The sequence below is a fragment of the Macrobrachium rosenbergii genome, chromosome 49 (assembly GCF_040412425.1).
Source record: "Macrobrachium rosenbergii isolate ZJJX-2024 chromosome 49, ASM4041242v1, whole genome shotgun sequence".
Classification (NCBI taxonomy): domain Eukaryota; kingdom Metazoa; phylum Arthropoda; class Malacostraca; order Decapoda; family Palaemonidae; genus Macrobrachium; species Macrobrachium rosenbergii.
In genome coordinates this window covers 5,387,080-5,459,168 of record NC_089789.1, presented here as the reverse complement: position 1 = coordinate 5,459,168, position 72,089 = coordinate 5,387,080, and the positions used below count along the sequence as shown (strand labels likewise).

Genomic DNA, 72,089 nt, shown 5'->3' with positions numbered 1-72,089 from the left:
TTACTTCCTTTTCATCAATCACATGGTGCTGCACATAGTTGCAGATGATCCAAAAAGATTCTGCATGGATATGTTTGACTAATTTTTGCTCTATTTTAGGTAATATTTCTGAAGCCTTAATATATTTACAACAACAAGACTTATGATATTTGACTCTCCTTGCAGTAAGGTCACCTCCACTCATGAATATCGATATTACACGATGGTCATTTTTTTTTTAGCAGCTTCTAATATTGATCTGCAGCCTTCCTTAGTATTACACTCTGACAGTACCTCCATTGATTTATTCCACTTCCTCTTATGCAATGTGTTTCAATACACGCTATCGATGCTGGCTTTGATGACCATTATTCGTTTAACTTTCTCCTTAATGATATTTTTTTTTCACTCTTCATTATATCCTGTAGGCAGTCACTAACATCATATATTCTCACATCTGTTCAGTGTATTTACCATTGCTAATATGATTTATAATCCGTCTCCAACGCAGTCATAAAAATCGGACAACCAAAAGTGCAAATCTGTCAACTGTGTGCAAGACCTCCACTAAACAGAGTAGGCTAACTTCCATGAGTTTGTTTATGTTCTCATTTTTTATTTCTCTTGTTTTCTTTGCATTTATGTTGGGTGATTAATTTTTTGGTCTAGTTTGCTCTTATATTCATTCATAATCTTCTTGACAGAATGGTAATGTTCGGAATAACTTTGTGTGTGGAGAAATTGATTTTTTAAGAAATAGAGATCATCTGTGTCCTTCCTCAGCCAGGTGCATCATGTTTGACGAGTTCTACGCCATCCGAAAAAAAAATCGATTATGGTAACAACGATATTCATTCCTAAAACTGATAATAGGCAACTTGAATGTATCCACGAGTTCATTAGCATGCAAGTCAGTTAAAACCAAAAGAAGGTATTCCCACTTCGATAAAACAAACTGAGTAGGCGATAGTGCAATTATTATGATTTGTACTCTGACTATAGCATATATCTTACATATGTATTACTGTCCATTCAATAGTTGCGTATTACTCTATTTAACAAGCGTTATGTACACTCAGCAAGAAAAGTGAGGATACAGTTTTTTTAAATCTTCGGACATATATTGCTCAATAATGAGACATCTGGCAACTTTAGAAAGGGGAGGAGCTTCAGTCTTATTGTGTTTGTTTTTTGCTTGACCTCCTATAACTTTCAATCATATTCTATGGTTCTGAAATCATTGATACTTAAATGCAGTAGTAAGCTTTACAGTATTTGTTCAAGTTGTGATTTGCAGCGACAGTTCTGAGCAAAATAAACATTTTTCGACATAACCTACCAAGTAACCTTACACAATGAATTTATGACACCACAATGAACGGAATGCTTGCATAATCAGAAATGCGAACTTCCATAATGAAATCAAGAGTTAAATTTGAGCAATGTCCAATGATAAATGTGGGGAACAATAAAGGAATGAATGCAATGTTATGATGAGAGAGAGACAGAGAGAGAGAGTTGCTGTTGTGTAAGCCTAGGCCTATATGTAGAGCTACTCATTTCATTATTTTTTTCTTTTATAGATTGAGCAATACTATATTTGTATTATGTTTTAGCAATGGATGGTATGTTTTAGCAATGGAGAGAGAGAGAGAGAGAGAGAGAGAGAGAGAGAGAGAGAGAGAGAGAGAGAGAGAGAGCTGTTGTGTAAAGCCTAGGTCTACATGCAGAGCTACTCATTTCATTATTTTTTTTCATTTAGAGATTGAGCGATACTATATTTGTATAGTATGTTTTAGCAATGGAGAGAGAGAGAGAGAAACTGTGGCAACGTCAAGAAACATCTAGTTACTTGTGTTTTCCCGCCGAAGTTCATGCGCTACTCCGCATATCATAGAGAACGCTCTTGCGGATTTAAATAGATTTGGTCAACCTACCCTAGCTGTCACAACATTTACCGCCATTAATTCCAGCTGACCTTTAACACCGTGAAATACAAATATGAATGTGTAAAAATATAACAATTTTTAAAGTAAATTGTATTTTTCCAAACTATACAAACCTGAGGTCCTTTACATTAGGAATTACTTTCAAGCGTAGGCTGGAAACGGCCGTTAAACTCTTGAGCAAGGTGGTTAGGCAGTAACTACCGCCAGGTAGGCGGGGATACCCGCCTGCCCGGATGTAAACATTCCAGTTTGCCTTTCGGTCCAGATTCAGATTGAGAGGTGGCATGAGGTGGGCATAAAGTGTAAAGGACCTCGGGTTTGTATAGTTAGGAAAAATACAATTTACTTTAAAAGTTGTTATTTGTTCCGACACAATATACAAACCCTCGGTCCTTTACATTGGGAAGACTCACTGGTTGGAGGAGGAATCTGAGTAAAGTCTCCTGAACTGACTGGAGTTCTGCACACTGGGTTACTCCTCCTGGTCAAAAGAGCGAGGAGGAGTAGCCGCCTCTGACATATTGATCGGAGTGTAGGAACTGCAAGATCAAATGTCAGATACTGGACCTTTTCGCATGAGTGAGGAAACGTAACTCCTACAAAATAGGCTGGAAGGATCTAGAGTCGGAGGCAGTAAGGAAAAGCCGAGATACGGTTCCCTTATTGCCAGTCTCTCCTTCCTCCCCTTGCTAGAGGAAGGAGCGGAATTGCTCCTATGATTCTATAAGAAAAATAGAATGGGTGCTCGATGTGTAGTCTTACCGCATCAGTGCCAGTTCCAGCAGCTATTGGTTCAAGTCCTATTCTCATCCCTAAGGAGGAGAAGTTGGAGGACGGGGAAGGAGGAGGAAGAGAGGCCAGTCACTCTCGGAATCCTTCTCACTTCCAGAACCAACACCTTAGGTGAGATGCTACTTGTCCTCTTGAAGGAGCCGGGTAAGACAACACAACTTGTTGAGCAGCCACCACAGAGCCAAGGAAAAAGGGTTCCAAGGGCCTGTGGGCAAGACCAAGGAAGAAGACAAGAGTGTGGTCTAAGAGACCACGTCTTGCTTCCAGACCGCCAGAAACTTCGAATGCGAGGGATGGACCAAGCCATCGACTTCGTGAGCTCTCGGGTGAAAGGTACCGGTATCATCGTCGTCAGCTGCCAAGTACCTCCTTTGATCGCTTCACGAAGTCAGGAGGAAGAAGTGTCCTTAGACACTTCTTCCTTGGGAGAGACAGTACTAGCGAAAACGTTGATGACATCCAGGTTAGGAATGTCGAGCCTTTCAGAAAGTACCACAGCTCCCAATAGGACAAAGTAATGAATGATCTGGATCATCAACACAAAGTCCAAGGAGGAGGGGAACAAGAAGGACTCGAACCCGACAGTCGATGCCAATGGATTCAGAGTCCACCTACGACATCCGAGAAGGAGTCGAGGTATGATCCCCATCCCTGTTCTTCCATCTTCTACGCCAAGGCCAGGGTAAGATGAGAGATGGTCCTAAGAGGGCATATCTCTATCCGACGACTCTCGTAGGGCGCGAGAAGAGCACGGACAGGAACCCTAAACAAGAGTCGCATGCCACCCAGGAAACAGTTCCCTGGGAGAGCACGACTGAAGAAGCTTCTCGTCCATAGCTAACTCTCGACTGAGGAGATGAAGGCTACTTCAGATAGAAGACTAGGTCGCAAGGGCCTACGTTCTTCACAAATGAAAGGGAGAGAAGCAACCCTCAGCGGAGAAGACGAGGAAGTCCAGACTTGACGAGCGACTCTGACCCGAGAAGAAGTTCCGACAATGACACCACCAGCGAAGACGGATCCAGTCCCTGGGACAGTGTTGCAGAGGACTTCAAGGGATATCCAGCTATATCCGTTGCCACTCAGCGAGAAAGCCTGTGCTTGCAAGGAAAGCTGGAAAGTCTCCCAGTCCTGAACACACAGGGATGTACTGCCTCAAGAACCGCTTCTTGTGTAGCTGCTACAGGAGGTTGGGTCAAACGGAATTCTTCTCGATGCCTCAGCAATCAGGTCGGATGAAGGCGAAGTTTTCAAGTATTTGTCTGTAACTCGGGGTGAGCAATGTTTGTGAACCCCTAGAGAAACGGACAAATACGGAGGAAAAAAACGTCGATATCGAGTTTTCACCAAAAAGACAGCATGCCTCAACGTAGCGGCCCCTGGTCTGGTATGAAGGAACGAGAAAAAAACTACCGACTTGTGTACAGGGAGGCAACAGAAGGATGGTAGGGATTTCTCAGTCGAGCAGTCTCTGCATGAATCTTTGTGAAGACAGAGTGAGCAGCATGTTCCGTCCCGATCACTCAAACCCGAGGCCAGGCTTGCCTACCAATACATCCCCACCAGGAATGCATCTGGTTAATTGAGCTGTCGAGTGTGCGATAGAACAACACTCGAGTACCAGCAAATGTCAAGATGAAAACAGGAGGAAAAAACGATTGCCTCTTGTTTGTCGACAAATGCCACTACTGTGGTTTTGTTGTTCAACGAAACCAGTGAGTGCCGCAAAACCCATCCTGAACTCTCGGATGGCCAAAAGGCTGCCCTGAGCCCAGGACGGTGATGAGAAGGTACTTATCATCTCAGTCACACAAATTCAAGACAAGGTTTTACCAGTGTACGCCTATTCCTCAATCTGTGAATCCGTAAGTAGACACAAGATGTGAGGGGAATATGCAAGCATATTCGAAGGTTCCTTCAATCAAGCATTAGCCTAACTCTTTCCTCATACATCGAAGAAAGAAGAACTGAGGAAAGGAAGCAGACTTCCATTCTCCACCATGGGGAAGCTTCTGCAAGATGACAGGGTACCGAGGCAATTAGCTCTAGCCGGCTGGCATTTCCCGAAACGGGAGCACGGGAGTGGCGGCAGGATGGAAGTTCAATGGAAAGAATTGCTGAGACCTAAGGGAAATAGATACTTCTCCTGAAGGAATCCATTCCCAGGTCTCAGCAATGTCGATAAGAGCTCAGTTCCAGAGACTCGATAAGTATCATTTCGTCCAGGCATCAGCAGTTGCAATCTTCTTCTGAAGCCTAGGACTTCTTAGCTAAGGAGTTGAGGGGGGCTGGCTTGAACTCAAGGTCGAGTTGAGATGACTAAGACCCAAAGTTCTTGGCCATTGTCCAAAGGACAAGTCAGTGCCCTGGTGCGAACGTTGATTACCGGGGTATCTGGCAAATCTCTGAAAGAGAAAGGCAGAACCAAGTAAAGGTTTGTTCCCAAGGGTCGAGCCAACTCAGGACTTACAAAACCGGAGATCCGAATTGGGACAAAGTCCTTCTTCTTAGCACCAGAATTGCCCAAAAAACTGCAGTCGGCAAGACCCTCCGAGGCAAGAAGAATTCATATTCTGTCGAGGCAGGGGTGGAAGCTTGGTGTCTCAACCTGAATTAACTCCTTCAAAGAAAAGAATTCATCAGGTTGAGAACACTCTCGGAAGCCAGGACCGCGGCGGTCCCAGACACTCTCGGCCCCTCGGGAACTGCAAGGGTTGCGAGTGATGAAGATTATTCATTGGGGGAGCCGCAGTCCTGTCCCGGGGATCCTTGCACCAACGAATCGGCGCGAAGTTCTCCGAAAACACGGGGGCGATCGTAACTTGAAGAGGAAGACCCTCGCTGTTTCCGATGCGTGAAACTCCAGTACCTCTCCCCTTGGAGGGAGACCTTGACAGATCCCATGAAACCCTCCTCGGCTACCTGGTTTTAATACGAGAGAATCGGGGGACCGATACCTAAAGCACGCCAGGCAGACGAATTCCGAAGAAAATTTCGTCGGAGCTCTCTCTGTCCGTCTCGCGCCTCTCGGAACAACCGAGAGGAGAAGAGAACAGGTGAGGAGAAAAGAGTATCCCTACCTGTCCTGCCAGTAAGATAAGCAGGAGAGGCTGACCATGAGCGATAATCAACTGAAGGAGATTACTGCCACACGGGGGAAGAAAAGCACTTGTGCCGTGGCAAAGCGTTTTCCTGGGAAAGCAAAAAGTTCACTCGAACATAGCTGAGAACCCGAATCGGAAAAAACTGAGTAGGGCCGAGCTGAGCCGAACCGATCACGCAAACACGATCCAGCTGGTTGGTATGTGGCGGACTGGGAGGCAGGCGGGGCGAGCTGAGCCGAGCCGAGCCGAGCCTAGCCAGTCTGGCAAGCCAAGTCGAGCCGAGCCAGTCTCGTAAGTGCGACTGGGGGCTGAGCCGAGCCGATTGCGCGAACGCAATCATAACTGGGCAGGCCGGACTCGTCTGCTGTGAACAATTGCTAGTTTCCCGAACTCTAAACTCCTTTGAGGCCGAGGCCCCTCGAGAAGAAGGTTCAAAGGGGAATTCTGTCTGCTATCCTGCATGCTCGAACCCTAAAGTTCGAGACACAAGAATGAAGCCCGCCCGAGCAACTGAAGCAGCTGGCGGGCGGTATCGAGACACCTGGCGTCTCGGCACCCAGACACCTGGGCGTCTCAGCACCCAGACACCCGGGCGTCTCGGCACCCAGACGCCTGGGTGTCCGGCAACCAGACACCTGGGTATCTCGGCACTTTCTCTCGTCCTGTGCCTCTCGTAAGGAGAGCGCTCGTGATTCATGGAATTCGAGCTACCCACGAGACTCCCAAAATTCGGGGGCGGCTGCTTTGTTTCCTAATAGATCGAAAAGCCAAGCACAGAACCAGTCTTAGATGCAGACTTCCAAGACTGGCAACGAGGCATGGCCTCAGAGGCTGCGCTCGCGACCCCAAACGCAAGATCCCACAGGAGAATGCGAATCGGTTCCCTCCCGAGAGCGGGAAGAGCCAACAAGAGAAACTTGTCTCCCGAAGAGAGTCAGTCCCTTAGAAGTCCCGCAGGACTCCTGAAGTGAATCTCTTCCCTGCTTCTTCTGATGTTCGAACCGACAGGATCGAGACACCAGGTTGGGAACCTGACCAAGCACTGGCAAACACTCGGGGAGTGCTTGCGGTGCTGGCAGGAAGAGGAGCCGAGACACCTGGGTGCCTCGGCCCTTTCTCTCGCACTACTCCTGAACTGGGCCGAGGAAAATCTCTCCAGACCAGATCGGGATACTTGATATTCCATAGAATCTTGAGCACTCGGAGCGGCTCGTGAACGAGTGCCTGAAGCAGCCCTCATCTTAGAGGCGGAACCTCTAAGACTTCGGGAACGGGATCGCAAACTGAGGTCTGCGCCCCGCAGCCTCCAAACACAAAACCCAGGGCTATGCGAAATCGGTTTCCTAACCCGAAGGTCAGGAAGAGCCAACGAGAGACCCACTGCCTCCTCGAAAGGAGGCAGTCCCTAAACGTCCAAGGGCATCAAGCGGAAGAAACAGCATTCCTCTCCTTCGGCCGACGGAGGTCTGTCCGATTCTCGGGACCCCCTTGGACCTCGGGAGATGAAGGGAAGACGCAGCAGAAGACGAAATCAGAGATAAGAAGAATAAGACGGCGGCTACTTCCACAGGGCGGCTTCCTTCACCTCCACTCCGACATCTTCTACAGGATGGTGGACACGAAACATCGTAACCTCCAGGGTAGTCCGGCAGGAATACAACGGACGCCGCCAGGACACTACCACCAAGAGAAGCAGTAGGCATGATCAGGACAGCCGATGCAGGAGCTACGGCAGCGGTTCGGAGGGCAGGAGCTACTGCAATGGCCTGGAACATCACCTCAACAGGACGACTTCCTTCATCTTCACGCCGACATCTTCTACAGGATGGCGGACATCGTAACCCCTGGGGCAGCTGGCAGGAACGCAACGGAAGCAGCCCTAGGCATGACCGCCAGAAGCGGCAGGAATGATCAGGACAGCTGATGTAGGAGCTATGGCACAGGTTCAGAGGGCAGGAGCTATTGCAACGGCCAGGAACGTCACTTCCACAAGGCGACTTCCTTCCCTTTCACGCCGACATCTTCTACAGGATGGCTGACATCGTAACCTCCAGGGCAGCTGGCAGGAACACAACGGAAGCGGCCCCGGGCACGACCACTAAGAGAAGTAGCGGGCACGATCAGGACATTCGATGCAGGAGCTACGTTAGCGGTTCAGAAGGCAGGAGCTACTGCAACGGACAGAAATGTCATTTGAAAGTCACCAGCAGCGACAGGAACGATCCGGGCGGCTGCGGCAGGAGACCAGGAAGAGCAGCCCAGAGACTGTCGTTGAGTTGACAAGAGCATAACACGGAACAGCAGGAGCAGATGGATCATAGATACGCAGGAGCCATTGCAACAGCATACATGAAAACCAGCAATGACAGCGATCGATCCACATCGGCGGGAACAGAGTCAGAGCGATCCTGACGTGGAAATATGTCATCTAACCAGGAATTGTGGTCGATCCCGAAGTAACACTGAATGAATGTTGGGACTGCTTCATGCGAGATATTCTTTGATATATCCAGCCAACTACTGCTGTGTCTGCAATGCTCACTGTCAACATGAAAGAAAAGCAAGATGATTAGTAGAGGGAGGCTCCTCCCGCTACAAGGGGAACTGCCCTACGCAACGGGAGGAGGTACTCTAGACGAGGTCGCCCAATCGCTCCCCACCCCTGGTCTTCGCCCGACAAGCGAGCAAAGAGGGCGAAGGAGAGAGATCTACTAAAGGGGAGAAGGAAGAACCTACGGAAGAGAAAAAAAGACGGAGGGGAGGCCACGAAGGGCGCCGTGGAAGCGAACTTATCGACGACGCCCTCCCAACCTCCCACCCGGCCCGTAATTCTCCCAAACGCAGGCGGCGAAGAAGCAACACTCAGCATAAGTAGGAAGAAATTAGTGATGCCCTTATACACGGAGGGCAACTCTTTACGTCCTGATGAATGTAGGGGAGTGAAGATATTATGTCCCAAACTATATCTCCGAAAGTACAGGGGCGCCTTCAGTATTTACGTAAGGGCTGCTGGAAGAGAAGCATTACCACTTGGTTATGCTACTCCAGTTACGCCCTTGGCCGTCAAACCCAAGACACAGGCAGGGAAATCACGGCTTATACAAGGTTATCACAAATCGTGGGTTTGTATTAATAAATATCAAACACACGTATATATAAAAAAAAAATACAGAAAGATCCCACCGGGATAATAAGAGCTTAACGACAGTCAGGCGGAGAGAACGAAAACACATCAGCAATGCATGACGGCCGAAAGCAAACTGGAATGTTTACATCCAGGCAGGTGGGTATCCCCGCCTACCTGGCGGTAGTTACTGCCTAACCACCTTGCTCAAGAGTTTAACGGCTGTTTCCAGCCTACGCCTGAAAGTAATTCCTAATGTAAAGGACCGAGGGTTTGTATATTGTGTCGGAACAATAATAAAGAAATTATCATTACCTTGTATGATGAAGCAATAATAAGCCTGTTCATAACGGAAAACGAGTATATATTGCCGTTCTGATACAGTACTACACAGAGAGCCACATACTATCTTTTAGATGTCTATGAACGAAGTCATCTGAGAAATTCTGATTACTTCGAACATGCATGGTATTTTTAATTATCTGAACGTTTTTGTTTTGCAGATTTAACATATATGATATAATTTGCATTGTATTTTCATATTCTAGAGTAAATTTACCGAGATTATGTGTTTTCTGTAAGAAAAAAATCAAAATTCGATGAACGAAATCTAATGAAAACTGTATCCTCACTTTCCTTGCCGAGTGTACATAGTCATTTTATGGCAATAAATCGAATAATGATAAGAACTTACATGCTGCTTTACAATGCCAGTCTTCCAGCCTTCGCTCATATCAACGTTCATCTCATAAACAAAGATAAAATGATATAAATGTAATTAAAGTCAGTTGCTTGCTTGACAAAATAATATGACTGAATTATTATAGGCCTACAGATGAATGTTATTTATATGAAACAAACAAATAATATTCGTATAAAATAAATACAAAGTATATAGAGAGGAGAAAAAAGATTTATTAATATATCACTATAATGTATATTACTGGTGAATAGCAGCCTACTATACGTAGTCTATAATATAGTAATTATCAGGGCTTGCCCTTCCCTCTCCCCACCCGTTAGGGTGTGTCTGTCAGGGGTAACCATCCACTAAAATGTCTGTCATTACCAGCATAGAACTCTAGGATATGCAGTGCTATTGTAGTGCAAATTTTACTTCGTATCTCCAATGATGGATGTAGATCCTGTCTCCTCCTCCCCACTCATTGTGGGGTGTCTGTCAGGGGGTAACCACCCACTAAAATGTCTGTCATGACCACCATAGTACTCTAGGATGTGCAATGTTATTGTAGTGTAAATTTTACTTTGTATCTCCTAAGTTGGATCTAGATCCAATGAACCCCCCCTTTTCAGTGTGTCTGTCAGGGGGAACCCACCCTCTAGTATGTCTGTCACTGGTCATTCTATAATCAGGAGAGTCCAAGGATATATTATATATTAGTTTCATCTGGTATCTCATATACTGGATCTAGACCCAAAATCTAACAAGCAATTAGTGGTGCTTGTTAAGTAAGTCACCCATATATTTTCGGCAGACGGTCAGTTTCACTGTTTACAAGTCTACTCCTAAATTTCGGTAGTGATTACAGTCGGTATCTTGTTCGTTGCATCTGAATGGTCCGGGCTGCGGGACTATTCTGCCCTCCTTCATTATGGAAAAGAGGGTGGAAAGAGACACAGTTATGCACACTTTCCCTGAAGGGAAGAAGAGGGCTATGTGTTCTGCAATCTTCTTCCGAAGCCTGGGACTTCTTAGGAGTTGAGGGGGGCTAGCTTGAACTCAAGGTCGAGCTGAGAGAGACCCAAAGGTTTTGGCCATTGTCCAAAGGACAAGGAAGTGCCCTGGTATGAACCTTGATTACCATGGTATCTGGCAAATAGGGAAAGGCAGAACCAAGTAAAGGTTCGTTCCTAAGGGTCGAGCCAACTCGGGACTTATGAAACCAGAGATCCGAATTAGGACAAAGTCCTTCTTAGCACCAGAATTACCCACAGATTGCTGTCTGGTATAGGAAGACCCACCCCTGGAGAGGACCAGTCTCTAGAAGGGAGGGTTCTTTCCAGGAATGGTTGTGGATCCATCAAGAGACTGCCTGGAGGAAACCAGCAGGTGCCCTCCAAGATCTCCGCCTCTCGTTGCGGAAGAGAATACCCTTCACTGCAAGGAGAAGCAGAGAGAGATCCCAGTCCGGGTGAAGCAGAGTCAGAACAACCTGGAGTCGGCAAGACCCTCTGAAACAAGAAGAATTTGTACTCTTTCAAGGCAGGGGAGAAGCTTGATGTCTCAACTTGAATGAACTCCTTGACCAAAGAAAAGTATTCATCTGGTCGAGAACGCTCTCGCAAGCAAGGACCGCGGCGGCCCCCAAAAACTCTCGGCCCCTCGGAACTCTAAGGGTTACGAGTGAAGATTACTCATCTGGGTTGTACTAAGAGACAATCAGGGGACCGACACCCAAAGCATGCCAGGCAGCTGAACTCTGAAGACAAATTTGTTGGAGCTCTCTCTGTCTGTCTCTTGCCTCTCGGAACAACCAAGATGAAAAGAGAACAGGTGAAGAGAGAGAGTACCCCCACTTGTCCTGCCAGTAAGACCAGCAGGAGAGGCAGATTGTGAGCGATAATCAACCGAAGGTGACTACTGCTACAAGTGGGAAGAAGACCGCTTGTGCCATGGCAAAGCGCTTTCCTGGGAAGAGCAGAAAGTTCACTCGAACAGAGCCGAGAACCTGATTCGGAAAAACCGAGTAGGGGTGAGCCGAGCCAGGCGGCACCGAACCATGCCAATCACGCAAAAGTGATCCAGACCGGGTGATATGCAGTGGACTGGGAGGCAGGCAGGGAGAGCCAAGCCGAGCTGAGCCGAGCCAGTGTCACAAACACGACCAGGGGGAGGGCAAGCCGAGTGGAGCCGATCGTGCGAACACAATCGGAACTGGACAGGGCGGAACTCGTCTGCCATGAACTAGCGCTAGTTTCCTGAACTCTAAACTCCTTCAAGGCTGAGGCCTCTCAAGAAGAAGTTTCAAAGGGGAATTCTGTATTTGCTATCCTGCACGCTTAAACCCTAAGGTTCAAGACACAAGGATGAAACCTGGCCAAGCAACCAAAGCAGCTGGCGGGCAGTATCGAGACACCTGGCGTCTTGGCACCGAGACACCTGGGTGTCTCGGCACTTTCTCTTGTCCTGTGCCTCTCATCAGGAGAGCACTCGTGATTCATAAAATTCTAGCAGCCTGCGAGACTCCCAAAAATCGGGAGCGGCTGCTTTCAGTTTCCTAAGAAATCAAAAAGAGCCAGGCAGAGAATCAATCTTAGATGCAGACTTCTAAGACTGGCAACGAGGGCGAGACCTCTCGAAGCTGAGCTCTCGCGACCCCTGAAACATGAGGCCCCAGAGGAGAATGCAAATCGGTTCTCGCCCGACGGTGGGAAGAGCCACCAAGAGAAACTTGTCTCCCAGAAGAGTCAGTCCCTTAGAAGTCCTGCCTCTGTTGGACGCGAGTTCAAATCTCCGACCGGCCAGTGAAGAACAAGAGGAATTTGTTTCTGGTGATAGCAATTCATTTCTCACTATAATGTGGTTCGGATTCCACAATAAGCCGTAGGTCCCGTTGCTAGGTAACCAATTGGTTCTTAGCCACGTATAAATAAATCTAATCCTTCGGGCCAGCCCTAGGAGAGCTGTTAATCAGCTCTGTGGTCTGGTTAAACTAAGATATACTTAACTTAACTTAGAAGTCCTGCAGCACTCCCGAAGGGAATCTCTTCCTTGTTTATTCTGGTGTTCGAACCGATAGGATCGAGACACCAGGCTGGGAATCCAGGACACGACCACCAGGAGAAGCAGCAGGCACAATTAGGACTGCCAATGCAGGAGTTACATAGGTGGTTCAGAAGAAAGGAGCTACAGCAACAGCCAGGAACATCACTTCCACAGAGCGACTTCCTTCACCTTCACTCCGACATCTTCTACAGGATGGTGGACACAAAACATCATAACCTCCAGGGCAGCTAGGCAGGAACACAATGGAAGCGGCCCCGGACACGACCACCAGGAGAAGCAGCAGGCACGATCAGGACAGATGATGCAGGAGCTACGGAAGAGGTTTAGAAGGCAGGAGCTACAACAATGGCCAGGAACGTCACATGAAAGTCACCAGCAGCGACAGGAATGATCAGGACGGCTACGGCAGGAGACCAGGAAGAGCCGCCCAGAGATTGTCGTCGAGTTAACAGGAGCATAACACAGGAAACAGCAGGAGAAGATGGACCACAGATACGCCAGAGGCAGTGCCACAGCATACATAAGGCCAGCAATGACAGTGATTGAGCCGCATCAGCGGGAACAGAGTTGGAACGATCCCAACATGGAACTATGCCATTCAAACCAGGTACTGTGATCGATCCCAAAGCAACACTGAATGAACGTCAGGACTCCTTCATGCAAGATATCCCCTGAGATATACAGTGAATCCCCGTATTCGCAGGGGATGTGTACCACACCCCCCCGCGAATAGCTGAAATCCGCGAATACTTAAAACCCCTCTAAAAGCACTTAGAACTGCCCATTTTGATAGTTTAAACACAAGAGAAACCCTGTAAAAATGCTTACACCTGAGTATTTTAATAGTTTTATCAAAAAAGTGCATTTATTCATGAAAATTATATGAAAATACAGTATATAATTAGTGAATATTTCTCAGTGAAAAATACCGCGAATGGGTGAATTTTCCGTGAATAATGGGTAGATATGTTCTACAGAGAAACCCGCGAATGCGTGAGTCTGCAAATCGTGAGAACGTGAATATGGGGGGTTTACTGTACAGCCAACTACTGCTGTGCCTGTGATACTCACTGTCAACCTGAAAGAAAAAGCAAAGATGATTAGTAGAGGGAGACCCCTCTTGCTACGAGGGGAACTGCCCTACACAGCGAGAGGAGGCCCCTTAGAAGAGGTTGCCAACTCCCCCCTCCCCGGTCTTCGCCAGATGAGCGAGCGAAGAGGGCAAAGGAGAGAGATCTCTACCAAAGGAGAGATAAGGAAGAACCTACAGGGAAAGAGAAGGAAGGAGGGGAGGCCACCAAGGGCGCCATGGAAGCGGAACTTATTGCCGACGCCCGCAACTCTCTATAGTGCAGGCGGCGAAAACAACACTCAACACAAGTAGAAAGGAAGTAGTCATGCCCTTGTATATGGAGGGTGGGAGCCCAAGAAGGGAAGCGAACTCTTACATCCCGATCAATGTAGGGGAGCGAAGATATTACGTCCCAATCTAATACTGTATCTCCGAACGTACAGGGGAACACCTTCAGTATCTAAATAAAGGGCTACTGGAAGAGAAGAGTTACCACTCGGTTACACCCCTCTAAATACACACAGATGGAGGGGAATGATGGCTTATGCAAGGCTATCATAAATCATGGGTTTGTATTAAAATATATCAAAACACACAATATGTACACACAAATACAGAAAGATCCCACTGGGATTATAAAGAGCTTAATGACAGTCTGACAAAGAGATCCTAAAACACGTCTGTAACACGTGATAGCCAAAAGCAAACTGGAATATTTACATCCGGGCAGGCGGGCATTCCCGTGTCCTGACGGTAGTTACTGCCTAACCACCTTGCTCAAGAGTTTAATGGCAATGTCCAGCTTCACCGTAAGTAATTCCTAATGTAAAGGACCAATGGTTTGCATATCGTGTCAGAAAAACTTGTCTCCCAGAAGAGTCCGTCCCTTAGAAGTCCCACAGGACTCCCAAAGGGAATCTCTTCCCTGCTTCTTCTGGTGTTCGAACCGACAGGATTGAGACACCAGGCTGGGAACCCAACTAAGCACTGGTAAGCACCTGGGTCCACAGAATCTTGAGCAATCGGAGCGGCTCGTGAACAAGCACCTGAAGTAGTCCCGTCTTAGGGGTGGAACCTCTATGACTGGGAACGGGATCGCAAACCGAAGTCCGCGCCCGGGGCTCCTGAAACACAAAACCCAGGGGTATGTAAATTGGTTCCCTAACCCGAAGGTCGGGAAGAGCCAACGAGAGACCCATTGCCTCCTCAGAAGGAGGCAGTCCCTAGATGTCCAAGGGCATCAAGGGGAAAGAAGCAGCCTTCCTCTCCTTCGGCTGATGGAGGTCTGTCCCGTTCCCGGGACACCCTCGAACCTCGGGAGAGGAAGGGAAGAGGCAGCAGAAGATAAAATCGAAAATAAGTTGAAGAAGACAGCAGCTACTTCCACAGGGTGACTTCCTTCACCTTCACTCCGACATCTTCTACAGGATGGTGGACACGAAACATTGTAACCTCCAGGCCAGCTAGGCAGGAACGCAACAGAAGCGGCCCAGGACACGACCACCAGGAGAAGCAGCAGGCATGCTCAGGACAGCCAATGCAGGAGCTACAGAAGCGGTTCGGAAGGCAGGAGCCATCACAACGGCCAGGAATGTCGCTTCCACAGGCCGACTTCCTTCACCTTCACTCCGACATCTACAGGATGGTGGACATCGTAACCTCCAGCCCAGCTAGGCAGGAACACAACGGAAGCGACCCAGAACATGACCACCAGGAAAAGCAGCAAGCATGATCAGGACAGCCGATGCAGGAGCTACGGAAGCGGTTCGGAAGGCAGGAGCTATAGGAACAGCTAGGAACATCACATGAAAGTCACCAGAAGCCACAGGAACTATCAGGATGGCTGTGGCAGGAGACCAGGAAGAGCTGCCCAGAGACGGTCGTTGAGTTAACAGGAGCATAACATAGGAAACAGCAGGAGCACATGGACCACAGATACGCCAAAGGCAGTGCCACAGCATACATGAAGGCCAGCAATGACAGCGATTGATCTACATCAGCGGGAACAGAGTCGGAACGATCCCAACGTGGAACTATGCCATTCCAACCAGGTACTGTGGTCGATCCTGAAGCAACACTGAATGAATGTCGGGATTCCTTCATGCAAGATATCCCCTGAGATATCCAGCCAACTACTGCTGCGCCTGTGATGCTCACTGAAAGAAAAAGCAAAGATGATTAGTAGCGGGAGACTCGTCTCGCTACGGGGGGAACTGCCCTACGCATCAAGAGGAGGCCCCTTAGAAGAGGTCGCCCGACCGCCTGCGGCCCCTTCCACCTCACGGTCTTTGCCAGACGAGTGAGCGAAGAGGGAGAAGGAGAGAGATCTCTACCAAAGTAGAGATAAGGAAGAACCTACAGGGAGAGAGAAGGAAGGAGGGGAGGCCACCAAGGGCGCCGTGGAAGCGAAACTTACCGATGACACCCTCAACCTCCCCCCCCCGGCAACTCTCTATAACACAGGCGGCGAAAACAACACTTAGCACAAGTAGAAAGGAAGAAGTCATGTCCTTGTACATGGAGGGCGGGAGCCCAAGAAAGGATGCAAACTCTTACGTCCCGATCAATGTAGGGGAGCAAATATATTACATCCCAATCTAATATCTCAGAACGTACAGGGGAATGCCTTCAGTAACTAAATAAAGGGCTACTGGAAGAGAAGCATTACCACTCAGTTACGCCCCTCTAAATATGCCCTTGGCCATCAAACCCAAGACAATGACGCAGGAACGACGACGATCTATGCAAGGCTATCACAAATTGTGGGTTTGTATTAATAAATATCAAACAAATGCAATATATACACAAAAAGGAAGATTCCACTGGGATAATAAAGAGCTCAACGATAGTTAGGCAAAGAGATCCAAAAACACATCTGCAACTCATGACGACCAAAAGCAAAGTGGAATGTTGGAATGTTTACATCCGGGCAGGCGGGTACTCCCACCTACCTGGCAGTAGTTACTGACTAACCAGCTTGTTCAAGAGTTTAACAGCCATGTCCAACTTCGCCGTAAGTAATTCCTAATGTAAAGGACCAATGGTTTGTATATCGTGTCAGAACAATCCACTTTTTACCAAAGCTCCCCTATAGGTCTAATACTGCACATGCATGATAGCATTCCAGGATACCCAACATACAACTTCTGAGGTTAATTACAGGTTAATTACAGTTGACTGACAAAAAATAACAGTAAATACTTAATAAGCAACCACAATACTATAGGAAAAATCAATTTCCAAAGTAATACCGGATGTGGAGCTCTTGCTTAGTTCTACCGTTTGTATTTGTATAGGCTGTAGAATAATGAAAGTGAAACTGTGCTGTGGGGGCCACATTCTAAATGTAGTCAGTGCTTATACACCACAAGTGGGCCGTGATGGGCGGTGATAAGGAAGTTAAAAATAGATTCTGGATGGAGATGGATGAGATGATTACATCAATAGAAGTAGAAGAAAGACTGGTGACTGGAGGTGACCTGAATGGACACATCGGACGCAGTTGGGAAAATATTAGTAGGATTTATGGAGGACGTGGAATTGGAGAAATGAATGAAGAAGGAGAACTTATTGTGATTTTGCATTATCTTTTGATTTGGCAATAAACAACACCTTTTTTACAAGCCAAAACTACGCAACATACTGCAGTGGAGGGAGACAGACGCAAACAGATTTTCTGTTGTGTAGAAGAAACCATCTGGTGGAAGTAAAGAACTGTAAGATCATAAAGGGAGAAACTGTTAGCCCACAACATAGGTTAATTGTGTCTGATTTTTTTATACGGTGGGTTGTACGGGAAAACTATGGTGCAGCCCAAGATAAAGTGGTGGAGGCTAAAAGACCAAGAGATGAGACAGAGTTTTAAAGAAAAGGTCCTGTACAGCATTAGATTAGCAGAGGATGTGAACACCTGGTGGGTAGAAAATAGCACAATGATACTGAGAGCAGCAGAGGAGGTATTAGGGAAGACATCAGGTAGAGGATCACCTAATGATAAGAAGAGCTGGTGGTGGAACCAAGATACTCAAGATAAGGTAAAAAGGAAACGATAAGTAAGGATAATATATGAAAGGGATGAATCTGTGGAAAATGAAATGGCTTGGAAAATCGCAACTAAAGAAGCAAAAAGGGCAAAGGCAGAAGGAATAAATGAGATGTATGAAAAAGCAGAAACATCATAGGGTCAGAAGATGATCTACAATATAGCAAAAAGAAGAGTTAGAGCAACTAAAGATCTGACACACATCAAGCATATCAAGGACTGAAATGGAAGAGTTTTGTCAAGGGAAGAATGTATAAGAGCAAGATGGAACACCCAAGGCACATTTTGAGAAGCTATTAAATAAAGAGAACCCCAGAAGAATAAGAGAAGAGGGAAACCCACGAGTAAGAGCAGTTCCAGATATCACCAGAGAAGAAGTGAAGAGAGCATGTGACAAAATGAAAAATGGAAAGCTGGGACCTCTTTTCAAAGGTCTACTGCCAAGAAAAAATGCTGGAAAGCTGGAGAAATAGTATTATGGTCCTAATATATAAGGGAAAGGGGGATATATACAAGACTGCAGAAATTACAGAGGGATAAAATTGATATCTCATACTATGAAGATATATGAACGAATTATAGAGAAAAGAATGAGGAATGAAACAACAATAAGTGAAGAACAATTCGGGTTTATGCCAGGAAAGGGTACAGTAGATGCAATTTTTGCACTAAGGCAAGCAATGGAAGAACATGCAGAAAGACAGAGAGAGCTACATCTAGTATTTATTGATCTGGAGAAGGCACATGATCAGGTACCTAGGCAAGAAGTGTGGAGATGTATGAGAGAGAAGGGTGTTTCAGAAAAGTATGTTAAAGTAGTCCACGAAATGTACTGGGAGGTTACCACTCAGGTGAGGAGCATTGTGGGAACAACAGAAGAGTTTAGTGTAAGAGTTGGTTTACATTAAGGTTCAACTCTCAGTCCCTACATCTTTGATGGATGTTATTACATCAGATGTCACAGAAGAAATCCTGTGGAGTGTGATGTTTGCTGATGATGTTTTGGTGGACCTGACTAGAGAAGGGGTGGAGATAAAACTAGAGTTGTGGAGACAAGCACTTGAAGATCAAGGTTTAAGGATAAGCAGAGCTAAGACAGAATATCTGTGGGTGGAAGGGGATGGAAAACAGGATGCAGTTAAATTAGGTTTAGACATCAAGAGGGTTACCACTTTCAAGTACCTTGGGTCCTGTGTGATGGATGATGGTGGCATGGACTCAGAAATAAACCACAGGACACAGTGTGCCTTGATGAATTGGAGGAGATTATTGGGAATATTGTGCGACAAGAGGATTAGTGCAAGTGAAGTTGCAAGAGTAAAAGGAAGGTTTTATAAAAGTGTAGTTAGACCAGCGATGGTGAATGGGGCCGAGACGTGGTCAATACAGTAAAGAAGGCTCAAGAAAGGAAGTTGGAAGTGGCAGAGATGAGGATGTTGAGATGGATGTGTGGAGTCACGAGAAAGGATAGGATCAGAAACGATTATATTTGAGGGACAGTCAAAGTGGTAGAAGTGTCACGATAAAGGATAGGATCAGAAGCGATTATACTATAGGAACAGTCAAAGTGGTAGAAGTGTCAAAGAAGATTCAGCAAAGAGTACTGCAGTGGTTTGGTCATGTCATGCGGAGAGAGGAGGATCATGTGTGTAGAAGGGTCATGGACATGGAGGTGGTTGGGAGGAGGAGGAGGGGAAGGCCAAGATTCAGATGGAAAGATAATGTAGCAAATGACATGCGGGAAAAAGGGTTAAGAGAACAGGATACGTAAGATAGAAGAAGAAGGAAAAGGCTTACACGGAACAGCAACCCCATATAGAGATGGGTAAAGGCTGAGGACAAAGAAGAAGATTTGTATAGAGAAAAATCTAACAGCAGGAAACCATGCTCGATAAATTGTGTCTTACACTTGAGACATAACATTTCCTATAATGATGGGTCCTGACCTAATTAGATCTTACCTACCTAACCTAACTTTGGGCGACGTACCCTGACCTGGTCGGTGGGGGAGCCCAAAAAGGCCGTAACCTGTCCCGGTGGGCGGCTGGCGGGAATCAGGCCGCGCAACTAAAGTAAAGCTTTACCTGGAAGGCTTCGCAATGGAACGTTCTCTTAGGTTCGGTCACATTAGGTTGTATGGGAATTGGCATGAGCGAATACAAGCACACTAATCTAGGGACAATCAAGAGTAGTCCGTCGTGGGTATTCCTTTACACCAAGTGCGCCCGGCCTTCCGACAGCAATAACAAACCAAAGATTACAACTCCACCAACGAACCTTAGCCTATTTGAACTAAGAGAACCTTATTTTGCATTTGAAGTAACCTTAAAATACTCCAACGTATTTTACGCTTTTGTCAAATTATTACATTAATTTTCATGTTTACCAAAGAGTAGCGAGTAGTAGTAGTAGTAGTTGTGAAATATTTCTTATGAAACAGCTCACTCGAATACTCTGATTTGCTTTTGATTGTGCTTGTTCTAGGTTATTTTCCCTACAGTACCAGATACTTTCGATTAATTCCTTCCATTTCTCAGTTCCTACTCTAGATAAATCTGTGACAAGTGATATATTAGCTATTAATTCAGTATTATCTCCCTAATATCTGTGGCGCATGAAATGAATATGTCTGTTTTTGTATGCTGGGTAATAAAGCAAAACCAGTGTTCCAGATTTACACTTACCTCTTCACATTATACACATTTGATTTCTTAATCTTTTAATTTTTTTCTGTCATTTACCTCTAGTGTGTTAAGTCAACCTCTGCTAATCAATAGCCTATTGTCTTTTTAGCAGTGATAACTCCACATTTCTTCTCTCTTTTCCCTTAAATTTTCCAAAGATATTCTGTTTACTGAATGAGATTTTTCTTTTCTTTTTTCTAGGGTCTCACTCCACCGAAGGCGCTCTTCGAGACCCACCCACTTGTCATATACACAATAATGCAGATATATTCTGAGATTTATACGGTATACTTCATATCAGTTCTCAAATCTGCACAGTCATAGCACTCAGGGAGCAGGAGAGCTTATAATTTTTTCTTGAAAGACTTGATAGTGTCAGTCTAGGAGCAGCAAATTAAAAGGCTTTAAAACTAACACTTGAGGGGCATCTTGGATCACATAATTTGAGACCATCTGCAGGTATACCTAATCTTCTGTTGACTCCATCCGTTGACTGTATTATACGCTGCAGGTCTTTCAAATATTTTGGTCACCAAAGCTTGACAGCTTGAGGAGTCATTGCACAAGTTTTAGGAATATATCGAGTTTTTCTACATGATTTTATTAATGAAGCTATCGGGAAAATAAATGAAAATAAACATAAATGTATGTATGTATGTATATGTATATATATATATATATATATATATATATATACATATACTGTATATATATATATATATATATATATATATATACATATATATATATATATATATATATATATATATATATATATATATATATATATATATATATATATATATATATATATATATATATATATATATATATATATATATATATATATATATATATATATATATATATATATATATATATATATATACATACTATATATATACTGTATATATATATATATATATATATATATATATATATATATATATATATATTCACTAAATAGAATGGCTTTCTTATTGTTAACCAGCTTTTTAGTTATTGCTTCATATTTTCTTACTATTTTCTTCACTTCATTGTTTAGGTTACTGATAGAGACGTTCAGGTAATGGGGTTCTTCCATTTACTTCTGTAATTATAGACGCGACAGCTGTTTCGTCAACCTATACGTATTGACATTTTCAAGCGTACTAATACAAAAGTTGTTGTTGTTTCAGATTTAGCTGGCCTTGTGCCAGCACGGGCTCTTGCTCTGAGAGCAGTCCATAATACAAAAGTGGAAACGCATGCGTATTGTGCCTTCATGAGGACGGAAAGGTAGTGCAGGTATCTAAAGACTTAGATTTAAGTATTTACATGAGATTATGGTGAAATATTAACAAGAATTAAGTGTTTGTGGTGAAATACTGACAAAAATTAAGTGTTTCTGGTGAAATATTGGCAAAAATTAAGTGTTTCTGGTGAAATATTGACAAAAATTAAGTGTTGTACAATGAAAATAATGTACAGATTATACATGAATGTATACTAATTACACATATGTTCAGTTTCTATATATATATATATATATATATATATATATATATATATATATATATATATATATATATATATATACAGTATATATATACACATACACACACACACACATATATATATATATATATATATATATATATATATATATATATATATATATATATATATATATATATATATATATATATATATATTATTGTGTTTCCTATCCACGTGTTGGTCTTGTCCCACGTGGTTGAAGGGCTGTCTCCTACAATGAAGAATTAGAGGAATTTATTTCTGGTGAAAGAAATTCATTTCTCGTCATAATGTGGTTCGGATTCCACAATAAGCTGTAGGTCCCGCTGCTAGGTAACCAATTGGTTCTTAGCCACGTAAAATAAATCTAATCCTTCGGGCCAGCCCTAGGAGAGCTGTTAACCAGCTCAGTGGTCTGGTTAAACTAAGATATACTTAACTCCTACATGAGAGCAAGGATCTTTCTGCCTTGCATTGGATGTTAAAGGCTGGGGCATTGTATGGCGATGCTGACTGCTTCTGGTTGTAGTTGTATTCCCTGTGTACGATTTTGGTGTTCAGGAGTAGTTCTTGCAAGGATGGTTTCTTATCATGGGTGTCTACAAAGTGCTGATGAATAGCGCCTTGATTTTTGTGGGCCTGCATGTGTCGTTTCAGTGGTTGTGTGTCCGATATAGCATTTTGGGGGGGACTGACATTGCTCGTCAGTACAGACAAACTTGTATACTATACCAGATTGAACCTCTTTTTCCTTTGACAGGGCTGTACTGTTTTATCATTAGTAATGAGGTCGTGAGGTTCGGTTTACATAAATCATTTTAAATGATTGGGTATGGCTGAATCTGCGTGACCCGTTATCCTAGGAGCGGCAATCCTAGGAGAGGCAAAGAAAACGGGTCACCAGAGTATTTGTAATGTCCCCGCTAAGCAGGTTTTCTGTGGTGGCAACCCGTTTTCTTTGCCTCTCCTAGGATTGCCGCTCCTAGGATAACAGGTCACGCAGATTCAGCCATACCAATCTTTTAAACTGATTTATGTAAATATTTACCTGTCACCAACTTGTATGTTATATGTTTCTTTTTGCTCAGGTATCAGAATGTATTCAACTTCATTATTGTCCATTTGTGTAATGCGGAGTGTATTTGTTTATTGTATTTATTATCAAATGTTATTGACCTCAGGTCACCCTGGTTCTCATTGCACTCGTCGGTGTGATGTCAGTCTGCCGCTATATAAACCGCCTGTGTCCTTGTAAAGTCTCTGCTGAGCAAGTTTTCTATTGTGATGTCCCATTTTCTTTGCTTCTACAATTCGTCACACCTGGCGTGACGGGTCACGCAAATCCAATCATTTAAACTATGTATATAATTGTTTACCTGTCTCCGATTTGTATACCATGTATTCTTCTTTTGCAGGCATCAAGATTGTATTCATCTTCAATTCTGCCCATTTGTATAATTTAAAGTATACTTGTTCACTGTATTTATTGTTAATTATTATCGACCTCAGGTCACCCTTGTTCCCATTGTATTCCATGGTGCAACGTCAGTCTGCCACTATATAAACCGCCTGGGTCACCAATAAATCAGCAGTACCTTTTTCCTGCTCGTCTTATTTTGCACCTCTTAAAGTGGTGACTCCGGATTGGTTCCTGGAGCCATTAGCGAACTCATACGTCGACTCAGTCTTGGCTCCAGGAACCACCCACACCCACGCCCCTAGCTGTCTCACTACGGCGCTGTAACCAGCATTCGGGAGTGCTGACTCTCGTCGGCAAATCACCAGTGTCATTAACAGACTCACACGGCGCGCTTCCAAGTGAGTTTTGACGTGAGTATCCCACTCCAATTAAGAGGGCAAGAGCGAGCATGGACGCGGACATCCCCTCCCTCGTTCAGTTAACTGCTAACCTCATGGATTTGGACGTCTACCTCCCGCCCATATCACCCGCGCCAGCCCCCGCGCCGAGGCTCTCGCGCTCCTCCACACCCCTTCCCGCGCCCCGCACTCTCCCCTGCCCGGGACCCTTCCCAGCAGGACAAGCAAAGGCCGCCCTGGCCATAAAGCTGCCGCCTTTCACGCAGGGGAACCCGTTGGAGTGGCTGTACAGGGTCGAGAATCAATTCAGGCTGGCGGAACTCAACGACGAGGTGCTACAAGCAGACACAGTACTCAATGCCCTGCCGGAGGAGATCTACAGGAAGCTCGTCCTGTGGGTGTCCGCCGCATGTCCCCTCACCTACTACCTCCTGAAGAAGTCTCTCCTCGAGACATGCTCCCTGCTGGTCAGCGAGCTGGCCACCCGCACCCTTGATCTCGCCATCAGCCCGCGGCAGGATCAGAGCATCATGGGGCATGATACAGGACCTCCTCCCCTTCCCGACACCGACAGCAGTGGAAAACAACCCAAAATAAGCTTGTTGTGGGAGCTCCTCCTCCGTCAGCTCCTCCTGGAGGTCCTCACGCAAATCCCTGAGTCCTACGTGATGCCCCAAGAGGTCCTGATCCACACGGCGCAGCACCTGAGGGTCTCCGTGAAGGCAACGAAGTGGGTACCAGCGCCCGTACTCCCCGTCAGCGCCATCCAGCAGGAGGGCACAGAGCAGGAGGTCAACGCCGTCACCAGGAGGCGCCCAACGCCTCACAACAGGTGGAATCTCCCGGGTCCTTGCCACTACCACAGGTGGTTCGGCAAGGACGCCCGGAACTGCCTGCCGCCCTGTTCATTCGCCCGTCCAAAAAAACGGGGGAGGCAGCAGCCAGCAGGACAGGCCGTCATGGCAACAGAAGAACCCAGGGGCCCAGAGACAGTAGGCTTCTACGTCCATGACACCGTCTCCGGCAGGATGATGTTGGTCGACACAGGGGCCATTAGATCAATCTTCCCGCTGTCCAGAGAGGACCGCAAGCGAGCAATGGACCCGCCTGCCTTCCTGACGGCCGCCAATGGGTCCCCCATCCTCTCCTACGGCACCAGGCTCCTGTCGATCTCCATCCTTGGCTGGAGGTATTCCTGAGACTTCGTCGTCGCGGACATAAGGACCCTGCTCCTGGGTGCGGATTTCCTTGCTCACTTCAGGCTGGCAGTCGACGTCGGTCGGAAGCGCCTCCTCGACACCGACTCCTGCCAGTCCCTCCCGTTAGCAATGGGACCCAAGGCGCCCACCATCTGCTCCGTCGTCCCCCACCAGTACTCACAGCTGCTGAAGGAGTTCCCTGACGTGTTCAGGCCTGAGCTCTGCCAGGTACCCGGGGCCCCAGCCAAACATGGCATCTACCATCACATAAAAACAAAGGGCCCCCCTGCACACGTGAGGTTCCAGAGGCTTCCCCCTCTACGCCTTTAGGAGGCCAAGAACACCTTCGCCGAAATGGAGCAGATGGGAATATGCAAGAAGGCCTCCAGCCCGTGGGGCTCCCCCCTCCACATGGTGCAGAAACCGCACGGCTCCTGGAGACCCTGTGGCGACCACAGGCGGCTCAGCCTTGTAACAGAACCTGACCATTACCCCCTGCCGAACATGCAGGATCTCACGGCCTCCTTCCACGGGCCCAAAATATTTTCTAAATTGGATCTCTTGAAATCTTATTTCCAGGTACCAGTCACGCCAGAGGACGTTCCGAAGACCGCCATCATCACGCCTTTTGGGTCCTACGTCTTTGCCTTCTCCACTTTCGGCCTGAGGAACGCTGGGGCGACTTTCCAGCGGCTCATGGATAGCATCCTGGGGGACCTGAAGTTCTGCATCTGCTACGTGGATGATATCCTTATATTTTCCAGGTCCCACAAGGAGCACCAGAAGCACATCCGGGCAGTCCTGCAGCGCCTGCAGGAGAACGGCCTCGTCGTATGTTTCGACAAGTGAACCTTTGGCGTCCAGAAAGCCAACTTTCTGGGCCACGAGGTATCCCCAAATGGTGTCCGCCCGCTCACATCCAAAGTCGCAGCCGTCACCAGGTTTCCCGTCCCCACCTCCGTCATGGCTGTCCAGGAGTTCCTTGGAATGGTGAACTACTACAGGAGGTTCATCCCCAGGATCGCACACACCATGGCCCCCCTGACGGAAACCCTGAAAGGCCAACCAAAATCTTTAGTGTGGGGACCAAGGCCGCCCTCACTGAGGCAACCGCCTTGGCCCACCAGGATCCCAACGCTCCCCTCCAGCTGATGACGGACGCCAGCAGCGTCGCCTGTGGAGCCGTCCTGGAGCAGGTCATCGACGGTGCTCCCCAGCCCATCACCTTCTTCAGCAAGAAGTTCAACCCCGCAGAGGCCCGCTACAGCACCTTCGACAGGGAACTCTGCGCAGTATAGCGAGCAGTCCGGCACTTCAAGTTCCTCCTGGAGGGCACGCCCTTCACAATCTACACGGACCACCAGTCGCTGGTCCATGCCTTCACCAAGGAAGGGGACACATGGTCTTCCAGGCAGCAGCGACACCTCTCGGCCATCGCGGAGTTTACCTGCTCTGTGAAGTACCTCCCCGGCAGGAAGAACCCTGTGGCGGACGCTCTCTCCAGAGTCGAGCTTAACTTGGTGCAGCCCGGGATCAACTATGAAGACCTCGCCAGGGAGCAGGCCGCCGACCCAGAGACCCCAGCCATCACGTCCCTGAAGTGGAGGGACGTGTCCCTCGCCCCCGGGGGCCCAAATCTTCTCTGCGATGTCAGTACCGGCCAGCCCCGCCCCCCTGGTGCCCACCTCCCGCCGCCGCCAGGTATTCGACGTCATCCACGGGCTGTCACACTCCTCCGGCAGGACGACGGACTAGCTGCTGTCAGAGAAGTTCGTCTGGCACAGAGTGCAGAAGGACGCGAGGACCTGGGCAAGGCAGTGCCTGCAGTGCCAAACCAGCAAGGTGGGGTGTCACACCGAGTCTGGGGTAGGTGAGTTCCTGCAGCCAGGGTGGCTGTTCGGCCATGTTCACATCGACATCGTCGGGCCCCTTCCCCCATCAGGCGGGTCCAGATATCTCCTGACGGTGGTCGACCGCTCAACAAGACGGCCCGAAGCTACGCCATTGCAAGAAGCCACCGCTAGCGCATGCGCCGAGGCCCTACTCTCCAGTTGGATCAGCTGCTTCGGCGTCCCAGACCACATCACAACCAACAGTTGTGGTCCACCCTGGCTCGGCTGCTGGGGACAGCTCATCACACCACCACGGCCTACAACCCCGCTGCCAACGGCTTGGTCAAGCTGTTTCACAGGTCCCTGAAGGCGCCCCTTATGGCCCGCTGCACCACCGAGGACTGAAATACCAGTTGCCGTGGGTCCTCCTCAGGTTGAGAACCGCCCCCAGGGCCGATGGCGTCCCGTCCTTGGCTGATAAAACCTACGGCGAGCCCCTCGTGGTCCCTGGCGAGCTAGTTACAGAGGACCGCCACAACCCATCTGTCCAGAGGCTTCGCAACATAGTCGGCAAGTTCGGCCCCTGCAAGCGGACATATACCGACAGGTCGGCTACCTTCACGCCGCCCGGCCTGTCCTCCACCACCCACGTCTTCGTCAGGGATGATGTCGTCCACCCACCACTGACCAGGCCCTACAGGGGGGCCTTCCGCGTGCTGGAGCGGAACAACAAGGCGTTCCTGCTCGCCCTTCATGGTAAGAATGACTGGGTGTCGGTAGACCGCATCAAACCCGCCCTCCTGGAGGAGGACACAGACGTCACCACACTGCACCCTCCACCTGGACAGCCTTCGACGCAGCCGGCCCCCCCGTAAGAAGCGGGCATGCAGTTGCCCCCGAAAGCACCCGCCCACACCCGCAGTCAGCCACCCCCACACACAAGGTGTCTCCCCGATGTCCTCACGCAGCCGTGGCACCCTTCAGCGCCCCAGCAGATACGCCGACTAATCAGACGTTACCCACGTCTTGGGGGGGGGAGTATTTGTAAAGTCTTTGCTGAGCAAGTTTTCTATGGTGACATCCCATTTTCTTTGCCTCTACAATTCGTCACTCCTGGCGTGACGGGTCACCCAAATCCAATCATTTAAACTATATATATAATTGTTTACCTGTCTCCTGTTTGTATACCATGTATTCTTCTTTCACAGGCATCAAGATTGTATTCAACTTCAATTCTGTCCATTTGTATTCCACGGTGCGACGTCAGTCTGCCGCTATATAAACTGCCTGGATCATCAATAAATCAGCAGTACCTTTTTCCTGCTAGTCTTATTTTGCACCCCTTAAATCCTCAGTAAAGTAGCAGTAACCTAATCCTGCTCGTTTCTTTCGCACCTCTTAAAGTGGTGACCCTGGAGTGGTTCCCGCAGCCATTAGCGGACTCACACGGCGGCTCAGTCTTGGCTCCAGAAACTACTCATGCCCCTAGCGGACTCATGACGCCGCTGTAACCAGCATTCGGGCATGCTGACTCTCGTTGGCAAATCACCAGTGTCATTAACGGACTCACACGGCGCGCTCCCAAGCACATGTTGACACGAGTATCCAACTCCAATTAAGAGGGCTAGAGCGAGCATGGCCGCGGACATCCCCTCCCATATTCAGTTAACTGCATTCTCGCGGATTCAGATGTTTACCTCCCGCTCATATCACCCGCGCCCTCCCCGCGCCGAGGGTCACACGCTACTCCACACCGCTGCCCGCGCCCCGCACTCTGCCCTGCCCGGCAGGACAAACAAAAGTCGCCCTCGCCATAAAGCTGCTGCCTTTCACTCAGGGGAATCCATCATCGTGGCTGTACAGGGTCGAGGGTCAGTTCAGGCTGGCGGAACTCATGGACGAGGTGCTACAAGCTGATGTAGTAATTAACGCCTTGCCGGAGGAGGTCTACAGGAAACTCGTCTCGTGGGTGTCCACCGTACGCCCCCTCACCTACCGCCACCTGAAAACATCCCTCATCGTGACTTGCTCCCTGCCAGTCGCTGAGAGGGCCGCCTGCGCCCTCGACCTCATCATCAACCCGCGGCAGGAACAGAGCGTCATGGAGTCGTGGGGCATGATCCAAGACCTCCTCACCCTCCCCGACACCGACAGCAACGGCAAGCAGTCCGAGATAAGCCTGTCACGGGAGATTCTCCTCTGCCAGCTCCTCCCGGAGGTCCGGACTCAGATCCTCGAACCCTACACCATGCCCCTCGAGGTCTTGATCCGCATGGCACAGCAACTGACCGACTCTGCAAAGGCAGCGAAGCGGGCATCAGCGCCCGCACACCCCATCAGTTCCATTCAACAGGAGGAGGGTGCAGAGGAGGAGATAAGCGCCATCACTAGGGGGCGGCCATTGTATCATCACAAATGGAACCCCCAGGGCCCTTGCTGCTACCACCAGCAGTACGGCAAGGATGCCCAGAACTGCCAACCCCCGTGTTCATTCGCCCGTCCAAAAAACGGGGGAGGTGGCGGCCAGCAGAACAGGCCGCCATGGCAACAGAGGAACCCAGAGCCATTAGACTTCTACGTCCGCGACACCATCTCCGGCAGGATGATGTTGGTTGACACAGGGGCCATTAGATCAATATTTCCGCTGTCCAGGGAGGATCGCAAGCACTCACCAGACCTGGCTGCCTTCCTGACGGCCGCCAACGGGTCCCCCATCCTCTCCTATGGCACCAGGCTCCTGTCGATCTCCATCCTTGGCCAGAGGTATTCTTGGAACTTCATCGTCGTGGACGTAAGGATCCCGCTCCTGGGAGCGGATTTCCTTGCCCACTTTAGGCTGGCAGTCGACGTCAGTCGCAAGTATCTCCTCGACACCGACTCCTGCCAGTCCCTCCCGTTGGCAACGGGACCCAGCATGCCTACTACCTGCTCCGTCGCTCCCCACCGGTACGCCCAGCTGCTGAAGGAGTTCCCCGACGTATTCAGGCCTGAGCTCCGTCAGGTACCCGGGGCCCCAGCAAAGCATGGCATCTACCACCACATAAAGACGAAGGGCCCCCCTACACACGCAAGGTTCTGGAGGCTTCCCGCTTGGTGCCTTCAGGAGGCCAAGAAGGCCTCCAGCCCGTGGGCCTCTCCTCTCCACATGGTGCAAAAACCGGATAGCTCCTGGAGACCCTGCGGTGACTACAGGCGGCTCAACCTTGCAACTGAACCTGACAATTACCCCTTGTCGAACATGCAGGACCTCATGGCCTCCTTCCACGGGGCCAAAATATTTTCTAAGTTGGATCTTTTAAAATCTTACTTTCAGGTACCAGTTACTCCAGAGGATATCCCGAAAACTGCCATCATCACGCTCTTCGGGTCCTACGTCTTCGCCTTCTCCACTTTCGGCCTGAGGAATGTGGGGGTGACCTTCCAGCGGCTCATGGACAGCATCCTGGGGGACCTGAAGTTCTGCGTCTGCTACGTGGATGATATCCTTATATTTTCCAGGTCCCATAAAGAGCACCAGAGGCACATCCGGGCGGTCCTGCAGCGCCTGCAGGAGAACGGTCTCGTTGTCAGATTCGACAAGTACACCTTCGGCGTCGAGAAAGCTGACTTCCTAGGCCACGAGATATCCCTGGATAGTGTCCGCCCGCTCACATCAAAGGTCGCAGCCCCCACCAGGTTCCCGGTCCCCACCTCCATCAAGGCCGTCCAGGGGTTCCTCGGGATGGTAAATTACTACAGGAGGTTCATCCCCGGGATCGCACACACCATGGCCCCCCTGACGGAGATCCTGAAAGGCCAACCAAAATCCTTAGTGTGGGGACCCAGCCAGCAGCAGGCCTTCTCCCTGATGAAGGCCACCCTCGCCGAGGCAACCGCCTTGGCCCACCAGGACCCCAGCGCTCCCCTCCAACTGACGACGGACGCCAGTAGCGTCGCATGCTGAGCCGTCCTGGAGCAGATCGTCAATGGCGTCCCCGAGCCCATCACCCTCTTCAGCAAGAAGTTCAACCCTGCGGAGGCCCACTACAGCACCTTCGACAGGGAACTCTCCTCTGCGCCCTCCTCTTGTTGAATGGAACTGATGGGGTGTGCGGGTACTGATGCCCGCTTCGCTGCCTTTGCGGAGTTGGTCAGTTGCTGCGCCGTGCAGCTCAAGACCTCGAGGGGCATGGTGTAGGGTTCGAGGATCTGAGTCCGGACCTCCGGGAGGAGCTGGCAGAGGAGAATCTCCGCGACAGGCTTATCTCGGACTGCTTGCCGTTGCTGTCGGTGTCGGGGAGGGTGAGGAGGTCCTGGATCATGCCCCACAACTCCATGATGCTCTGCTCCTGCTGCGGGTTGATGATGAGGTTGAGGGCGTGGGCGGCCCTCTCGGCGACTGGCAGGGAGCAAGTCTCGATGAGGGATGTTTTCAGGTGGCGGTAGTTGAGGGGGCGTGCGGCGGACACCCATGAGACGAGTTTCCTGTAGACCTCCTCTGGCAGGGCGTTAATTACTGCGTCAGCTTGTAGCACCTCGTCCGTGAGTTCCGCCAGCCTGAACTGACCCTCAACCCTGTACAGCCACGATGACGGGTTTCCCTGAGTGAAAGGCGGCAGCTTTATGGCGAGGGCTGCTTTTGTTTGTCCTGCCGGGTAGGGCGCTGGGCAGGGGAGCATGTGGGGCGCGGGCAGCAGTGTGGAGGAGCGTGTGAGCCTTGGCGCAGGGGAGTGCGCGGGTGATATGGGCGGGAGGTAAACATCTGAATCCTCGAGGTTTGCAGTTAACTGAACGTAGGAGGGGATGTCCGCGTCCATGCTCGCTCTAGCCCTCTTAATTGGAGTTGGATACTCGTGTCAATATGCGCTTGGGAGCGAGCCGTGTGAGTCTGTTAATGATGCTGGTGATTTGCCAACGAGAGTCAGCATGCCCGAATCCTGGTTACAGCGCTGTCATGAGTCCACTAGGGGCGTGGGTAGTTTCTGGAGCCAAGACTGAGTTGCCGTGTGAGTCCGCTAATGGCTCCGGTAACCACTCCGGGGTCACCACTTTAAGAGGTGCGAAAGAAACGAGCAGGATAAGGTTACTGCTACTTTATTGAGGACACCGGCGGTTTATATAGCGGCGGACTGACATCACGCTGACTAGTACAATGAGAACCAGGGTGACCTGAGGTCAATAACCTTTGACAATAAATACAATAAAAAAATACACTCCGAGTTACACAAATGGACAATAATGAAGTTGAATACATTCTGATACCTGAGTAAAAGAAACATATAACATACAAGTTGGTAACAGGTAAATATTTACATAAATCAGTTTAAATGATTGCGTATGGCTGAATCTGCGTGACCCGTTATCCTAGGAGTGGCAATCCTAGGAGAGGCAAAGAAAACGGGTCGCCACCACAGAAAACCCACTTAGTGGGGACTTTACAGCATAATGCTTTTAATAGGAGAATGGTTATGAAGCATGCATCTTTAGAAAAGTCGGTAAAAAATAAAATAGAACAAACAAATACAGAAATGTTATCATCTCAATTAACTCATGGGAAAGAAATTGGAAGACAGAACCTGAAATATATTAGAATAGACCAGAGATTAAAGAACCTAGTCAGAAATTTTAATCCAGATCAAGGGATACAGTTCTCAACAGCAGTTGCCCATAATTTGCAACAATTGTATCGTTGGTAAAATTTATTTTTTTTCAAATAAATTTTGTGCTTATCGATACAATTTTTATAAATTATGTCTTTTGTTTATCAAACCTATCTTCATATAAGCCACGTTCTTAACAGCAATTGCTCTAATTTCTAACATTTTTATCACTGATAAAGTTGTAATTATGTTTTTTAATAAATACATGTTGTACTTACCGACGCAGTCCTATCAGTCATGTCTTTTGTTTATCAGACCTATCATCATTTATGTCATGTGCTTAACAGCTCATAATTAGTAATACTTGTATCATTGATAAAGTTTTAATTAATTATGTTTTTAATAAGTAAATTTTGTGCTTATCGATAAAATTTTTATCAGTAATGGCTTTTGTTATCAAACCTATCGTCATGTCATGTTTTTTATAAAGTTTTTATTTATTCCATCGACATTTTGTCCCCTTTGGACATATTATGTTATTTTGCCCATTGACATTTAGTCCGTCGACATTATGACTATTACGTTGTGGCCCGAGGTAGAGGGTTAATAATATAGCTGGCTAACCATTGGCTTTAATGGTTAGATCTTGCCACATCTTGTGGCTACAAAATTCGGCGGGCTTCTTCTCCCAAGTCCTAATCACTACAACCCACAATGCACCCGAGACAAGCAGAGCTTCAACATGCGCACTCTCCTACGCAAGGTTAATACACAACAGTTCCTTTCCCCAAGATAATACATAAAACTAAACAACAAGCATCAAGAAAAACTCATCATGAACAAAAAATAAATGTTCACAAATTCAGTCTATCAGGGGGTTTAACAACTCTGCTTGATCTCCTTAAAACTGGAGTATGGGGTATACATGATTCACCCCTCTCATTCTTTTGAACAGTACATGGTACATCATTATCAGAAGATTCTACACAACCTTCTGAGGCTGCAGGTAGATTATCGTTACAAGATTCATCTACATCTACACTACTAGAAGAAACAACATGTGTGAAAGAATCCTTATTGGGATTAACAAGGTCACTAGTAAATCTAAGCATTAATTGGTCATGGAGTCTCTTCCAGAGCATGTTTCTAAAAATCACAGTTTTTGAAAGTAAATTGTATTTTTTTAACTATACAAACCTGAAGTCCTTTACATTAGGAATTAATTATGGCAAAGCTGGACACGGCCATTAAACTCTTGAACAAGGTGGTTAGGCATTAACTACCGTCAGGTAGGCAGGAATACACGCCTGCCCAGATGCAAACATTCCAGTTTGCCTTTCAGTCCAGGTTCAGACTGAGGGGTGGTATGAGGCAGGCATAAAATGTAATGTAAAGGACCTCAGGTTTGTACAGTTAAGAAAAATACAATTTACTTTCAAAAATTGTGATTTGTTCTGACACGATATACAAACAATTGGTCCTTTACATTAGAAAAACTCACTGGTTAGAGGGAGGAATCTGAGTGAGTCTCTTGAACTGACTGGAGTTCTGCACACCTGGGCTACTCCTCCTGGTCGAAAGAACGAGGAGGAGTACCGTGCCTCTGACATATTGATCGGAGTGTAAGAACTGCAAGATCAAATGTCAGATACTGGACATTTTCGCATGAGTGAGGAGACGTAACTCATACGAAATAGGCTGGAAGAATCTAAGAGTCGGAGGCAGTAAGGAATACCCAAGACAGGGTTTCCTTTATCGCCAGTCTCTCCTTCCTCCCCTTGCTAGAGGAAGGAGCAGAATTGTTTCTATGATTCTAGAAGAAAAATAGAACGGGTGCTCAATGTGTAGCCTTACCGCATCAGACGCCATATCCAGCAAGTATTGGTTCCAGTCCCATTCTCGTTCCAAAGGAGGAGAAGTAGGAGGAAGGGGAAGGAGGAGGAAGAGAGGCCAGTCACTCTCGGTATCCTTCTCACTTCCAGAACCAACACCTTAGGCAAGATGCTACTTGTCCTCTTGAAGGAGCTGGGTAAGAAAACACAACTTATTGAGCAGCCACCACAGGGCCAAGAAAAAAAGGTTCCAAGGGCCTGTGGGCAAGACCACAGGAAGACAAGAGTGTGGTCTATGAGACCACATCTTGCTTCCAGACCGACAGAAACTTCCGGAATGCGAGGGACGGACCAAGACATTGACTTCATATGCTCTAGGGTGGAAAGTACAGGTATCGTCGTTGCCAGCTGCTGAGTACCTTCTTCGATCACTTCATGAAGCCAGGAGAAAGGTGTATCCTTAGACATTTCTTTCTTGAGAGAGATACAGTAGTACCAGCAAAAACATTGACGAGATCCAGGTTAGGAATGTTGAGCCTTTTCGGAAAGTACCACAGCTCCCTAATGGGATAAGGTAACGACTGATCTGGATCATCGATACAAAGTTCAAGGAGGAGGGGAACAAGAAGGACTCAAACCCGACAATAGATGCCGATGGATTCAGAGTCCACTTACAACATCCGAGAAGGAGTCAAGGTATTGATCCCCTACACATGTTCTTCCATATTCTGTGCCATGGCCCGAGCGAGATAAGAGATGGTCCTAAGAGGGCACATCTCTTTCCGACGACTCTCGTAAGGCGCGTGCAGAGCATGGAACAGGAACCCTAAACGAGAGTCACATGTCACCCAGGGAACAGTTCCCTGGGACAGCAAGAACGAAGAGGCTTCTCATTCATAGCTAAATCTCAACTGAGGAGAAGGTTACTTCAGATAGAAGACTAGGTCGCAAGGGCCTACATTCTTCACAAATGAAAGGGAGAGAAGCAACCCTCGGTGGAGAAGACGAGGAAGTCCAGACTTGAAGAGTGACTCTGACCTGAGAAGAAGTTCCATCAACGATCCCACCAGTGAAGACAGATACAGGCTCTGGGACAGTGTTGCGGAGGACTTCAAGAGATATCCAGCTATATCTGTTGCCACTCAGCAAGAAAGCCTATGCTTGCAAGGAAAGCTGGAAGGTCTCCCAGCCCTGAACACACTGGGATGTACTGCCTCAAGAACCGCTTCTTGTATAGCTGCTACAGGAGGTTAGGTCAAGCAGAACTCTTCTCAATGCCTCGAAAGCAGAGCTATCAGGTTGGGCGAAAGGCGAAGTCTTCCAGCATTTGTCTGTAACTCAGGGTGAGCAATGCTTGTGAATCCCTAGCGAAACAGACAAATACGGAGGGAAAAACGTAGATATCGATTTTTCCCAAAAAGACAGCATGCCTCACCATAGTGGCCCTCGGGTCTGGTACGAAGGAGCGAGAAAAAGTACCGACTTTGTTGTGCAGGGAGGCAACAGAAAGATGGTAGGGATCTCTCAGTCGAGCAGTCTCTCATGAATCTTTGTGAAGAAAGGAGTGAACAGCATGTTCCGTTCCGATCACTCAAACCCGACGCCAAGCTTGCCTATCATTCTGCCCTATCATTCCCACCGGAAATGCATTTGGCTAATTGAGCTGTCAAGTATGCTATAGAGCAAATGTCAACAGATGAAACAGGGGGAAAAAACAATTCCCTCTTGTTTATCGGTGAATGCCAATACTGTGGTTTTGTTGTTCAACAAAACCACCGAGTGTCGCAAAACTCATCCTGAATTCTCGGAAGGCCAAAAGACTGCCTTGAGTCCAGGATGTTGATTAGAAGGTACTAATCATCTTGGTCACACACCTTCAAGACAAAGTCTTACAGTTGTGTGCCTATTCCTCAATCTGTGAATCCGGAAGTAGACACACAATGTGATGGGAATATGCAAGCATATTCAAAGGTTCCTTCAATTAAACATTAGCCTAACTCTTTCCTCATACTTCAAAGAGGAAAGAAGGATGGAGGAATGGAAGCAGACCTCCATTTTCCACCACAGGGAAGCTTCTGCAAGATGAAAGGATACCAAGACGATTAGCTCTAGCCGGGCTAGCATTTCCGAAATCGGAAGCACATGAGAGGAAGCGGGATGGAAGTTTGCCGAAAAGAATTGCTGAGACCCAAAGGAAATAGATACATCTGAAGGAATCCATTCCCAGGTCTTGGCAATGTCGCTGCCAGCTCCAGAGACTCGATAAGTATCATTTTTTTCATCCAAGCATCAGTAGTAGGAGAACTTCTTCCTGGTCAATACTTCTTTTTCTCTTCCCTTCTTCCCTCCTCCCTTATGGAAAAGAGGGTGGAAAGAGACACAGTTATGCGCACTTTCCTAGAAGGGAATAAGAGGGCTGTGTGTTCTGCAACCTTCTTCTGAAACCTGAGACTTCTTAGGAGTTGAGGGGGGCTGGCTTGAACTCCAGGTCGAATCGAGATGACTAAGACCCAAAGGTCTTGGCCATTGTCCCCAAGGACAATGGTACGAACCTTGATTACTGAGGTATCTGGCAAATCTCTGAAAGAGAAATGCAGAACCAAGTAAAGGTTCGTTCCTAAGGGTTGAGCCAACTCGGGACTTATGAAACCGGAGATCCGAATTAGGACAAAGTCCTTCTTCTTAGCACCACAAATGCCCACAGAACTGCAGTCGGCAAGACCATCCAAGGCAAGAAGAACTCGTACTCTGTCGAGGCAGGGGAGAAGCTTGGTGTCTAAATTTGAATGAACTCTTTTTCCGAAGAAAAGAATTCATCTGGTCGAGAACGCTCTCGGAAGCAAGGACTGCAGTGGCCCCCGACACTCTCGGTCCCTCAGGAACTGCAAGGGTTGTGAGTGATGAAGATTATTCATTGAAGGAGCCACAGTCCTGTCCCGGGGATCCTCGCACTGATGAATCAGCGGGAAGTTCTCCATAAAATGAGGGTGATCGCAACTTGAAGAGGAAGACCCTTGCTGCTTCTGAAGTGTGAAACTCCTGTTGTACCTTTCTCCTTGGAGGGAGACCTTGACAGATCCCAAGGAACCCTCCTCGGCTACCTGGTTGTACTACGGGACAATCGGGGAACCGACACCCAAAGCATGCCAGGCAGCCTAACTCCGAAGGCAAATTCGTTGGAGCTCTCTCAGTCTGTCTTGTGCCTCTCGGAACAGCCGAGAGGAAAAGAGAACAGGTGAGGAGAAAGAGTACCCCTACCTGTCCTGCCGGTAAGACCAGCAGGAGAAGCAGACCATGAGTGATAATCAACCGAAGGAGATTACTGTCACACGGGGGAAGAAGAGAGCTTGTGCCGTGGCAAAGCGCTTTCCTGGGGAGAGCAGATAGTTCACTCGAACAGAGGTGAGAACCCAATTCGGAAAAACAGAGTGGGGCTGAGCTGAGCCGTGCTGAACCAAGCCGATCTTGCAAACGTGATCCACTGTGTGGTATGTGGTGGACTGGGAGGCAGGCGGGACAAGCTGAGCCGAGCTGAGCCAGTCACGCAAGAGCGACCAGGGGGTGGCGGGGCAAGCAATCCGAGCGAGCCAAGCTGAGCTGATTGAGCAAACACAATTGGGACTGGACAGGGCGGAACTCATCTGCTGTGAACTTGCGCTAGTTTCCCGAACTCTAAACTCCTTCGAGGCCGAGGCCCCTTGAGAAGAAGGTTCAAAGGGGAATTCTGTGTCTGCTATCCTGCATGCTTGTACCCTAAGGTTCAAGACACGAGGATGAAACCCGGCCAAGCAACCAAAGCAGCTGGCAGGCAGTATCGAGACACCTGGTATCTCGGCACCCAAACACCTGGAGTCTCGGCACCCAGACATCTGGGTGTCATGGCACTTTCTCTCGTCTGTGTCGCTCATCAGGAGAGCACTTGTGATTCATAGAATTCGAGTGACCCACGAGACTGTAAAGTCACCAATTCGGCGCCAGGATAGTGTTTCGGCGGCGCCATTAATTAAGTCTCCGCTGAGCTTGTTTTCTTTGGTGACTTCCCGTTTTCTTCAAGCTCAATTAGTCACGCCTAAAACGTGCCAAGTCACGCATTTTAATCATTTTTACTTTATGGTATTTATACGAATGTCACACATTGTGTATCACATGTTTCTTCATTCACAGGCATCAAGACTGTATCTATATTGTAGCTCTGTATATTTTGTATTGTAATTTGTACTCGTTCACTGCATATTATTGTTTATTGTTTCGACCTCAGGTCACAGTCAATTCCATTGTCTCTCACGGCCCGGCGTCAGTCGGCCGCAATATAAGCCGCCTGGATCTGTAATAAAGCAGCAGTAACCTTTACCTGCTCGTTTCTTTGACACCTTACAGTGGTGACCCGGGTATCCCGGAGCCATTAGCGGACTCACACGGCGACTCAGTCTTGGCTCCAGGATTTCTCCAAAACGCTCTTAGCGGCCTAAACACGGCGCTGTAACCAGCGTTTGAGCGTGCTGACTCGTCGGCGTACCCCACCAGCGTCACTAGCGGAACCACACGGCGCACGAAGTGCGTGACTGACGCGAGTACCCCACTCCAGTAAGGGGTCAAAGGAGCGAGCATGGACGCGGATATCCCCTCCTTCATGCAGTTAAACGCGACCCCGCGGACTCCGAGGTTTACCTACCTCCCATCACAGCCGCCCCGCCCCGCATCGAGGCCCTCCCGCAACTCCACACCAGCGCCCCGAACACACGACGGCCGGGCAACACAATCGCGGGCCACCCTCACCGTAAAGCTGCCGCCGTTCACGCAGGGGAACCCATCGAGGTGGCTGCGCAGGGTGGAGAGCCACTTCAGAATCGCGGACCTCACGGACGAAATCCTACAGGCCGACACAGTGCTCAACGCCCTTCCGGAGGACGTGTACAACAAACTCATCTCGCGAGTACCCGAAACACTCACCCTCACATACAGCACCACAAAAAAGTTCCTCCTCGAAGCTTGCTCCCTGCCCATCGCCGAGCGGGCCGCCTGTGCTATCGACCTTGCCAATAATCCACGCCACGACCTCAATCCAAGAGACACTTGGGGCATGGTCGTAGATCTCCTGTCAACACCAGTCTTGGGTGGCACAAACAAGCGGCAGGAGATAAGCTTCACGGAAATCTTCCTTCGCCAACTCCTCCCGGAAGTACGCAACCAGATCGCTCACCCCACACCATGCCTGTCGAGGACCTCATAGAGGCGGCACAACACCTCACAGACTCCGTCAAGGCTTCACAGCGGCTAAAACCGGCCACACAGCCGGTCAGCTCCGTCCAGCCTGAAGAGGACGAGAGCAGCCCGTCAACGCCATCGCCAACAGACGCCCACCGAACCACAGCAGACGGTGGTCCCCGGCTTTCTGTCGCTACCACAAGTGGTTCGGAAAGGACGCCTGAAACTGCCTGCCGCCCTGCTCGTTCAACCGCTCAAAAACGGGGTGGCGGCGGCCAGCAGGACAGGCCGCCATGGCAGCCGAAGAACCCAGGGCCTCAAAAACAGTAGGTTTTACGTCCGCGACACCGTCTCCGCAGGATGATGCTGGTCGACACAGGAGCCTTTAAGTCGGTCTTCCCAGCATCCAGAGAGGACCGCAACCAGACACCAGACCCGGCCGCCTTCCTGACGGCCGCCAACGGAACCCCATCCTCTCCTACGGCACCAGGCTCCTGTCGATCTCCATCCTTGGCCAGAGTTACTCCTGGGACTTCATCGCCGCAGACGTAGGAACCCCACTCCTGGGGGCCGATTTTCTGGCGCTTCGCCTGCTGTCGACGTGGGGCGCAAGCGCCCTCGATACCGACTCCTGCCGGTCTCTCCCGTTAACGGCGGGACCCAGACCCACCATCAGCGCCGTCGCCCCCACCAGTATGCACACCTTTCTGTCGGAGTTCCCTGAGGTGTTTAAGCCCGAGCTTCGCCAAGTCCCCGGGCCCCAGCCAAGCACGGCATATACCACCATATAGTGACTAAAGGGCCCCCGACACATGCGGTTCCGCAGGCTTCCCCCTCACCGCCTTCAGGAGGCGAAAAAGCATTCGCGGAGATGGAACGGATGGGCATCTGCAGGAAAGCCTCCAGTCCATGGGCCTTCCCCCACATGGTGCAGAAACCGGACGGCTCCTGGAGACCCTGCGGCGACTACAGGCGGCTCAACATTGCAACGGAGCCCGACCACTACCCTCTGCCCAATATGCAAGACCTCACGGCCTCCTTTCACGGGGCCAAAATATTCACTAAATTGGACCTTCTAAATCTTATTTCCAGGTACCTGTTGCGCCAGAGGACATACCAAAGACAGCCATCATCACGCCCTTCGGGTCCTATGTGTTCGCCTTCTCCACCTTCGGGCTGAGGAACGCCGGGCCACCTTCCAGCGGCTCATGGACAGCATCCTGGGGGACCTAAAATTCTGCGTCTGCTACGTCGACGACATTCTCATATTTTCCACGTCTCACAGCGAACACCAGAGGCACATCAAAGCAGTCCTCCAGCGCCTCCAAGAAAACGGCCTCGTCGTCCGTTTTGACAAGTGTACCTTCAGCGTCCAGAAAGCAGAATTCCTGGGTCACGAGGTGTGTCTCCGACAGGCGTCCGCCCTTTACATCGAAAGTGGCAGCCGTAGCCAAGTTCCCGACACCCACCTCCATCAAGGCCGTCCAGGAGTTCCTTGGGATGGTAAACTTCTACAGGCGGTTCATCCCCGGATCGCGCACACCACGGCCCCCTGACGGAAGTCCTAAAGGTCAACCGAAGTCCCTGTCTTGGGGACCCAGCCAGCAGCAGGCCTTTTCCCTGACGAAGGCCGCCCTCACCAAGGCAACCGCCTTGGCACACCAGGATCCTGGCCTCCAGCTGACGACAGACGCCAGTAACGTTGCCTGCGGTGCTGTTCTGGAGCAAATCATCAACGCGCGCCCCAGCCCATCGCCTTCTTCAGCAAGAAGTTCAGTCCCGCAGAGTCCCGCTACAGCACCTTCTGACAGGGAACTCTGCGCGATGTACCGCGCAGTTCGGCACTTCAAGTTCCTCCTGGAGGGGACCCTTCACAATCTTCACAGACCACCAGCCACTGGTTCACGCCTTCACGAAGCAGGGGGACGCATGGTCTTCCAGACAGCAGCGCCACCTCTCAGCCATAGCCGAATTTACCTGTTCCGTCAGGTACCTCCCCGGCAAGAAAAATCCTGTAGCAGACGCCCTCCAGAGTCGAGTTGAACGCAGTGCAGCTTGGTGTAGATTACCAGCACCTTGCCAGAGAACAGGCCGCTGACCCAGAAACCCCAGCATACCGCACCTCCATCACATCCCTCAAGTGGCGGGACGTGACCCTCGCCCTCGGAGGCCCCAGCCTGCTCTGTGACATCAGCACAGGCCAGCCCGCCTCTTGGTTCCAGCCTCACGCCGCCAGGTATTCGACATCATTCACGGCCTCACACCCCTCCGCAGGACCACGCCAAACTGCTTTCAAAAAGTTCGTCTGGCACGGGGTGCAAAGGACGCCACAGCCTGGGCAAAACAGTGCCTGCAGTGCCAGACCAGTAAAGTGGGTCGTCACACGCAGTCGGGGGTAGGCGAGTTCCCACAGCCAGGGCGCTGCTTCGCCACATCCACATCGACGTCGTCGGGCCCCTTCCCCATCAGGCGGATCCAGATACCTCTCACGGTGGTAGACCGTTCGACGAGGTGGCCCGGCCACGCCCATGCAAGAAGCCACCGCCAGCGCCGCGTGCGCCGAGGCCCTGCTCTCCAGTTGGGTTAGCCGCCCGGCGTCCCGGACCACATCACAACCGACAGGGGCCCCGCTTTCCTCTCGAGCTGTGGTCTGCCCTGGCTCAACTGCTGGGAACCACGCACCACACCACCACAGCGTACAACCCAGCGGCCAACGGCCTGGTTGAACGGTTCCACAGGTCCCAAAGTCATCCCCTCATGGCCCGCTGCACCGCCGAGGACTGGAAACATCAGCTGCCGGGGTCCTCCTCGGGTTGAGGACCGCCCCAGAGCCGACGGCACCCCATCCGCAGCTGAACAAACCTATGGGGAACCCCTCGTGGTGCCGGGAGAGCTCGTGACGGATGATCGCCACTCCCCATCTCTGCAGAGGCTCCGCGACGTGGCCGGCAAGTTCGCCTTGCAGGCGCTCATACATCGACAGAGCAACCACCTTCGTGCCGCCACAGCTGTCATCCGCCACCCACGTCTTCCAGAGTCGACGCCGTCCGTCCACCACTAACTAAGCCTCTACAGGGGACCCTTCCGCGTGCTGGAGCGGAACAGCAAGCGTTCCGGCTGGCACTCCCAGGCAAGAACGACTGGGTTTCCATGACCGGCTAAAGCCCGCCTTCCTGTCGGAGAGTCCCGGCAGCGACGCAGCACCCCTTCCGCCCAAACGCACTCCAGCACGCCCTCACCCCGCAGGCGCGGCCGCCCCAGGAAGGACCGCCCAAACAGCAGCCTCACAGGCGGGAGGCCCTCAGTTATCTTCAAGGAGCCGCGCACCCTTCAGCGTCCCACCAAATACAGGGATTAATCAGACGCGTCCCTCGTCTTGGGGAGATTTGTAAAGTCACCACCGGCGCCAGGATAGTGTTTCGGCGCGCCATTAATTAAGTCTCCGCTGAGCTTGTTTTCTTTGGTGACTTCCGTTTTCTTCAAGCTCAATTAGTCACGCCTAAAACGTGCCAGGTCACGCATTTTAATCATTTTTACTTTATGGTATTTATACGAATGTCACACATTGTGTATCACATGTTTCTTCATTCACAGGCATCAAGACTGTATCTATATTGTAGCTCTGTATATTTTGTATTGTAATTTGTACTGTTCACTGCATATTATTGTTTATTGTTTCGACCTCAGGTCACAGTCAATTCCATTGTCTCTCACGGCCCGGCGTCAGCCAGTCGGCCGCAATATAAGCCGCCTGGATCTGTAATAAAGCAGCAGTAACCTTTACCTGCTCGTTTCTTTGACGCCTTACAAGACTCCCAAAAATTGGAAGCAGCTGTTTTTGTTTTCCTAAGAAATCGAAAAGAGCCAGGCACGGAACCAGTCTTAGACGCAGACTTCTAAGACTGGCAACGAGGGTGCAGCCTCTCGAGCCCGCACTCTCACGGCCCCTGAAACGCCAGACCCCACAGGAGAATGCGAATTGGTTCCCGCCCGAGGGCGGGAAGAGCCAACAAGAGAAACTTGTCTCCCAGAAGAGAGCAGTCCCTTAGAAGTCCTGCAGGACTCCCGAAGGGAATCTCTTCCCTGCTTCTTCTGGTGTTCTAACTGATAGGATTGAGACACCAGGCTGGGAACCCGACCAAGCACTAGTAAGCACTTGGGGAGCACTTGAGGTGCTGGCAGAGAGCTGAGACACCTGGGTGCCTCAACCCTTTCTCTCACACTGCTCCCGAACTGGGCCAGGGAGAGTACTCTCCAGACCAGATCGGGATACTCGATATTCCACCGAATCTCGAGCACTTAGAGCGGCTCCCGAAACACAGAACCAAGGGGTATGCAATTCAGTTTCCTAACCTGAAGGTCTGGAAGATCCAACGAGAGACCCACTGCCTCCTCGGAAGGAGGCAGTCCCTAGATATCCAAGGGCATCAAGGGTAAGTAAGCAGCCTTCCTCTCCTTTGGCTGACAGAGGTCTGTCCGGATTCCTGGACCTCCTTGGACCTCGGGAGAGGAAGGGAAGAGGCAGCAGAAGACGAAATCGAAGATAAGTTGAAGAAAACATTGGCTATTTCCACAGGGTGGCTTCCTTCACCTTCACTCCGACATCTTCTACAGGCTGGTAGACACGAAACATCGTAACCTCCAGGCCAGCTAGTCAGGAACACAACGGAAGTGGCCCAGGACACAACCACCAGGAGAAGCAGCAGGCACGATCAGGACAACCGATGCATGAGCTACGGAAGCGGTTCAGAAGGCAGGAGCTACAGCAACGGGCAGGAACGTCACATGAAAGTCACCAGCAGTGACAGGAATGATCAGGATGGCTGCGGCAGGAGACCAGGAAGAGCCGCCCAGAGACTGTCGTCAAGTTAACAGGAGCATAACACAGGAAACAGCAGGAGCAGATGGACCACAGATACACCAGAGGTAGTGCCACAGCATACATGAAGGCCAGCAATAACAGCGATCGATCCACATTGGCTGGAACAGAGTCGTAATGATCCCAACGTGGAACTGTCATTCCAACCAGGTACTGTGGTCAGCTCCAAAGCAACAATGAATGAATGTCAGGACTCCATCATGCAAGATATCCCCTGAGATATCCAGCCAACTACTGCTGTGTCTGCGATGCTCACTGTCAACCTGAAAGAAAAAGCAAAGATGATTAGTAGAGGGAGACTCCTCTCGCTACGAGGAGAACGCCATACACAGCGAGAGGAGGCCCCTTAGAAGAGGTCACCTGACTGCCCAAGGCTCCCTCCCCCCCACACCTCCTCGCGGTCTTCACTCGACGAGTGAGCAAAGAGGGCAAAGGAGAGAGATCTCTACTGAAGGAAAGACAAAGAAGAATCTACAGGGAGAGAGAAGGATGGAGGGGAGGCCACCAAGGGCGCCGTGAAAGCGGAGCTTACCGACAACGCCTGCAACCTCCCCCCCACTGCAACTCTAAGTGCAGGTGGCAAAATCAACACTCAGCACAAGTAGGAAGGAAGTAGTCATGTCCCTTGTACATGGAGGGTGGGAGCCTAGGATGGGAAGCGAACTCTTACATCCCGATCAATGTAGGGGAGTGAAGATATTACATCCCAGTCTAATATCTCCGAATGTACAGGGGAACACCTTCAGTATCTAAATAAAGGGCTACTGGAAGGGAAGCATTACCACTCGGTTACGCCCCTCTAAATATGTCCTTGGCCGTCAAACCCAAGACACAGCGCAGGGAATCGACGGCTTATGCAAGGTTATCACAAATCATGGGTTTGTATTAATAAATATCAAGGCCAAGTGCAGTGCAGTAGCCTTTTACAGCTGAAACAGAGAGAAGCTTCTCTCGGCGAAGGAAGACAAGGAAGTCCGTGACCTGCTGAACAGTAGCTCCGACCGGACAGATACCCGTCCACAAAACCAACCACAGAAGACGGACCACTTTCCCTGGTATACCGCTGCGGAGGATCGTCTGAGGTACCCGGTCATCTCCTCTTGCTCACAGGAGATGGTGGATAACCTCCAGCCATGAAGACACAGGGACTGCACTGCCTGGTGATACCGCTCTACGTGGGGTTGACACAGCAGGATGGGCCAGTGGGGGATCTCTCTCAGCACCTCAGAAAGGAGGGCTAGCAGTTCGGGATACCAAATGGCCGCAGCCACGAGAATCATTCTGAGATTCAGAGTAATCATCGCCTGGTTGATCACTCTGCAAATCAGGCAGAACGGAGGAAAGGTGTAGATGTCGAGTTTGTCCCACAGGTGCTGGAACGTGTCCTCCGCAGCGGCCCATGGGTCTGGATGACAGAACAGAAGACCTGGAATTTTCTCTTGTGCCAGATGACGAACAGATCGGTGACTGGACACCCCCACAGGTCGAACAGCCTTTCCTTGACTTCCGAGTGAAGGGACCATTTGGTTACTATCACCTGATTCTGGCAGCTGAGCTTGTCTGCCACAACATTCCTCTTGCCTGGGATGTACCTGGCTGACAGCTCTACCGAGTGAGCCACGGCCTACTCGTGCACCTGCATCATCAACTGGTGGAGTGGGAGGGATCCTAGAACCCCCTGCTTGTTGACGTATGCCACTACCATGGTATTGTTGCTCATCAGTACCATGGGGTGTCCCATCACTCGATCCCAGAACTCTTGGAGAGCCAGGAAGGCTGCCTTGAGTTCTAGGATGTTGATGTGAAGGTGCTTGTCGTCTCAGTGCCACACTCCTGAAGTCAGCAACTCCTCCAGGTGTGTGCCCATCCCTCGGTCGATGCGTCTGAGAATAGCATGTCCAGAGGGGGAGCATGCAAGGATACTCCTATCAAGAGGTTCCTGTCGTCCATCCACCAGCGAAGGTCCTCTCTCACCTCCTCGGAAAGAGGGATGAGTAAGGACTGGGGGTCTCAGGACTGGGACCAATACTCCATTAGTCTCCATTGTAGAGACAGCAGGTGAAGCCGCACATGAGGTACCATCTCCTGCGGTGACAGGTGACCGATGACAACTTGCCATTGCTGGGCTGGCTGTTCCTGTCGAGACAGGAACAGCTGTACTGCCTGCCTGAACCTGCTGATACGACAGTCTGAGGGAAAGACTTTTGCTGCTACCGTTTCTATCAGCATGCCCAGGTACTTTATCCTCTGCTTGGGGGTGACATCTGACTTCTCGAGGTTCACCATGATCCCAAGAGATCCCGGCAAAGCTTGAGGAGCCGATCCCTGTCCTGCAGCAACTGCAAGCGGGAGCTCGCCAGGACCAGCCAGTTGTCGAGATACCTCAGTAGACATATCCCATGCGAGTGGGCCCAAGCTGACACGAGAGAGAAGACACTCGTGAACACCTGGGGAGTGGTCGAGAGCCCAAAGCAGAGTGTCCTGAATTGGAAGACCGTCTCCCAGAGGATAAAGTGGAGGTAATTGTGACAGGAGAGATTAATGGGTATTTGGAAATACGCATCCCTTAAGTCCACCGTAAGCATGAACTCGTTCTCCCTGATGGAAGCGAGCACAAAGCGCATCATTTCCATCGTTTGGTTGGCGAGGTAGGAGACGGCTCTACCTCCAGACTGGCAAAGTCTCCCAAAAGTGGGGTCTTCCCCAGGTATGATAGCACCCGAGGAAGCAGCCACTTTGGATACTGTGAATGACCACAGATCCAACCAGGAGACTGCCTGGAAAGCTGCCATGGCAGTGGCTTCCAGGGTTGTGGCCTCTTGCTGAGAGAGGGAGATACTCTCTGCAGTAAGTTGCTGTAAAGAGAGACCTGGATCCAGATGAACCAGGTCTATGTCAACCTGCTTAGGCGGCAATGACCTCTCCGATGGCGTATAGAAATTCTTCTGACGAGGCAGAGGAGGGTGAAGCAGCTTGTCCAAGCAGTTCGATCACAGTGAATTGTCCTGCCCGAACACAAGACCGTTCACTTGATCGAGGACCCCTGCGGCAAGTGTGGACCACAGCAGCCCCACAGAAGAGGCCGTGGTCCCTGCCCCAAGGTCCTTGTGCTGACAAATCAGCACAGTTACCTCAGCAAAAGTCCTTTGTATCTCTGGGGTGTCTGCGTCCTTGGGAAGAGGACCCTCGAGTCCTTCCAGGGTATGGTCCTCCAGATCTACTCTCCTTGCAGGAGGGAGAACCTCGGCAGACCCCTGTGATCCTTCCTGCACCACGCGGGCGTACGACCTGACTGACCCGAGGACTGAGCCAGGCATGTACACCCCCGAGGTAGAACTCTGGGGAGAAAACTCGCTGGAGTTCTCCCTGTCTGACTCGCACCCCCTGGGAGGAGCCCAGGGGATAGAGGGGACAGGCAAGAAGGAACGGGAGCTCCCACTGGTCTTGCTGGCAGAACCAATGGGAGGAGTGGGCCGGGAGCGGTCACCAACCCACAGTGGTGACTCAACCCAGGTCGAGGAGAACGCTTTCACCTGGGCAAAGCGTTCTCCCGAGGAGAGCGGAGCAGCTCACGTGAGCTGAGCCACACGCTCGGCTTCCCCAAGCCAGGCTGGCCACATAAACGTGGTTGGGGACTGGGGGGAGTCGAGCTCACGGCTGGCTGGCAAGAACTTGCGCTGTCCTCTGGATGCCCCCCAGTCTTCTTCAAGGCCAAAACCTCTCGGGAAGACTGAGCAGGGGACCTCTTCTCTACCTCACCAGGTGTCCGGACCCGAGGGACTGGCGCACCTTCCCGGGAACCTGGCTTGGCACTCAAACAAGTACCAGCAGGAAGAGTCGGAGCACCTGCATGCCCGGGTTCTTTCTCCTGTCCTGTGCCCAAGTCGGTACGGAGAGAGGTTTCTCCCATACCAGACCAGGGTACTCGGGTCTCCTTGGAGACCCAGGTACTCGGAGCGGCTCCCGAACGAGTGTCCGACACAGTCCCGCTGGCCTTGGAAGCAGGCTTCTTCGGCACAGCGGCGGGAGCGCAGACCGCGGTCTGCATGCCCTCGGCTTCCGATACAACTGACACGGGGGTCAACGCATCAGTTCCCTGGTCTGTGGACCGAAAAGAGCCAACGAGAGATCCCACTGCCTTTCCTGTGGAAGGAAGCAGTCCCCTAGAAGTCTCGGTGCGAGACTTCTTTTGGGGAGGAAGAGGCAGGGTCCTTCTTCAACTGGCGGACACCTTCCTTGAGCTCTTCTTCGACTTCCTCTTTGTCATCTTCCTCAGGATGGCAGTCAGGTCCCCCATCCACGAAGGAGCAGCAGAAGGCACAGGCACAGCCAGGGGAGCCAGGGAAGCAGGTGCAACCTAGGTAGCGGAGACGGTGTTCAGGCCAGCAGCTACTGGGGCAGGTGCAGCAGCATGGGAGCCAGGAAAGCCAGTAGATGAAGCATGGGTTGAAGGCATGGGTGGCGCATGGGAAGCCAAGCTGGGCTGAGAGTCAAGGTAGCCAGCAGCTGGAACTGTGGCCAGGAATGAGCGTGGGTCAGCAACAGGAGCAGGCATGGAAATGAATGGTACGAATAAGTCACCATCTGCAAGGGACCGGGCAGGGATAACGGGGCTGGGAAACCAGGAGGCAGCGGCACGGAATGGAACGTGGCAGGAGCGGCTGACACCTGGATGTCGGTGTAAGGCCACCGTCACAGGAAGCTTCCCAAATGATGACATGGTGATGGTCATGGTGGTGGATGTGGTGGCTGCATGGCTTGTCACCGGAGCACCTGACAGATAGGATACCAGGCCCTCCAGAGACGGAACTCCAGGAAGACCCAGGTGCAACCAGGCAGAGGCTAGATTGGGTACCTGGCTACCAACAGACACTTCCACACCCAAACCTGAGGACAGAGTCAGGTAAAAAAAAGGGGAAAAAATTCTCCCCCAGAGCAAGGAGAGGCCCTAGAGAGGATGTCCTGAACATCTACTGCCCCGCGGCCTTCCACACTCAATGAAATGAATGAGGAAGAGGAAGAGGAGTCCTCACCTGAGGGAGAGGCAGCAAGAAGGGGAAGCTTGCCTGGAGGGAGAAATGATCCCGACGTATCAGCCACCGCAGGAGTTGTCGGGGGCGTGTTACCCTCGGACAACGCCTTGGCAGGCTTCCTACAGTATTGTCTCCTCCCCTCAAACTCTGCCCACTGCTCTGCTGACCAGGAACAACACTCCAAACAGGGAGAAGGGCATGAACACACACACGTCCTCTGCAGGTGGGGCAGAGGGCGTGTGGGTCCATATGAACACTAGATTTAAAGGTGTTACAGTTCTTGCCTCCCACCCCAGGACACACACGCTGTGGGAAGGAGGGCTTTCAGGATTTATCCACATTCATTATTCAAACAAAAACAAAAAAGATCCCACCGGGAAAAAAGCTCAAAGACAGTCAGGGCAGAGAGCGAGAAACACAGGTCTGCAGTGCACGACGGCCGAAAGTAAATTGGAATGTTTACATCCGGGCAGGCGGTACCCCCGCCTCCCGACGGTAGTTAACTGCCTAACCACCTTGTTCAACAGTTCAATGGCCATTTCCAGCCTACACTGAAAATAATTCCTAATGTAAATGACTGACGGTTTGTATATCATGTCGGAACAAACCAGACTTATTATTACATATAAATCAAAGGTAATTAATTTGGCTTAATCAAAATCATTACTGCAGGTTTCTGAATTATTTTTGCAGGATACGTGCCAGTGACATAATACAAAAAATCTGTAAGCAACAAGGCCTAATTACCCTAATATAACAAAACCATCATAGCCTAAGCAAACACAGCATAACCTAATGTAGGCTACATGACAAATCAAAAGGACAAGCAAAAACAGTAGCTTAAGCATACTGCTACCGCAATAGGCTATGTAACGACGATACACTTCCATATGCTTAATTAAAAAACATCAGCCACTGCAAACAATTCATCTGTTACACTGCCCTGACGCCCTTCTCTCGTGGTCGACATCAACGCAGTCACTCGGTAATCCAGAAGATGAACAAACCATCAAAACATCATAAACACGGCTACCATACCATTTTCCTCTGTTTTCGGGTACTATTCTCGTTGCCAATTATTACGTGGTGGCCCGAGGTAAAGGGTTAATAATACAGCTGGCTAACCGTTGGCTTTAATGGTTATATATCTTGCTACATCTTGTGGCTACAAAATTCGGCAGGCTTCTTCTCCCAATCACAACTACCCACAATGCACCAGAGACAAGCAGCGCTTCAACATGTGCAATCTCCCACGCCAGGTTAATACGCAACAATGACCGTCGACATTATGTCCGTTGGCATTTTGTCTGCACACCTTTCCTTTTGACTCTCTCTCTCTCTCTCTCTCTCTCTCTCTCTCTCTCTCTCTCTCTCTCTCTCTCCCCTTGGCTCAGAGGTTTCTGGTATATGCCCACATTATCACAAGTTGATTACATAATCTTGGTCAGCTCAGGTAGTCTGGAAATATATTGAATAAACTGACTGAATAAATCCTTTAAAACATAGTAACTTGTGCACTTTTAAACAACTAAAAATTAATAACTAAAAAATAATAAAATCTTACCAACATCTTAATCAACAGATGTGTCTTCAAACTAAGCTTATGTATGGAAATAACGTCTACTATGTAAATGGTTCTGGAACATAAGAGAAAATTAAAGAATTTATCTATTTCTCGAAACTGCAACAGATAATGGAGCTAGATTAACTATACAAAATTACAATAAATCACATAGTTATGCTTTGACACAAACACCCCACTAAAGAAAATTTATCTCATAAATGTTTATTTAGTTATTTTTTTTTCAATTTAGCCTGCTGAGGTAATCTGCGCCATTGTTGAGCTTTCCTGGAATGCTCTCCACTCAAAACTTGTAGCTTTGGAGTGCTTTGGCCCCCCTCATTATCCTTGAACGGTCAGTCTTGCAATGGTGAATGCATGCAAGTTGTTGTGGTCTCTCTGTGTCACAAAATCTGCTCCATGCAAGTTCAGATGTAATTTCTTTGTTACAAGATATTATTGCTAGGCACTCCTTTTTTATGGTACGCTCATTCTTCTTGAGTTTTCTGCTTGCATAAGCAATTGGAAATATGCCTTCTTCAAACTCGTGCATTAGCATGCCTCCTAGTCCTTCACTCGATACATCTGTCCTCACAATGAAAGTCCTATTGGAGTCTAGTACTCGTAGTATTGGTGCATATCCTACAGCTTGCTTCTGTTCATTAAATGCCCATTGTTGTTGTTGCCTCTCCACTCTATCTTGTTTAGTCATCCCGTTTTCACTAGAACGGTCAATAGTGCGTTAAGACATATTGTTCAGTAGTGTCTGGAATTTAAAGATCTCCTTCTAGTGTTATGGAAGGTCTGTAAGAGACCCCATCGCGCTGATCGCGGTCTCTTTCGAGCACACGTGTGTGTGTACGTTATCCACCTGAGGGACCAAGACAAAAACAAGAGCATCCCGTTTTCCTCTCTCTCAAGGAACGCAACTCCATACCATCCTTACACTGGTGACCCCGGAGTGACCCGAAGGAGCCGATGGTAGGTGTCCGACCCACAATGATGACCCATGCGCCAACGAACCCTCCGCCGCCTCCTCGACTCAGCCTCCCGTCGTTCCCGAGCCTTCAATAGATGTCTGACCCTCTGAGATGACCCACCCCACCACCGGAGCCCTGGACACCTCCTCCAGGAAGCCTGACGCCGCCCCCAACTCGTACCAGACAAGCTGACCAACGAAGGACCAGCCCATGTCATCCTTCAGTCTCGAGCTGGCTACCGAAGGATCAGCCGACGTCATCCTTCAGCCTACTGCCGTCTCCCTCGAGCTGGCTACCGAAGGATCAGCCGATGTCATCCTGCAACCTGCTACCAACCTCCTCGAGTTCCTGCCGGCCGGCACCGCCCTTCAGCCTCCTACCCGCCCCAAGCCCAAGCCCTTCGCGCCCATTCCAATTGTCAGCAAGATGATTTCCGCATCGATGCCTTGCTTGGAGGGGGGTTGGTATTGTAAGAGACTGTATCACGCCAATCGCGGTCTCTTTCGAGCATACGTGTGTTTGCATCATCCACCAGAGGGACCAAGACAAAAACAAGAGCATCCCATTTTCTCTCTCTCAAGGAACGCAACTTCTACCATACAATATTTCCGTCTGTTTCTCCCTAACCATTGTTGTCTCGATTTTATGTACAATCACCACTACCTGCATTACCATGCATGCATTCTAATCATGTACTCATAATGTTCCACCGAATCTTCTGTATCAAACTGTATGTATGTTTCTGTTTGTGAAGACGCCAAACGTCTTGCCATTTCACATATATTATGCTACTGCATTGTATTCATTAATCTGTCTCGAATCTCATGCAATTGGCCATATGTGGAATTTCCTGGCCTTTCCATTGAGATATGTTTTATCACTGTACGTTTATTATGTCTCTCACAATCGCCATCTGTTTGTCTGCCAACAAACACAGATGTCCGAAACATTACCTCTGTTTTACCCTGTCTGTGTGTAGATACTACTTTGCAGCTCACACCAGCCAGTAACAACTTCGAAGATTCTGTACATTAATTCAGTAAGGAACCACCACCAATAAACCAGACAACACCCAGCCAGTATGTCACTCCGGGGTCACCACTGTGAGAGGTGCTAAAGAAAGAGCAGTACTTGTCTTCCTGCTCTTTCTTTAGCACCTCTCACAGGTCTTGCATCATTATGATTTTCCTGTTAAACATATATATGAAGCTAATTGATATTGTCCATGAAGAGTCTTGTCCAGTAAATTTGTAGTTGACAGTGAGATGCTACAACAGAATGTTATTTCTCCTTTATCGTTCGCCTTTCTCATAGATTTCATAACAAAAAAATGGATGACGATGGAAGAGAAGGTTTAGATTGCAGTAACGGTAGAAAGGTAACAGAACTGGAGTATGCAAATGATGCCATTTTATTCAGATGCTGTTTTAATCAGCAAAACACCTCAAGATTGGCAAAGCTTGCTTAACAGAAATTCATTCCTTAAAGAGGAGGCTTGAAGTAATTACTCAGCCTCATCTATGGTGGACCAAACTGGCATCTTCTATCTTTGGGTCAGGCTCATCTTCCATTTCACCACTATTACCATATGATGCTAGATTGGTTACTGGCCCTCAGCTTTTGAGGCTAAGCAATGAGCTGAGGATGTCCCAGTCCCTGATACTAGTAATTCTGAATCTAGTCTTAAAAAATTTGCATTTTGCTCGGCGGATGTTAAGAAAATTCTTGATAACCTTGATAACTGGGATGGAGAAGATCCTCATGTTTCTTCCCTTTGTTTTTTATAAAGCTTTCTAGTGGTTCATCTCCCAAAATTAGTAGATTCTATAGATTGTTATGTCAACGTAGTATTTTTGCAGATGAGAGCAAGCTTAGTAATACAGTACTTGTTCCAAAGAGTGCCATATCTGCAGACTGCAGTAGCTACAGGCCAATGTCTATTCTCCCTGTGTTCTCCAAAGCTGCAGAAAAAAATTATCTTCAAGCCACTATACAAGTATGCAGATTCCAAAGATTGTTAGCTGATAGTCAATATGCATATGGGAGGCATTTAGGTACTTGAGATGCACTTTTAGATTTGACATGGCGTTTGCAAGAAAACCTTGATAAGGGTTTTGAATGTAGAGCGATTCAAATAGATTTCAGTGCTGCTTTCGACTGAGTAAATCATATGGCACTTATTCATAAAGTTCAGAATCTTGGAGAGTGTGGATACGTTTTAGGATTAATTCAAGATTTCCTTACAGGTAGGCAGCAACGAGTTGCTGTTGACGGGGTCTTTAGTGAACCAAGATCTATTGTGTCTGGAGTTCCACAGGGTACTGTGTGTTGTCCACTGTTATTTTTAGTGTACGAGTATACGAGTGACATGGTTGTTGGCCTGGAAAACAAGATTGTTCAGAATGCCTATGATGCAACACTTGTGGGTGTAGTAAAGTCTCCACTTATGAGAAATGGAGCTGCATTTAGTCTCACTCGTGAGAGGGAACGGATTAGTGAATGGTGTAGTAGATGGGATATGAGGCGGAAGTCCAGTAAAAGGAAAACACTATTGATTACTAGATCTCATACTGATTTTCCACCTTATCCTCCCCTTCAGGTGGAGGGGGACTCTGTTGAATAAGTCTGAAGGTAAAACTATACTTGGTGTCACTTCTTTTTGCCTTACACCTTACTTTTGAGAAGCATCTAATGAAAGTATCAGCAAATGCCACACGAAAGTTAGGTACTGTATTATGACCTCGTATATTTATAACAGGGATACAATCAATGCAACCTGTTTTAGGTCATTTGTCCTTCCTTTACTGAATTTTATCTCCGGCGTGGATGTTTCTCCTGCTAGAGACTTATCTCTTTTAGGGGGTGGTTTGTGGCATTAAGTTTCTATTTCCTAACATTAGCAGTTATGACTTGGACCACTGATGAATAGTCTCTTGTTTGTCAATTGGTCATAAATTGTATTTTAACAGAGACCTTTCACATTCACAATTGATCCCTGATCCTCTTTTCCTGCCGACAGCGACCAGATTTGCTGAACAGCAGCGCCGATATTCAGTAAATGTACTTTGTTTCCAGAGGTCCTATATTCCTCACACCGTTGGGCTGTGGAAGTCTCCCTGAGGACGTTGTGCAACTGGAACCTTAAAAGTTCAAGCAAAGATGCACTGCATTACTACCCAGAAGCAATTATCCTTGTATTTTAATAATTTACTTACATTTTTATCTATTTATTTATTGATATGTTAATTTACTTTCTCTTTTCTAATAAGTGATCTCTTCTTTCTGTATATCTTATTACTTTCTGTTACTTCTTTCAAATAAACATCATGTTCTTTGGAAGCTGGAGTTGAAAGTAAATGGCTCCTGTAGTCTTGTTTCGCATGAATATGGTTCATCTTCTGAATAATAATAATAATAATAATAATAATAATAATAATAATAATAATATATCTAGAGAGATGGGACTTAAAAAAATATGTAAAATCTGAAATAATGAAGACAAAGGAACGGAATAACATTAGGTGGAAAAAGGATTAATGTGGTTGAATCTTTCAAACATTTATGAATAATGATATCCAGTACAGGCTCTCTTGAATTGGAATTTAATGCAAGATTAAAAAGGCAAATCAAGCAATGGGTCGGCTGATTCAGATTTAAAAATCAAATTGACCAAATTGCCTAAAAAAAGCAAGATTTTACGCATAACAATAACACTATTCTGGACATTTTGTTGATCTGAAAATAAAGCTTTGAGAAGAATATTAGGAGTCAGGTGGCAGGACAGAGTTAGAAATTGCGAAGGTTTCATGCGTTGATGAGATGACAATGAAAGGAAGAGGAAGATTACTTGGACATATCTTTCGCACAGCCCCTGAAGCCACTAGTAGTTGGAAGACCCATACGTACTTAAAGGGCCGAGAACTATGAAACGGAGGCTGGACATGAGTGGAGTTCTGTGGAAAACAAAACAGGAATTTCACAGAGGTAAAAATAATAACTTTATGAGATATTTATTCTAAGACAGAGATTCCGCGCGGATTTACAGCTGGCTCCAAGGTAAGAGTTTGCAATGAATAGTAATCGTTACTACTCCTCGGCGGTTCTGACTAGGCAGATGCAGACAGAATCTAAGCGGTTTTGACAAAATGACAAATTGAAGATTTTCTTGGCCTTATTAATCTGACTTCTTGGTGTGCTATTTTCGCCACATATACAGGTAATCTTTAGAGGGTTAATGATAAATTATGTTTATAGATTCATTTTCTTTTGTACCATCGATACATCTTTTTAAATAAGATACAAAATTCGATAAGGAGCTGCTTAGCAACAGTCATCAAGCTGTATAAAGATAAATGAGTAAATGCTGCTGATCTCAATGTCCCTGATTTTTCGAAAACAAGCAGAAGTTCATTAGTCCGTCAACGCAGTAATCCCCACTCTTATCGGCCCAGTTGAAACGGAATTTGTCCGGAAAGTCCCTACCTATCAGAGTTTGTGCTGGGCATTCCGCCGCTCAACGTCTTGCTCAAGAAATATCCAAACACCTGCAAGGAATCCTCCCGACAGGCGAGAACTTGACTTTGCCCCCTTGAGAAGTATGATTACAGTAGTAACAGGATTATTTCTAATTATATCAATGATAAACTTATTACTAATGCTTAGTAATAAAATTATTACTAAGCATTAGAAATTATTTTTTTTACGCAGACATGAATACTGGATAAAATGTTAAGAGATTTGGCAACTGTGAACGTTGATCGAAATCATCTCGAGTCATCATGTTTTAACATAAAATAATGTCGTATTTCTTGATAAATATTTGATGAAATAAATCATGCAGTATCTTGATCATTTCTTTCTCCTGATTAACTGAAGCAAACATTTCAAGAATTCCAAGTTCCCATCCGTTGAGATAACCAGTGAGCGCTGGTATAGAGTGAGAATTTCCCTGGTGGTGGCAGGTGTGGTGTGTGCAGCGTACGAGTGTGATTGCGCAGTTGTTAGCGTGTGCGTGTATGTGGGCGCCGTGTTTGGTATTTAGTACTTTGTCTCTCTCTCTCTCTCTCTCTCTCTCTCTCTCTCTCTCTCTCTAAACTGAATAAACTCATGTTTCATATGCACTGGAAAGTTACAGTTGACATGTTTCTTTATTAAAAATAAAATAGTGTATCATATTTAAATTTGCAGCCTCTCTCTCTCTCTCTCTCTCTCTCTCTCTCTCTCTCTCTCTCTCTCTCTCTCTCTCTCTCTCTCAACAGCAGTAAAAGAGTTCCATAGGTAAGCTGGAAGGGAGGGAGGGAGAGCGAGAGAAGCTGGTGCGATTGCTTATGTGAGAGAGAATGCTTCTTCCAGATATACAGTAGTATCCTTGCATGAAGCTTAATTTAAAGCCCTGTCTTTCTCCAGTGTAACAAAATCTTTGTGAGCTTCTCGGTTCTGCACCCCGTTCATGTTTTCCACAATCCTGACTTAACAACAACGTAACATTACATAGTACCAAGGCAGTGGCAGCGAATGACATGGACTACCAACATAAGAGCCTTACATGAGGCCCTTCCTTTTATACCCTCATACCCAAATGCGAGAGGAAGAATCTATGGTACAAAAAGGAGCAGCCACGTGCACCAATGAAAATAAAATGAGTTTCAACGTATCAAAATGTAATTAATGAGAATGCGTTCGAATCGGAGCATGAAAGGTATGGTCATCTGAAGCTGTTTATCTTATGTTCAGGAATGTGTAAATATGCAGAATTGTGGATTGAAGCATCATAGAGATGTGATTGTAACTCGGTGTTTTAATGCGTAATTATCGCTTACACAACCTTATTATGTAACCTGAGCATATGCAAGATGAACATTTAATTAATTCTCTACTGATAAATATTATTTGCTTGAGTGTTTTTTTGCTGGTCCCGGATTTCTCAGACATGCTTCTACCCCTGAGTCCATCCTCCCCGCCTCCAGCCGTCAGGTGAGTTGGTAGGTAGAGCAGGTGGCCTTCGATTTATCGCCAGAAAATATAAAGTTACCTCACGTGCTGGTAGGCTGGGGGTGAGCGGAGATGTGCCGTGGTGAACCTTGAGGAGGGTAGGTGCTGTGAGTGAGTGTTGTGACTCAGAGCTTAGTCTGACTACCCTTTAGTAGTGACAAGCCTTGTACAAAGCGAAGTCCATTTTCTGGATCTTGCTCCGGATCGCCTCAAGGTCCCAAGGTTGGTTGGGAGGAGGGAGAATGGAGAGGAAAATGTGAATGAGCACTTTCCTAAAACGGATATGACATTATTATTATTATGTTATCATTATTACTATTACCCTTTGCCTTTTTGTGGCTTTCTTTCTTTCAGTGTATTTGGCCAGTAATTGTTTAAGGCCAATACTGATTCTCTCTCTCTCTCTCTCTCTCTCTCTCTCTCTCTCTCTCTCTCTCTCTCTCTCTCTCTGTGTTTTGCACGCTGTTAGTTTACACCCAAACAAATATGGCTGCTTTATTTCTTCTTTGGAGGGGTGGGTAGAGCTCTCGGTTAGCACGCTGTTGGCCCGGCGTTCGACTCTCCGACCGGCCAATGAAGAAATTCGAGGAATTTATTTCTAGTGATAGAAATTCATTTCTCGTCATAATGTGGTTCGGATTCCACAATAGGCTGTAGGTCCCGCTGCTAGGCAACCAGTTGGTTCTTAGCCACGTAAAATAAATCTAATCCTTCGGGCCGGCCCTAGGAGACCTGTTAATCAGCTCGGTGGTCTGGTTAAACTAAGATATACTTAACTTATAACTTCAGCAATTTCCTGTTACTTTCCAAGTTTACCCCATTCAAAAGAGGTTTTCGTATCCTACAACTTTCCATCTACATTTAATGTGCCATCTTCGACTTTTTGCAAATTCCATTTTTCAAGATATTTCAGCGCTATGGAAACATGCAACACCCTTGGCACAGACCCAATTTTCCACATATTTCATTTCCATCATAAACTGAAATGCCTTCGAACACATTTTCTATAACATGCATCATACTCATGCACTATGAATAATTCTATCAGCCTTTTTCCTTTACTTAGGTCCATATACGTCGATACAGACATAATTCCATCTTTCTCTGGAATTCTCACATAAGTATTTAATAATAGACATTTCCTGCAGATACCTTCCTCACTGTTTATACTCGCACTCCTCCTCTGCTGTTATTACTCTTACGTTTTCAACCAGAACCTCCCATTCACCTTCATTATCTATTATCTTATGTTTATGTGAAGAAACTTCAGTGCCTGAATTCCTTCCCTTGTAACCTTTTTCGATGTGCATCTGTTTATGTGTGTGTATATTTGTGTGTTTGTGCACATGTAATTCTAACAGGACATGAAAATACCATAGATAATGTTATTTATTCTTTGAACGGGCACTCTTTTTTACTTTATTACCAGTTTACCGCGACATTTCAAATGTAAGCTCCTCAACCCTAAGAGATTCATTTCTTACACTTTAACTTCGTTCTCTTCCTACAATTTCACCATTTGCTGATGCATTATTCAGACTCTGTCTCCCATATTCAAAAAATGTTCAAAATGTTCACCCAGTCTTCAGACAGTTTCTTTCCTTCTGCAACTTTTACTCTTAGATCTATTCGTTCATTAAGCTCCTGATTTTCACTGATTTCTCTCTGTAATAACATTTTCTTCTCACTAAAATTCAACCACCTTTGTATTTCTATCATTGCTCGTTAGTTCTCTCCCATTTTAAATCTATTACCTTACTCATTTTCTTGTATACCTTTACAAGATCTCCTCTGTCACGCTCCACACCTCAGATAAACTGCCTTAGCTTCATTAAATGTGTCATTTCCCCATCCAGTCCTTTACAATACTCCTGAATTGTCAATTTCTTTTGATGAAATTCATTTTTGTTAATAAAATTAACAGACACAACTCCACCCGCTCCTATCACCTGAAAATGATACTTATCGTTGCATTCCTTTCAAAGAGATAAGAAGGATGTTGTCTCACCACAACCACTTCTTTTCATACCATTACATTCTCCAACTTGTTAATCCAGCTACTATGCACTAACACGCACTCTAACAAATATTTTTTCCTCAGTAGTTTCCCTTTCATACGAAACCATCTATCTATCAATCCTTCTTAAAAAACATCTATCTATCTATCTATATATCAGCCCTTCTAAAAAAACATACCGATTCTACTTTGTCCACTTTCATTTGCTCCAGGAAATCTTCACCGTCCAACCACGCCATCTCCTCTTCAATTCTTACCTTTTTATTTGTATAATCTCGTACAGTTAATCTTTCTTATTCCCCAGACCCCCTCACACTACGCTAAACTCTCTTTTGCTCAAGACCATTATTTTCAGTACCCGGTCAATATTGAATTAATATCAGGTTTTCTCCTACATCATTCAGTCTTACTCGTAAATCACTGGAATTACACTTTTTGCTCTTTTATCCGTCCCTAAAGCCTTCATTTTCCCAGCTACCCCAGATACAATGACTGCGCTCCATTTCCCGACCTGCACACCTTCTCTTTTCACATTTGTCTCACAAAGTAACAACATAAAGTTTTCTCTCCTCAAACGATCTTATTCTACTCGCTTCTCCTCTAAAGCACAACCGCGTGATATATAACCCCAAGATTTGTACGGGGTATGGTGCTGAAAACTTTGGTCACGGCCATTTTATGCTTTCCAGACCTTGCATTAAATATTTGTAGCGCACATGCAAACATCATGTACGTAAGCACATACACACACATATATATACATACATACATGCATACATATACACAATTCATATTACCTTGGAGGGGTCTGTTCCAGAAAGTGTTACTCTTCCGGTTCTCAGCAATCAGTTGGGGGAGAAACGACTAGCCTTATGCTGTCCTCCACCTTGCCCGCAACCTGCTTCTACTAACTATCAGATACATAAATAATTTACTTCATAGAACATTATTATATTTATTGCTCTGTCTGTCTCCCTAAAGCTCACTCTCAGGCCTTCGTGCTGGTGATATATATATATATATATATATATATATATATATATATATATATATATATATATATATATATATATATATATATTAGAAATATCAACACACAATTACGTGTGGGACAGAAATAAATTTCTGACTCACATCGGGGGTCGAACCAGCGTTGGTAGCGCTCTGGTCTTTCATTTGAAAGACCTGGGTTCGATCCTGATGTGAGTCAGAAATTTATATATATATGTATGTATATATATATATATATATATATATATATATATATATATATATATATATATATTTATATATACATACATATTCATAAAAGTTTGTTTTGTTCCCTGTCTGTTCACTTTTCTCATCTTATACAGAAACATATTCGGGGAGGTTTCTACTTCAGACATAATACTATTGAAAGTAAATCTATCAACTATTTATTGTATATTTTATATTTCTCTTGTGTTCAGCTCTGAATAGATGTGTGTGTGTGCGTGTGTGTAGAGCGTTGCATTGGTTTCCTTCTTTTTAAGCTCAAGTGAATGAATTTCATGCATGAGTAAGAACTACAAAAGCAAAACAATCTTTAGCACATGGAAAAAATAAATATGAAAACTGAAACTGCAACGGTCCATTCAGAATGGGTCTGGAATTAAGGGCTATCCTACTTTGTACTGACTTATGTGTCGAGAGATCTGAGATCCTAGGGCTTCTAAAAATAAGGTTGCTTATGAGAGAAAGAGAGAGGGATTTTGTTTTAACAAAAAGATTCTTTTATTGACATCATTCACCAAGTGTGCTTTTAGATAACAGATTACAACTTATTTTTTACATTTCAGCAAAATAAACTATTTAACATTATACCAACAAGCTCAGAGATTTTTTAGATACAAATACTGAACTGCCAACATGAAGCCCATTATTAAGCTTACCTATCGGTAATAAAAATGCAACATGCATTCTCTCGCATAGTTCAGTGTTGCAGGCCTACTTACGTAGTTTCCAGAGTCATAAACCTTGACGAACATAATCAAGGTCAATTTGATTTAGCAACAAATATTTCACTGAATCCCAAATTCATTCTCTATTTTTGTCTAGTAAGTTGTGGGCATCTGCATTATGCATCAGTTGAGAGAGAGAGAGAGAGAGAGAGAGAGAGAGAGAGAGAGAGAGAGAGAGACTTAGCTTAACATTCCTTGGCATTTTCGTTTACGAAAGTAATTAATTGTTATCTTGCAGAGAAAATATGTTAAACAAAGAACAATAATTGTCGGTTTAGTAGTAAGAATGAAATGGCGCAACCCAGGCCCCTCTGTCAAGACAGACAGCGCTGTGTGGGGGAATCCCCTGGTAGAGTTCTCGGGGTAATAGCGTGTGCTGTTCCAGCATATAAGGCTTCGACGATGCGTCAGAGCTCAACACTCGCAAACTTTCTAGAGCCCGGAGGAGAGACACTGGATTAAGAGAACTTCTCTTCGCCCATCATGAAGCTGGTAAGTAAAGAATTAGATTAGAGCAAAGGATAACCTCAAACTCACAACTGGGAACTTGATGAAGTGCTGCTTTCCTAGAGAAACTGTCTTCTGCGTCCTGCTGCTGGATATTTTCAAGCGGGAAAAAATTCGTACAGCGCCAGTGACAAACTTTTATGTATAACTGAAATTCTGATCGAAAGTTTGATGATTCTGGAAGAATAGACTTTCCGTGCTTAATCGCATCAAGAGGACTGTATTTCAAAGACCAGTTTCGTCTAAGTCTAATATTATTTTCTCGTTAACCGGATACAAGCTCTTGAATTGCAGTCCAAGGATACTGATTTATACATCCGTATCTTTGGACTACCATTTAAGAGCAGTGCAAAGATATTAGCAGGCTCCTTGAATATCTACATTATTTTTCTCATTCTAGAAAGTGTAAACTTATATTATGTGATTCGGAAAAGTTGCCAGGATTGTTCATGGAAAAGGAAAGTTTCAATGTTGAAGGCGTAACTTCTGTGTGCGCGTGTTTTGATTTTGCAAAACTGCCGATGATTATGAAAAAATGTTAGTGGTCTATCTTTTACAGTTGCAGTTATTTTTACTTAAAGGTCTTGTCATTACGACGTTGATCTACTGAGAATCTCAATGGCGTGAGATTGAAAACCTAAGAATTACACCAAGTTGGTTCAGGGTAACTCATTTGTTTATTACTTTGCTAAAAATTAAGATTACTAAACGGCATTCTGAAGGGCCACAGATTTTGCCTGCAAGGTCTGATGCAGTCCTCGTAGTTCTGTTGTGGTAAGTTCAGGACACTTTTTTTTTTTTTTTTTTTTTTTTCACGATGCCATTACTATTTTTACCTTGAGAAGAGACATGAAAAAGGCGGACTGTTTTTTATGTCTCTTTGCTACATGCGAACTAAACGTGCTGAACATGACGCTAGTTGATATCGCACGTATTTCCTACATCTGTATTTTTGGATGATTGACTATTGATCTTGTTTTCTCTCTTTGTTCCTTTACGTGATGCAGTATATTCATCGACCTAACAATATTTTGTGCTCTTGTTTTTTTTCAGGTCTTTTTGTACTTGATGGTGGTGGTGGCCCTGTCCGGTCTCTTCCAGCTCGCGCAGGCTTTGCCCAGACCCTACCCGATATCGAACCCAGAGCCCTTGGACTTGCGCAGCGAAGTTTATTTCAGGAAGAATTTAGCTAAAATGCTGAGAAATGACGCTATATTAATTCAGATCAAAACAGAAGTGAAGGACGACCTTTTTGATATGAGAGACGATGATCATTAAGGTAAAGGCGGATGTAGGAGGCTTAGATCTGAGTGATATTGATGATATTATTCTTGTGAAACTGGAGGGAGGAACTGGTTCAGAAACCAGAAAACAAGTCTTCAAATGACGAGGAGATTTGAAATACGGGTGCAACAGGCCAAAGACAAAATGCCACCACGGCATTCTTTCTATTCTTCTATTTTTTCCGCGATTCCTATATTCTGTCATTTTTCAGGAGGCGCGGTTTCCCTTTCTTTTAAGGTTAAGCACTTATTTTCCCTTGTTTTCCTTTTATTTTTTCTAGCTGGATAGGCTAAATGCTTGGGTTGCCATCCCATTGCCTACAATAAGATTTTTTTTTTTTTTACAATTTAAAAGTCAACCTCACCATTCTTGTAAAAAAGTAAATTTATTTTCTGTTTCTATTATTAGCTTGATTGTTACTTTTACTGTATAATGAAAACGAAAATTCAATTGCATTCTGTTTTTTTTATTGAAAGCAGCAGTGCAAAAATAAATGATATTCCAATACATCGTTTTAGTTTCATATTTCATACCCACCCTGTTTGTGACTGCTATATAAGAAAGGAGCGAGAAAGTCGGTGACGAATGTGGGCTGGGGTGAAAGACAGAGTCGGTGAGGCAGAGATACGGAAGATGTTCAATTCCAAGACGCCATCACAAGGAGAGCGGGAGTGTTTATGGGCAGGGAGGGGTTGGGGGGGAGGGTGGGGAGAGGGGTAAAACGCAGTTGAGTGATAAGATAAGGAGATGAGACTTTCAGTGAAAGAAAAAAAAAAAAACAGACTATTTGAGGCCCAACCACACAAAGAAAGAGATGATCGTGTACAGGAATACAAGACGATGGATAAGGAAGTGAAGAGGGCAAGAGAGAAAAAGAGGACCAGGTGCACAAGAACTTGAGAAAAAATGAGTTGTTCTGCAGCGCAGTGGAAGGACTAATAAGTAAAGGTTCTCAGAGGAAAAATCAGAAAATGGGAAGATGCAGTCCTCAGTGAATGTGCTAATGATTCTTTCAGGATCTGTTCTCGTATGTGGAAGACAGAAGAGGCTGTACTGACAGACGCAAGAGTAAAAAGACTGGGTGTGAGTTTGCGAATGCGCACAGAAGCTGTTGTGAACCAAAGTATGGCGCTTTAGATACTGAAGAACTGAAAAACCATCATGGATTGATGGAAGGACTTCAGGAGGGAAGTAGTGGTATGGTGGTGATGACAATGAGGCTGAGTGGCTGCCAAGGCTTTATAAGAAATGTATGGGTGATGGAAATGTTCCATTCCATCGGATTGGAGATGACTGAAGTGTTATAGGGGTATATCCTTGTCTAGTATTCCAAAGAGGTTTTATGGTAGTAATTTGGTAGCCAATGTTGAACAGGTGACAGAAGGATTTACAGTGGATTAAGTTTTGATGAAGATTTTGCCATGGAATAGTAATGTGCATATGTGGACCAAGAAAAACTTATGATTGATAGCAAGGAAGCAATGTAATGGATGCATGGTCCAGAGAATATGTTGTTTAGAGTAAGTAAAAGTGTTTGTGAAAGAAGAAAAATGTACATTGGAATATATAGACAGTAAAGTGACTAGTTTGTTTTAAAAGTGGGTTTAATACAAAGGTGTGTTATGTCTTCCAAGGGTCTATATTTGAGAGGTCAGGGAAGGGAAATAAGTTGTAGGTGCAAAGTTGTAGGACAAAAAAAAAAAAAAAAAAAAAAATTTAATGGAGTATGGAATGACTGAAGTTTGCAGATGCTCCAGGACCAGTGCCGACTGGGGATAGTGAAAAGAAATGCAGAAACTGTACTCTATTTTTTTTATATTCTGGTGAAAGTGTACTTAAAACTGGTTGGACATGATTTGTAGATGTAACATGTACGGATAACATCGTTATATTTCACCTAAGTACTTGATTATCCGGATGAAAGCTTACTGAATAACCGGCATTTCTCTCTCAAACTTATGTTATGTTTGTTAATAATACTATCGAGTTGAGAAACTATGAAATAAAATGTTCACAAGCCCAAAATTTAATAGAAGTCAGTCTTTATAAAATGTTGATAATTACGAGTTTCTTCTAATATTTGATGTGATTTGTTCGAATCTGCGCTCAAATGTATGAAAAACACGTTAAACGTTCTGCATGAAAAACTGTGTATCCGAAACATATTTCAAGACGTTGACTTCGACGACCGTGTTATTCAATTTTGGACTTGTGAACATATTTTTTTCATAGCCTCTCAACTCGATAGCATTATCAACAAACATAACATATATTCGAGAGAGAATTGCGAGTTATTCAATAAGCTTTCATCCTCATAATCAAGTACTTATATGAAATATAATAATGTTATCCGGACATGTTACGTTCAACCAAGGTACCGCCCACTTTTAAGTGCATTTTCGCCAGAATAAAAAAGATAGTTATAGTGTAAGAGTTTGAAAGTCTTTGGATGAGAAGAAAATTGAGAACAAAAATGTTCAAAAGTAAGGTTATAATAGTAAATGGAAACCAAGAAGATAGAGCAATGGATGTTAATGCGAGAGATGGAAGAATGAAATTGCTTGATTAAGACAGATTTTTGGCATTAAACGTAACAGATGACGGTACGGTGAGATAAAATGTGGGTCGCAGAACAGGCGAAGCAAGGAAAGCAGCAGGGTTTGCAAGAGATTGGGACGAAACTTGGAATTTTGATGGCAGCCAAGGTCAAATGAACAAATAAATTTGAAACCAACGCTTCTTTGTGGAAGTGAAGTGTGGCTGTTAAATATGAAAGAGAGCAAAATAAAACTGAGGCTGCAAAATAAGCCGTTTGCTTATATGCTGCCTAAGAAGATTGAAATGGAGAAGAAATGGATATACACAGAAGTGGTCAAAAAGGTTATCAAATGTGAAGGAAGGTTGAGGAGTGTTTTAAGATTGGTTGATCGTGGGAAAAGAATGGACGATGATAGGATGGTAAAAATAGTGCCCCATTTGGAGGTGTTATGAAAGATTAAGAAATAAGTGGGTAGATAGAGTGGAAGATGTACCGGAAGGGGATGGCTCCAACATCAAGGAAGCTCAAGACTACAGTAATATGCAAGATAGAGGAAAATGATGCGTCATGGTTTAACGGTTACTGATGATGCTTTAGTGAAGATTCGTAATCATAATACTTAAATCATGAATGGCATACAGTGCCTGAAAGTATTTTGATTGTTTTGCTTTTAAAGATGACAAATTCTTCAGTTTGTACAACTCTCGCTGTAAACCACTGAAGCTTCATTGTCAAATTCTGGCTAGGCCACCAGATCTGGCAGGCAATTATGATGCAACCTTGTGATCATGTGACTTATACATCATGCACCCACTTTCCATCCACTAACTGTCACTAGTTTTCTACCTGCCTGCCGCCACAAAAATGGGCAGATTTTGCAGAATAGAATTAATCTCAACTGAGATTCTTACAGGTCCCTTACACTGGGAACCTCTCGGAATGACCTATTTGACAAGTATGGTTTGTCACAAACACTGGGACAGTGATACTCAAGCCAGAGACTTGCAGAAGTAGCCTTATAAGCCATGGCAGAAAGGGTGCACAAACCAACTGTCATCTGTGTACACTATCACAGATTTGGGAAAATCACCAAAAACTGTGACCGTGGTTACATATGGAGAACAAACAAATATGGCAGCTATCCAAGAAACTAACCCTGACTAACTAAGAAACTAACCCTGACAGATGCCTGCCCCACCAGGTTCTCAATTGCTGACTGTGCATCTGGCAGGATGCTGCTGGTAGATTAGGGTGCTTTCAAGTTGATACTTCTGGCATCAACAGAGGACCACCATAAAACCTGCAACACCTGGTAGAGGCAAACAGCAGCCCTATAACTGAACTGTAACCCTCCACATACTGGGGAAGAAATACTGGTGGGATTTCATTGCCACTGATATACAGGTACCACTATTTGGTTTTGGCTTCCTTGGGCACTTTGATTGGCTGGTAGATGTCGCTCATTGGTGTCACTTGGACCTAGCCTTCTTCTAGATAGCTCCACCTTCCACTGGTGATAAGCAACCATCCATCTCTTCAGTGGTTCCTATGGCTCTGCAGGAGTTTCCAGATGTCTTCAAGCCTGATCTCCACCAAACTTCTAGGATCCCAGCAAAGCATGATCTGTACCACCACATAAAGGTGATGGGACCCCCAGCCCATTCAAAATTGTGTCATCTACTACCAGAAAAATTGTTCACACCAAGAAAGGACTATAGTTCTTGGGCCTCCTAATTCATATGGCGAAGAAAACAGGCGATTTATAGGGCTCCTGAGGAGCCTACAGGCAACTTAACCTACAGATGGAGCCAGACCTCCGCTCACTTCCCAGCATGGCATACATTACCTCCTTCCTCCACGGGGCAAGAATCTTCCTAGGTTCATCCCGATGAAGGGCTACTTTCCAAGTCCGTTCATCAAGTCTCAGTGAAAGGTGTCCACTCTTTGCCCTCCAAAATATGAACCATCAGGAAATATCCTGCTCTAACAACCATATAAGGTCCCCAGGAATTCATTTGAATGGTAAATTACCATCACCAATTTCTCCCAAACATCATACAAACCATGGCCCCCTCTTCAATGCCCTCAGTGGAAACACCAAGGTGTTCAGCTGGGGTCCCTCTCTGACGGGATGCCTTCAAAGACCACCATATGCACCCTATAAAGTTTTTCCCTTTCATATTAAAACTACTCGTATGATTATTTTATACAGCTTCTTGACCTCCACTGCTATCCCTAAGCTATGGGACTGGTTGCCTTGATGCATTTTCTCTAGCTATTTCTATCTAAAGCAACTTCCTCTGTTGTACCCTTTTTCTTCAAATTGTTCCTAACTTTAATCATGCCATCTAATACTTTGCCTTTCTCTCGACCTGCTGCCTCTTCAGGTTTCCCATAAGCACTCGTCACTCATCCGTACCGCATATCCAGATCGTTTCAATCTCGACTCTCTTATCGTATCAGTAACCTTTGCCATTTCTCATTTCTAACATTTTCCTACCTCTCATGCAGCAATATTCTCGAAATCCTTCTCAGCATCCTCATTCCTTTTCGCTACAGCTTCTGTTCCTCTTTCCATTTTATTGCTGAACCATGCATCATCCAATCCTTCATCTGTCTTACAGTCTTAATCAAAACCCTACAATGAACCCTTCAGACATGCTTTGTATCAGCAAGTTCATTTATTTTTACAATCAACTATATCTTTTCCTCTATATTAAGTAAATAATTAACGGACTTATAAAGGCAGGCTTTAACCCCAAAACTGATCGCTCACTGAAAATATTTTTCTTTGTGGAAAATAGTGAAGAATTGTACCAACACCCTCAAAGTTTGAAATTCCTTTCTGCGTAACAAGTATTTTATAATAACATTTGTTCTTAGCACGATGGAGGAGTGGCTTTTTTACATCAGGCTCTTTAAATGTACGCCCTTAATTATGCATTTTTTCCGTGTTTCTTTTTCATTATTTTATCGATTAGCGGGATTTATTGAAGTGACTAGTGGCAACCGTAGATAGTACCGGACATTGTCAAGGACGCTGCTGTCACGCCTCTCATCAGTAGCTAATAAGGTTTTAAATCAAGTGAGTGAGTAGGCTATGCTTATGCTCAGACCTAGCACTCTGTCATTTACAGTGCACAATCTCGTCACTGTGGAGAATTTTAGCCTACTTCCATCATATCACAACAATGCTTGGGTGTGTTTGCGTATCAACTGTTTTTCAACATTTACTTCCCTCTAATAAAATGAATTTTACTCTTAAAATACTGTTTTGGTGGAGTCTACCAAAAAAAAGAGGAGAAGATTTTTATATTAAATTTTTTCACCTTGTATGTGACCACTGCTCACTGCCTTATGGGCCTTTACTAACAAAAACTGGTATGGTTCGGGTCGCAAGGTTTCCAAAAGATGCCTGGCGGAAACGCAAATAGGACTGCCAAGACATAAAGAGGTGTTATATTAAAAATTTTTCGATTCAGTGCAAAATATTGTCATTATGAATCAATCAACCATATATACTTAGTGTAGTATCGTTCAAGATGCCTTGGACATAAAGTCACTGCTATGTTATGTAATCATTACATAGCAGTAGTGGCCAAAAATTTGCAGTCTGAGTAATCGCGTGCAGTACACCGACATATGAAATGGATCTTGTTTCTGGTATTGCTGACACCTTAGACTAGGAGTGCACACGTTCGAAAATATTATGCCTCTCTCTCTCTCTCTCTCTCTCTCTCTCTCTCTCTCTCTCTCTCTCTCTCTCTCTCTCTCTCTCTCTCTCTCTTTATATATGTATATATATATATATATATATATATATATATATATATATATATATATATATATATATATATATATATATATATATATATATATATATATATATATATATATATATATATATATATAGATGCATTTATGTGTTTAACATATGTAGACATGCACACATGAATAAAACATTAACCGAGAAACCATGATTCATATTTCTGCCGTTCATAATTACATTTTTAGACGTCTGACAAGGAAAACCCCCCTTGTAAATATAAAAATTATATTACCAGGCCGACTCTTGTCCATTCTGATCGTCATGTTGAGAAATAGCTACAACAGACCTATACAGAACAACTTAAAGAAGACGCTGTATATATATATATATATATATATATATATGTGTGTGTGTGTGTGTGTGTGTATGTGTGTATGTATATATATACCCAAGGAGTTACTCCAGATAAAAACAACACAGTGACAATGGTCACTACCACATTCATACTTTAACTTTTGAATCACGGATGAAACTCCCTTACCGTAAATACCTCACAACATTAGCGGCTTCCTATCACGCACAAAAATGCACATCGAATGCGTTGATATACATAAAGCACCATTCTCTTCTCAGTGCACTTCCTTTCGTGTTCCTTATAGTAGGCTAATCCAGCCTTCACTTTCCACTACACCTTTGACGTCATCTATCTAACATTCTCTAGATGTCCTAACTAACACTTCTGAATTATGCCCTTGTGGAATGGAATGGAATATAGAATTTAGGCCAAAGGCCAAGCACCGGGACCTATGACGTCATTCAGCGATGAAAGAGAAATTGAGAGTAAAATGGTTTGAAAGGCGTAACAGGAGGAAAACCTTGCAGCTGCAAACAGTCAATATCAACTGCAGTCCCTAATATGAGGACAGAGTGGTTGCACATGAAATGAATATGATGTAAAAGAATAAATACTTTCTAACCTGTAAGCTTACAGGGCATTCTAATAGAGCATTTTGTAAGCAAAATATAATTTGAGATAAATTAGACACATTTAGGAAAAGAGAGAAAGAAAAGAAAGGGAGAGAGAAAGAAAATTCTAGAAATGTATTATTGTTTTCTCCCTTAAAACTTTCACTGCATGTATGCATGTAAGTATGTATGTATGTATGCAATTGTGATGATCTTAGATGGGGTGGCAAAACAATTCCACGAGCGACTCGTTCTAGGAAAATCAATATCCATGACGTCAGCACTAGAAAGTCTTCCCCTCGTAATATAGGAAAACTTTCGAGATGGCACCTGGCATGGGGACCTTAAGGTCAACCTCCTCATCAGAAGACGGAGCTCTTTCGAACGAAGACCGCCAGCAGGAGGAGGAGCCTTCGCCCAGAAAAGAAGAAGTCCTGACCTTCGAGGAAGAATTGCTTCGGATACTCGACCATGAAGTCTATTGGATCAAAAAATTTAGTTGCAAACATGAAGCGTTATTCCCGCCCCCTTTCTTTTTCTTCCTCAAATCAGTGACGTTTCATGGTTCTGGGCACAGTACTGAAGGACCATGTAATGTTCATGAAAGCCGGAAAGACGATTCGTAAGAAGTTAATAATCATATTGTATCGTTCAAAGAGAACATTCTTATGACTTAAAGAATAAGCCTCGGAGTTTTTAATTAGTCAGAGGTGACTTACTGTAGGTCTGCTAAAAAACGATCTGTTACTATTTTGGAAAATTTAATAAGAATTTTTGTGTATCTATTTGAAAGCATAAAGAGAGGCCTTATGTTTATACAGTTGATCTCGATAATTTCCATGGTATACCATAACTGAGCAGCCCAGTGATAATTCTAAAGTAATCGCAATCAACTGGTTCCGCACAGTCATCTAGAGAAAACTACGGCAACTGATTGCTTAAATATTTCGTGAACTCCTAAATGCATTTGCATCGCAATTAGTCTAGCAATCCCTTGAGTGCTTAGATCCAGGAAAGCGGCCATGGTTAAATAAGAGGTGAAAGATCCGTTCGAAATTACGGTTTAGGAACATGTAGAGTCTTTTGTCATCAACAGGATCATTT

General features: G+C 46.5%; 1 long non-coding RNA gene across 1 annotated transcript; it reads left to right on the top strand.

Annotated features, from left to right (window-relative positions):
* Nucleotides 1-62,274: 62,274 nt before the first annotated feature.
* On the top strand, nt 62,275-64,221 carry LOC136832030 (uncharacterized). The gene is made up of 2 exons (XR_010851023.1): nt 62,275-62,412; nt 63,481-64,221. It is a non-coding gene; the product is annotated as an uncharacterized lncRNA (long non-coding RNA).
* The last annotated feature ends 7,868 nt before the right edge of the window (nt 64,222-72,089 follow it).